The sequence below is a fragment of the Lepidochelys kempii genome, chromosome 23 (assembly GCF_965140285.1).
Source record: "Lepidochelys kempii isolate rLepKem1 chromosome 23, rLepKem1.hap1, whole genome shotgun sequence".
NCBI classification, from domain to species: Eukaryota; Metazoa; Chordata; order Testudines; family Cheloniidae; genus Lepidochelys; species Lepidochelys kempii.
In genome coordinates, this window is record NC_136402.1 from 8,092,698 (window position 1) to 8,154,586 (window position 61,889).

At 63.9% G+C, this 61,889-nt stretch overlaps 3 protein-coding genes across 10 annotated transcripts; 2 read left to right on the plus strand and 1 right to left on the minus strand.

Moving 5' to 3' along the window:
- The first annotated feature begins 16,127 nt into the window (after nucleotides 1-16,127).
- Nucleotides 16,128-33,872, plus strand: GPR4 (G protein-coupled receptor 4). 5 transcript variants are annotated; one of them, XM_078850152.1, is made up of 3 exons: nucleotides 16,128-16,304; nucleotides 21,510-21,667; nucleotides 31,631-33,872. In XM_078850152.1, the coding sequence occupies exon 3, from the start codon at nucleotides 31,926-31,928 to the stop codon at nucleotides 33,021-33,023; it is 1,098 nt and encodes a 365-aa protein (XP_078706278.1). In that variant the 5' UTR covers nucleotides 16,128-16,304; nucleotides 21,510-21,667; nucleotides 31,631-31,925; the 3' UTR covers nucleotides 33,024-33,872. The 5 variants fall into 5 exon arrangements, with proteins under 5 accessions (XP_078706278.1, XP_078706279.1, XP_073177910.2 ...); XM_078850153.1 differs by having other exon boundaries at nucleotides 21,510-21,592; XM_073321809.2 differs by lacking the exon at nucleotides 21,510-21,667.
- A 7,957-nt stretch (nucleotides 33,873-41,829) lies between these two features.
- OPA3 (outer mitochondrial membrane lipid metabolism regulator OPA3) lies at nucleotides 41,830-43,866 on the plus strand. The gene is made up of 2 exons (XM_073321622.2): nucleotides 41,830-42,014; nucleotides 43,306-43,866. Exons 1-2 carry the CDS (start codon nucleotides 41,873-41,875, stop codon nucleotides 43,632-43,634), a joined length of 471 nt encoding a protein of 156 aa, XP_073177723.1. The 5' UTR covers nucleotides 41,830-41,872; the 3' UTR covers nucleotides 43,635-43,866.
- A 3,689-nt stretch (nucleotides 43,867-47,555) lies between these two features.
- Nucleotides 47,556-60,717, minus strand: VASP (vasodilator stimulated phosphoprotein). 4 transcript variants are annotated; one of them, XM_073321619.2, is made up of 13 exons: nucleotides 60,576-60,717; nucleotides 54,096-54,267; nucleotides 53,082-53,250; nucleotides 52,777-52,840; nucleotides 52,205-52,236; nucleotides 51,535-51,770; nucleotides 51,125-51,252; nucleotides 50,722-50,782; nucleotides 50,422-50,470; nucleotides 50,055-50,100; nucleotides 49,041-49,116; nucleotides 48,428-48,485; nucleotides 47,556-48,159 (listed from the first exon to the last, which is right to left on the minus strand). In XM_073321619.2, the coding sequence occupies exons 1-13, from the start codon at nucleotides 60,608-60,610 to the stop codon at nucleotides 48,122-48,124; spliced, it is 1,164 nt and encodes a 387-aa protein (XP_073177720.1). In that variant the 5' UTR covers nucleotides 60,611-60,717; the 3' UTR covers nucleotides 47,556-48,121. The 4 variants fall into 4 exon arrangements, with proteins under 4 accessions (XP_073177720.1, XP_073177719.1, XP_073177718.1 ...); XM_073321618.2 differs by having other exon boundaries at nucleotides 50,422-50,473; nucleotides 51,125-51,249; nucleotides 60,576-60,716; XM_073321617.2 differs by having other exon boundaries at nucleotides 50,422-50,473; nucleotides 60,576-60,716.
- Nucleotides 60,718-61,889: the final 1,172 nt, after the last annotated feature.

A 61,889-nucleotide genomic window follows, 5' to 3' on the forward strand; every position in this document is an offset into this window, starting at 1 on the left:
GGACATTGTAACCCTGTGCAGAAAGAGAGGGTTGAGCATTGGAAAGTTCACCAAGGCACAGTTCATCGTGCAGCTGGAGGAGGATGACCGCTCTAAGGGACAGATTCCTGACCCGAAATGGGGCTATAGCAGGATCTGGGAGCAGCTGGAGTGGTAGCCAGGCATCGTCAAGACTCCTGTCCCCGACCAGACGGGGGTCTTCACGATTGGATTCTCCATCGGGGGATCGGAGACGGACGGGATTGGAGCTGAGTCTGTGAGAGCAAGAGGACTGTGAGAGACAGCGAGAGCCCGAGAAATAGCTGCAGAAGCAGCAGCAGCATGAACTGGCGGTGGTGGGGTGGAGAGGCCTAGGGGACCCCCCAGGGGTGAGTGGGGATAGACCCCGGGGGGCCAGTTCCGCAGGGAACCTTGAGACTAAATTGCTGCCCCTGGTTAAGGAGGGGGGGATGTGGATGCCACCTCACTGCCTTTGAGCAGGCTGGCGATTTGAACCGGGGGGACCCTGTGGAAAAGCCCCGGTGTCTAGCTCCCTTGCTGGGTCCCAAGGCCATAGACTCCGTCAGCCAGATGGTGGGGGAGGCGGACAGGCTCCCACTCCTGACCCCAACCTATATGTCTGTGTGGAGTTTCATGGGGTCAGGCCCCTCAGACCTCCAGTGGGAGCGGAAGGTGATGGTCAATGGGGAGCCATTCCTGGGGTGGTGAGATCCGGGGACAGAGAGAACCGTTGTCAGGCCCTGGGTGGTGCAGCCTCAGATGCCGAGGGGCTGTGTGAGCTGGATGAGGGTCCCAGGGATGAAGCCCCTCGCCCTGCCTATGGCCCAGATCCCTGTGCAGGCCCAGATCCCTGTGCAGACACAGGAGGGGTGGGACTGGCTGGCCATTGAATTGCTCTAGGACACCAGCTGCGAGACCCTGTTGTGGGGTGACTGTATCTCTTTGGGACAGGATCCAGGCCCTGCTCCGGTAACTGCCAAGGGTTTGAATTTGAATCCAGGGAACCAATCGGCGGAGAGGGAAATGGTCAGTGAAAATGCAGATGACCTGGCTGGCAGGGGGGAGGAGCTGCTAGACTCAGGATACCTGCCTGCCTGTAACCAGACCCCTGGGGCTGGGTGGGACAGAGAGATGCTCCCCGCTCCCTTGCACACCGGAGCGGGGGCTCACGCTGGCTCTGATGCAGTGAGGAAAGCAGGGAGCTCGCTGCCTACCCCCACTGGGACAGCAAGGGCAGCGCTGAGCACAGTGGGAGCTGAGACCCCAGCTGAGTGGGGGGAGACACAGGCAGGGCAGGGGATCTGTTGGGGGTGGCAAGGTACTTGGTAAGGAAAGTCTGGATGAACCTAGGCAGCCTTGTGAGCTGATGGCTTTGTCTAGTCAGCAGTGGGGGAAGGCGAGGAGAGTGGAAGACGAGTGTCCCTGGACCTTACCTGTTAGCTGGGTGGAGAATTGGGACAGTGAAGGAAACGTGCCTGTGTCTGTCAGGGGTATTGACTTGCCTGTGGAGGGAGCTACCCTGATCTCCAAGCAGTTGTCTGTGAACAGCCCTGTATGCTGGGACAAGGGGAATGAGATCCCAAGCTGTGTGTCTGGGAAAGGAGAAAGTGTGTCCGGCTCTTTGTCTATGGAGCAGCCTGGGTGGTTGAGGGTAGTGAAGTTGTCTCAGAGTTTGTTCTGGATTCAGCTAAAGCCCAGGAAGGGAATGGTCCTAAGTTTGTGTCTGCTCGGGAGAATGGCCCTGTAACTAGGTCGCATCCAGTTAGTGTCTATGTAAAATCCCAGAGACCAGACAATTCTGGTGCTTGTATTTTGCCTGTTGCTAGTGTGTGGTTGGGAAAGGGTGTTGCAACTCTGTCTAATCAGGGTGAGATTAGCCTAGCCAGGGCACAAGGAGAGCATGAAGGTGATTTGATTATGTTACTACTGAGGGTGTGGAAACCTGTAGCAAGAAGGAAAAGATTCCTGAACTAGTGTGTGGCAAAGGGAAGGAGAATGCTTCTGACCTTTTATCTAGGAAGTCTGTAAGTTTGCCAGAAAGGGGATTGTGTAGGAATCTGCCTGATGGGCCAGAAGTAATTCTGGATGTAAGTGAGACCCAGAAAGAGTCTGTTGTTGCTCAGGAAAGTGTTCCTCTAGAGCAAGCCCTAGGTGAAGAGGGTAAGAGCAGAATTTCTGTGAGGGGTGAATTGTTGCATAGAAAAGCCCTAGGGAAAGGAATCCTCATGGAATCTTTGCAAGCAGTTTACTGCAACTGAAGAGTGTGAAAGTGATTTAATCAAGAAAGTTTCAGTTCCTAACAGTCAGAAATTTTCTGTTGTGAATGGATCCACTGACTGTCCTGTTGAAAGATCCAGTGTGGAGAGCTTTGAGAAGGTCTCAAATGGAGTGAAAGCTGTTAAGAAAGTTAAACAGTCCTATAACCAAGTGGCTGTGTTTGGCCAGCTTGTTGGGGAGAAGACCCAATCCGAGTTTGACCCCCTGGGGTTTTGGGGGTGGCCAAAGAGCACAGGCCACATAAACCTTCCCACATGCGACCTGCGAGTGCTGTCGACCACCCCCGACCTAAGGGAGGGCGTGAAACTGGAAGGGCCTGGTGTAATTCCTACCAAGGAATGGGAGAGATGCTGGGGCATCCATGGGAACGTTGGTGGCTTCGAACTTCTCCAGGTCACCGGTTAAAGTGACCCCGCTCAGTTCGATCTTGAAGGGGGGAGAGATGGGATGAAGTGGGGCTGTTCTTAATGTTTCCTCTGAATAGTGTGGGGGTGCCTCAGTTTCCCCTGGGCAGTTCTTAAGTCTCTAGGTGGTGGGGTAAGGGTGTATGATCATTGCAGAGCCCTAGAGGGCAGGTGTGTGCAGGAGTCTGGACACAGAGTATGGCCGACACCCTGTTTTCTGGAACTGATGACCTAAGCCCTTCCCCCCTGCAAGGTGAGAGATAAAGGGTTGGAGAACAAAGGAATCAGGTGACCTCCTGGCCTGGGAAAGGGAGAAAGCCTAGAGGAGGAGGGGCTGGAGGGAGTTTCAGTTTGGGGCTGGCTGGGACATGGAGTGAAGTGCAGATGTGGTTGTCTGGCTCACTACCTCCCAAAATGGACCCAGCTGTGGGGTCCTGTTCTCTGCACCTACAAGCGCTGTTTTAGACCATGTTCCTGTCGTCTAATAAACCTTCTGTTTTACTGGCTGGCTGAGAGTCACGTCTGACTGCGGAGTTGGGGGGCAGGACCCTCTGGCTTCCCCAGGAGCCTGCCTGGGCGGACTCGCTGTGGGAAGCGCACGGAGGGGCAGAGGAGGCTGAATGCTCCGAGGTCAGACCCAGGAAGGTGGAAGCTGTGTGAGCTGTGTGTCCTGCAGACAGGCTGCTCCCAGAAAGGAGACTTCCCCAGAGTCGTGACTGGCTTCATGGGGAGCAGTTCCAGAGCATTGCCCAGGGAGTCCGTGACAGCATGGACTTGTGCACATCCAACTTTTCTAAATAGTCCTTAACCTGTTCTTTCGCCACTGAGGGCTGCTCACCTCCTCACCATACTGTGTTGCCCAGTTCAGCTGTCTGGGAGCTGACTTTGTCTGTGAAGACAGAGGCAAAAAAAGCATTGAGTATTTCAGCTTTTTCCACATCCTCTGGCACTAGGTTGCCTCCCCCATTCAGTTAGGGTCCCACACTTTCCCCGACCTTCTTCTTGTTGCTAACATACCTGTAGAAACCCTTCTTGTTACCCTTCACATCCCTTGCTAGCTGCAACTCCAAGTGTGCTTTGGCCTTCCTGATTACACCCCTGCATGGTCAAGCAATATCTTTATACTCCTCCCGCGTCATCTGTCCACGTTTCCACTTCTTGTAAGCTTCCTTTCTGAGTTTAAGCTCTCCGAAGAGTTCACTGTTAAGTCAAGCTGGTCACCTGCCATATTTGCTATTCTTTCTGCCCATCGGGATGGTTTGTTCCTGTGCCCCCAATAAGGCTTCTTTAAAATACAGCCATGCCCCTGGGCTGTGGACTTTGTTTGGGACCAGAGGTGCTGGGCGTGTGGCCGCACCCCTGGACTTGAAGTGGTTTCCAGCCTCTCCAGGGTGTACAGTTTGGTTCAATGGCTCACATCACCCCCACTATACGTGTTGTTCCAGCAATTTGTCCTGCTTGGGACAGTACATCCCTGCTAGGCATCCCCCCATCCTGCCCAGCTCCTCAGCCCCCCGGCTCTGTCCCACCCGGGGCACTTTCCCCAGCTCTGGTGGGGGGCGGGCACTGCCCGGGCCCCCAGAGTGGGACTGTGCTGCAGGGGCTGTGGTGTCTGCTAAGCTTCTGCTCACAGGCCCCGAGTGGAGCAAACTCGCTCGGATGAGGGCGCTTGCCTGGCGCTGGGACTGGCCCCGCGCTGGCTGCAGAAATGCCCCTGCGCGCCGTGCTCCTTCTCTAGGGGTGCGTGGTCTGCCAGCCGCCAGCACCCACGCGGGGAGGGCCCAGCCTTGACCGAGTGACAGCTGCTGAGCTCTGCGCTGGGGTGGGCCCCACAGACCCTGCCAGCCGCTCCAAGGGTATGGCCAGGCTGGATTTGATGGACCCAGGCATGGGGCTGCCAGGTGGTCCTCGGGGGTGATTCTGGGCTGGATCCATCCCCCTACTGGGGAGCGATGGAGCCCCCAGCCCCGCCCCTGGGTGTAATGGATGCTTGACTGTATTATACCGGGTAACCACCTGCTGGTGCTGTGTGCGACATACCATATTTACGTTAGCCTCAGTCATATGGTACGGGCAGAGCATTAGATACAGTGACCATATCTGGTGTGGCTCTCTCTGAGAAGGAAGCTCTGTAACCAGCCCGTATCTGGTACAGAAACCTGACCTGCTACCAGCAGCCCTGTAACCGACCGTGTACAAGGTGTACATGGCCTGGGTTGGAAGTTAAAACTAGTGCCCGAGAACAGAACCAGCGGGAAAACAGCAACAAAGGTTAGGATGGAGGAATCCCAGGCACTGCTACAAACTGGGGTCTGACTGGCTAAGCAGCAGTTCTGCAGAAAAGGACCTGGGGATTACAGTGGACGAGAAGCTGGATATGAGTCAGTAGTGTGCCCTCGTTGCCAAGAAGGCCAGTGGCATATTGGGCTGAATTAGGAGGAGCGTTGCCAGCAGATCGAGGGAAGTGACTATTCCCCTCTATTTGGCACTGGTGAGGCCACACCTGGAGTATTGCGTCCAGTTTCGGTCCCCCCACTACAGAAATGATGTGGAGAAATTGGAGAGAGTCCAGCAGAGGGCAACAAAAATGATTAGGGGGCTGGAGCACATGACTTATGAGGAGAGGCTGAGGGAACTGGGGTTATTTAGTCTGCAGAAGAGAAGAGTGAGGGGGGATTTGATAGGAGCCTTCAACTACCTAAAGGGGGGTTCCAAAGAGGATGGAGCTTGGCTGTTCCCAGTGGTGGCAGATGACAGAACAAGGAGCAATGGTCTCAAGTTGCAGTGGGGGAGGTCTAGGTTGGATATTAGGAAACACTATTTCACTAGGAGGGTGGTGAAGCACTGGAATGGGTTACCTAGGGAGATGGTGGAATCTCCTTCCTTAGAGGTTTTTAACTCCCAGCTTGACAAAGCCCTGGCTGGGATGATTTAGTTGGTGTTGGTCCAGCTTTGAGCAGGGGATTGGACTAGATGACCTCCTGAGGTCTCTTCGAATGCTAATATTCTATGAAAGGTTGCAGGATGGCACCACCATACCACTCTTCAGCACTCCAGAGAACTTCAGCTTTGAAAAATCTTCACAGCGGACAAACCAGAAGCAGTATGGTGCAAGATTCTGAATGGCTACAAAGCGTCACCAGGAAACTGGAGATATTCGGGTGTCATCTTTAATTTATGCTGTCCCATAAAGACAGAACATATCTTTAATCCCTTCGGTTTTACAGAAGACAATCACAAAGATGACAATGAAAAGGCCTGGCAATGTTTGACAGTTTCTTTATACCTCTGAGAAATGGGGGGTATGAAAGAGCATGTTTCCACCAGTGAATTCAAGAACGAGGGGAAAATGTTGAATGTTTTATAAGAGCTCTGTATGTGTTGACTGAAAACTGTAATTTTCAGAATGAAAAACATGAAAATATCAGAGCCAGGCTGGTTAGTGGGCTAACGGACAAAAATCAAAAACAGATTGACCCCTATGCACAGCTAAGCAGTGTGCAGGAGCAACGTGAAAAACCTGAAACTTGCATAAAAGCTGCAAATAGCATGAAGGCTAAAAATACCTGTCATAAGATCTCTGACGCTAAAAGGGACAAATTCCAGGCAACATTGAAAGACTTTCATCCTATGGGCCCGAGGTGTGGAAAAAGCCATAGCCCAACGGATGGATGTATCGCCAAAGGCACAGGTTATAAAAAGTGTGCAAACTAGCGACGTTTGTCAGCCATTTGCTGTGCCGAAGCAATATTCCAGACAATCACAGGTGGTTGTTTCTGGGATCTATCACATGTGAGGACACAGAGCCTTCCCGGAGAGTGAAACTGAATATTCATGTCAAGGCTATTGACTTTAAAACTGACTCAGGAGCTGACGTCAGTCATCTCAGAAGGAGCTCACAGTCACCTCCAACGCCTCCCGGAGCTGGAATCACCTGGCGCAGCCCTGAGTAGCCCTGGAGGGATCCTGAACTGCAGGGGCCATTTCACCACAGAAACAACTTCCAAGGACAAAAGCTTTGCATTCGGAGTGCATATGACCAAAGAACCACGGAGCGACAGCTCTCTCAGCCACAGTGTGGCAGCCAGGATGGGCCTAGTGAGACAGGTGGAAGAACTCAATGGGACCCAAGAAGCAGGGGGTGCCAAGAGGCCATGGACTGTCCACTTTTCACTACGGGCTAGGCCCCCTGCCCCTCCTCTTCTCTCTGAGACCCCACCCCATGGCCAGGCCAGAAGTGAAGCTTGACTCAGGGAGCCTGGGCAGCTGTGGGAAGCTGTGGACCCTCCACCTGGTCTGGGTGGGGGGACTAGGGGGCAGGGACACGGGCCAGGGGCTGTTCTTGGGGCTTCCAGCTTATCCAGGGGACGTGGCCTCGGGGGAAGAGGAGAGGCAGCAGGGCCCCCCACTTTTAGGCAGAATCCGTCATCCCAATAGTACCTTTGGACTTCTGAAGGGAGATTAAGCACCGATCACCTGAAGATACAGTGCTGAGCCATATAGCCTGCACACACCTCCTAGCCCGTTACTTTATCAAGCGGGCACTGAGTTAAAAAGAAGGGAGCAGATTGGCATAATGGTGTGTGCCCCCATGGTACCAGCTATATGGGAAAAAACAAATCTGTTCTTGGTGAAGCCGTTGTGAGAGGAAGATGTAGCTTCCCCTCACTGGATGACTTCCTCTACAAAGTGGCAGGATCTGCAGTATTCTTCCAGCTCAAGTGGATTTTGGCAAATTCTTTTAGCCAAGGAGAGTTCTAAATTGACAACATGGATCGCAGCCTTTGGGAGATTTTGCTTTTGAAGGTTACCTTTCCGGATTATCAGTGCACCTGAAATTTTCCAAAGAAAGATGGCGGAACTGCTAATGAACACAAATGGAGCTGCAGTTTGCATAGACAATATTCTGATATGTGGATCTTTGACGGAAGAACGCAACAAAACCCTCAACAAATTCCTAGCCCTCCTCGACTAGTCTGGACTGACGCTACGCAAGGAAAAGTGCAATTTCTGCCTACCCCAAATCGAAATTTTGGCACAGACAATAAAGAATGGAGTCAGCCCGAGCCCTGAGAAAGTAAAGGCAATTTGAGAACGGAATGCACCAAGGAATGGAACCAGAAGTGAGACGTATTGGGGACGGTAAATTACCTTGGTTGCTACCTACAAGACCTTTCTACAGTGACAAAACCGTGGAATGAACTGTTAGGGTGCAACTCATCTTGGCTATGGGAGGCCAATCAGGAAATTGGCTTCTGAAAGGTGAAAGAACTGATCGCAACAGCTCCAGCTCTCAAGTCCTACAAGGTGAACAAACCCACACTGGGCGGTGTGGTCACAAGCAGCTGTGGCCTAGGAGGTGAATTGTGGCAACAACATGGCTCGGGGTGGAAGCCAACCGTGTTTTGCTCTCGCACCCTGCCGCAAGCAGAAGAGCGACATGCACCGATGGAACGGGAGTGCCTGGCAAGTGTATGGGCAGATGAGACCTTTCACAGAGATCTGTGTGGACAGGATTCCTTTCACTGATAACAGACCATAACCCACTTGTAACCCTCATCAACGGGAAAGACCTGGATCAAGCTGAGATGCCAGTGTCGATTGCTAAAGTTAATGTGATTTAATCCAGTTGTTAACTATGTTCCGGGGGAAAATCATAGAATGTCAGGGTTGGAAGGGACCTCAGGAGGTCATCTAGTCCAACCCCCTGCTCAAAGCAGGACCAATCCCCAATTTTTGCCCCAGATCCCTAAATGGCCCCCTCAAGGATTGAACTCTCAACCCTGGGTTCAGCAGGCCAATACTCAAACCACTGAGCTATCCCTCCCCCGGCAGGTAGCGGAGACTGTCACGGAGCCCGGCATCTCACTCAGCAACTCGTGAGCTGGAAGAGGAGATCAGGGTGTATGTGGATGCTGTGGACACAGACGCACCGGTGCATAGGTGCTGACTTTCTAATGTGCCAGGGGGCGCTCCCGCACAGCTCCACCTCAGGCCCCGGCCCCGGCCCCCCTCCTCCCAAAGCCCCACCCCCACCCTACCTCTTCCTGCCCCATCTCTTCCTGCCCTGCCTCTTCTCACCCCATTCTGCCCCATCCCCCGAGCGCACCCGGCCCTTGCTCCTTCCCCCTCTCCCCCAGCACCTCCTGCACACTGCAGAACAGCTGATCCGCGGGAGGTGCTGGGGGAGGAAGAGGTGCTCATAGGGGGGCTGCCGTGGGTGCAGCCCCCTGTTTCCGTGGGTGCTCCAGACCAGTGTCAGAAAAGAGACGACTCCAGCTATGGAAAGCCACCGTGACAGACACGCAACTTCAGGAAGTTCTAAATCACGTGAGGCGCGGTTGGCCCAGGTGTCTAAGGGGCACCAAGGAACTGCTTTGCCGTGCATGGACAATCAGGCAAGTCAAATGGACTCATGATTAAAGGCAATTGCAGCGGAATTCGAAACAAAATGAGAGGAGAAATGCTAAACCTCAACCCTGAAGGACATCAAGGATTATCTGAATGTCACGAACGGGCCAACCGGTCAGTACGGTGGCCAGGCATTAGCAAGAACCTAAAGAAATAGAGTGTCTGCATGTGAACATTGCAGAACGAACAGACCAACCCAACCCAAAGAACCTTGAATAACAACACCACTACCCCAGACAGGCCTTGGAAAAGACTAGCTGCCGATTCAGAGACATCATTACCCGGTCATCAATTCCAGGTAAAAGGAAGTAATGTACTGAAAGACATAACATGTTGCGGTGTTATCGAGAAGCTGGTGTACACTTTTGCTCACTCTAGTACTGAAGCACAGCTAGTAACAGACCCGGCCCACAATTCACTGCAGCAGAATTTAAGTCATTCTGAACGAAATATGATTTTGACCACATTCTTAGCATACCCACAAGCGAATGGAGAGGCTGAGAGCGCTGTGCAGACAGGCAAGGACATCCTACACCATTCCTTGTTCTTCAACTCCAATATCAGCTACTGGCTGATGGGGAGACAGCTGATCCAGTTCTGGAAAAGAATCTTTCTCCAAAGTCACCAGACACGAAGAGACTAGTAGCCAAATCGCATAAAAAGGCAAAAAAAAAAAAAAGCTTCTGAACTCTTTTATAAGAGATGTCACTCATTAGAGACCTGCTCAGTGTAGAACCCGGTGACTGTGTTCAGGTCAAACTGGATGGAGAAAAAAACTGACAACTCCCATTGTCATAAAGACAAAGAATTCAGGGCCCGGATTGAACATGATGGAGACCAATAGTGGAGAGGTCAACAGAAACCATCACCATCGACAGCAAGAGCGATCGACAGAGCAAAGTGAATAAAAAGATCTAGATAAGTTCATGGAGGATAGGTCCATCAATGGCTATTAGCCAGGATGGGCAGGGACGGTGTCCCTAGCCTCTGTTTGCCAGAAGCTGGGAACGGGTGACAGGGGATGGATCACTTCATGATGATCTGTTCTGTTCACTCCCTCTGGGGCACCTGGCATTGGCCACTGTCAGAAGACAGGACACTGGGCTAGATGGACCCTTGGTCTGACCCAGTCTGGCCGTTCTTATGTTCTAAACTCTACCGATGGCAGCTGCAGAACAAGACGACGATGCTTCAAGGATCCCAAACTGACCACAGCCCGCCTTTGCAACCGATGGCCACATGGCCAAGTCGTTACGCGTTCAGGTCGTGTAATTAGAAAACCAGCACGATTCAGAGACACGTGACAGACTTGAGCCACAGTGAACTTCACAGACGGCGTGAAAATAGAGCGGATGGTAGGAAGTAGAACTTAAAGGAGGAGATGTCAGGACAGCCATGAAAATCACGTCACACACTGTGAAATCTGGTCTCCCCCATGAAATCTGGTCTCCGGCTGCCCAGCTCTGAAGGCAGTGCCGCCCAACAGCACCGTCACAGAAGTAAGGGTGGAAATACCGCCACCCCCCTACGAAAGGTTTGCCGTCCCCTTTTGGGTCAGAGCCCCCTGCGGTGACAGCACAACTTTCTCATGGCTTGATCACACGTCCGCGAAATTTGCGATTTATGTCACGACCAACCTGCAGGAAAAGGGTGATTTCTCCACGACCTCATCGACCCCAGTATGGGATGTTAAACTGTATTGCGCAGCTCAGCCACTAGGTGGCGCCGAGTGCCACAGGCCGTATTGTAGGGAACCCCAGCGGAGCGTTTCAGGGGAACCTCCAGGGGCGTCCCTCTGGCAAGGCAGCTCCGGGGCCAGGGCCGGGACCCTGCAGGCTAGTCCCAGCCCGGCGATCTGTCATGTCAAGAAGTACATGACACGGTGCGATTCCCGGCTGGAGCTGCTCCCCACTGGGGAACGATGGGGGCCCCAGCCCTTCCCCTGGGGGCGATTTCTGGCCAGGGCCTCAGGGCTCTCTGCCCAAGATGGTCCCTTGCCAGGCTGGGTGGCAGGGCCCTGGCACGGTTCCATGTCAATGGGCAGGAAACACATGCTGGGATCACTGTGAATGGGGGGGGGGAGGGGATCCCCTGACCCAGCCCCCGGGCCTGTGCTCAGCACTGGAGGAGCTGGACAGGCAGGAGCTGACTGGGGAGGGGATTCCAGCCCCTGGAGCAGCTGGGGAATGGAGCAGGCCCGAAGCAGGTGCTTCCCCCAGCCAGGCACAGTCCCACCAGCAGCGGAAGGGTAGGATGGGTCAGTCCCCCCGGCCTTGTCTGCACAGGGTCCAGCCACGCTGCTGGAGCCAGCCCAGTGCTCTGCACCGGTGCACGCAGCGAGCAGGGCTGGAGTAGCCACCCCGACGCAGCGTGTCCCTGCTGGGCCCTCGTCGCTCCAGCTCGTGCACGGTCTGCAGCCCACACGTGGAGCAGAGCCCGGCTCAGCACAGCCTCTGGGAACTGTGCCCCCATTGGGCCCCCGCCCTGCTTCCAGCAGCTCAGCGCCCCCCGCTGGGCCCCCGCCAGGCTCCCCGCCGCCCAGCGCCCCCCGCTGAGCCCCCGCCCCGCTCCCCACAGCCCAGCGCCCCCCGCTGAGCCCCCGCCCCGCTCCCCACAGCCCAGCGCCCCCCGCTGAGCCCCCGCCCGGCTCCCCGCCGCCCAGCGCCCCCCGCCCCGCTCCCCACAGCCCAGGCCCCAGCACCACACTGACTATGGAGGCAACGCACCCCTGGCTACGTCACTTGCCCAGCACTGCCGCACTCTGTGGTTTCCAGGGAGGCGCGTCCTTTGCCCCCTTGTCACTTCCAGGCCGGGAACAATCTACTCATTGTTGCAGAAACTTTGTTTATAGATACTTTATGAGCTGGAGGAAATGAATCCTCCATGACCCGATGGCTCATTCCCCGGCCTCCGGCCCAAGCCCCTCTCACCCACCATCAAGGTTCCTGCTGCACTGCTGAGCACTGACCAGCTCATGGCACAGGGGGCATGGTGGAGGCAGGGGGCTGCAGGCGGGAACATGTTTGTCTTGTTGACCATGGGAAAATGATGTACGTGCGGTTAACAAAGACTCCTGGCAGCGGGTAGGGGTCTAGTGGTCAGAGGAGGAGGTCTGGGCACCAGGATTCCTGGGTTCTATACCTGACTCGGGGAGGGAAGTGTTCTGTAGTGGTTGGAGCAGGGGGGCTGGGAGCCGGGACTCCTGGGTTCTCCCAGTGTAGCCTTGGGACCCTCCTAGCACATGTGTTTCTGTGAAGCACATGTGAAGCTGGTTTCCTTCCTGTCCCCACAGCTCTGGGGCTCCTTGGCTGAGAAGAGGGAAAGCTCCCCCCCCCCATGGCAGCTGCTTTTTTTCCCCATGGGGGGGGGAATCGGGGTTACTAAGGCGACAGAGGGTCTGCCTGTCACAATGACTCAGTCCCCTAATTTACATAGCCCCACCCCTTCAATAAGTGGGCGGGGCCATGGCAGGTAAATCCATCAGTTGAGCCGTGGGAGAGAGGCCCCACCTCCTCTAGGGCTGGGGCAAGAGGGTCATTTCCCTCCCCACAGGGCTCTGGCAGCAGCATGGTTAACCCAGCCTCCTTGGGCAGCACTAGGCAGAGACCACAGCTGTCCCCAGAGGCTGCGATGGGTTAGCGCTGTGAATGGGACCCAGGCAGGGGTTGGGGGAACAGCCTGCTCCTCACAGCCTGGCACAGAGAGGGTTAATTCCTGGAGCCCTGCAGAGCAAGGGTTCATCCCAGGACAGGTTGCTTGGCAGATTGGAGCTTAATCCCTTCTCCTCAAAGTTCAAACCCCATGCCTGGCGCTGAGGGGGTTAAACCTGGCGGTGGCGTCAGAAGCCTGGCACTGCAGGGGTCAACCCTGCCCCACTCCAGGAGGCTGGTGCCAGGAGGATTAACTCCCCAAGGATGGGCTACTTCGCAGGACAGAGGCCCTGAGTTCATCTCTGTATGAACTAGGGCCAAGCTCACCATCCCATGGTAATTCCCCTCCTTGATACCGACATACCCCATCTTTCCCATCTGCATGTGGCCAGCTTCAGCTGCCAGGCATCAGCTCGTGTTCCACCTGGCTCGGCTAGACTGAAGTACCCAGGGTTAAATATTTGTGTCCCCCCCGCCAGGGGTACTTAGAGACTGCGACCAAGTTGCCCTTTCATCTTCTCTCTGTTAAACTGCAGAGCTGCAGCTCCTGGTGTCTCTCACTGCAAGGCAGGTTTTCCAAGCCTTTGATCATTCCGGTGGCTCTTCTCTTCTCTCTCTTTATCAACGTCCTTCTTGAACTGTGGGCGCCACCACTGGGCACAGGATCCCAGCCACGCCAACTGCAGAGGGAAAATCACCTCTCTGCTCTGTATGCATCCCAGAATCCTGTTAACTCTTTTGGCCCCAGCATCGCCCTGGCTCAGCTGATTGTCCATCATGATCCTCAAATCTTTGTCAGTTGCCGCTTCCCAGGATAGAGTCCCCCATCAGGTAGGTATGGCCTATCGCCATTGTCCCTGGGTGGATCCATTTATATTTAGCCATATTTATTGCTTGCACCCCATTGACCAAGTGGTTCAGACTGCTTTGTATCAGTGACCGGCAGACAGACGCTATTTCCCCAAGCTTTGCGCCATCTGCCGACATGATCACTGGTAACTTTATGTTTTCTTTCAGGGCTCTGATAAAAATGTTAAATAGCTTAGGGCCAAGAACAGGACCGCACTTGATACCCACCTGCTAAGTGACAATTCCCCATTTACAGTTACATTTTGAGGCCTGTCGGTTAGCCTGGGTTTAAGCCATTTAATGGTCCCCATGTTCATTTTATATTGTTCTAGTTTTTTAATCAAACTGCCAGATGCCTTACTGACATCTAAGGATATGACATCAACACTGTTACCTTTGTCAGTCAAACTTGTGATTTTGTTTTAAAAAAAGATATCAAATTAGCTTGACAGGATCCATGATCCATGTTGATTGGTATTAATTACATCACCCTCCTTTTATTCTTTATTAATAGGGTCCTGGATCACTTGCTCCATTATCTTGCCTGGGATCAGTGTCAGGCTGACAAACCAATAACTACCCAGGTCATCTCACTTGCCCTTTTTAAATATTGGCAAAATTCACTTTCTTCCAGTCACCTGGAACTTCCCCAGTGCTCCAAGACATATTGAAAATCCACATTAATGGCCCAGCAGGCTCCTCAGCCAACTCTTCTTAAACTCTTGGATGATATCCAGACTTGCTGATGTAAAAATTTCTAACTTTAGTAAGTGCTATTTAAATTACTCATTGGCACAGGAAGCTGTCACCACATGGGTTAGATCACTTCAAATTGGGGAGGCTGGCACAGAAAAGGATAACCCTGGTCCAGACCAGGGAAGCTGGTATGGAAGTAGTTAACCTGGCTCGCTGGGGAGGCACTCCAGGAGTTAAATCTACTTGCTTACTCGGGGAGGCTGGCTGTGAAGGAGGTTGAGCCTGCTGGCGCTGGGAGTTTGGCACTGCAGGGGTTAACCTCGTTCAGGAAGGCTGTCAGTGAACACCACTCGCTGGGGGGGCTGACAGTGAAATGGTTAACCCCGCTTGTTGGGAGTCTGGTGCTGAAGGGGTTAATCACGTTTCCTCGCCATGCTTGTGCTGAAGGGGTTAAACCCGCTCACGGGGAGGCGGGGGCGCTGCAGGGGCTGACACTGCTCATCAGGGGCTGACGCTGCAGGAGTTAACCCACTGGTTGGGGAGCTCGGCAACACGGGGAGTCCAGCAGTGAAGGGGTTAACCCGCTGGAGGAGGCTGGCAGAGAAGAGGTTAGCCTGCTGGCGGGGGGTCGGCAGTTCAAGGGTTAACCTGCCTGTGAGGCCGGTAGCGCAGGGGTTCACTCGCCGGCCTGCGGGGGGAGCCGGCAGTACAGGGGTTCACCCGCCGGGGCGGGAAAGCCGGTAGCTCAGGGCTTCATCCGCCGGCGGGGGGGATCCGGCAGTACAGGGGTTTACCCGCCGTGGGGGGGGGGAGCCGGTAGCTCAGGGGTTCACCCGCCGGGGGGGGAGTTGTCCGGCAGCGCAGGGGTTCACCTGCCGGCGGGGGGGGGGGGATCCGGCAGCTCAGGGGTTAACCCGCCGGGGGCGGGGGGATCCGGCAGTACAGGGGTTTACCCGCCGGGGGGGGGGGGAGCCGGCAGCTCAGGGGTTCACCGCCGGGGGGGGGGAGCCGGTAGCTCAGGGGTTCACCCGCCGGGGGGGGGGAGTTGTCCGGCAGCGCAGGGGTTCACCTGCCGGCGGGGGGGGGAGCCGGTAGCTCAGGGGTTCACCCGCCGGGGGGGGGATCCGGCAGTACAGGGGTTCACCCGCCGGGGGGGGGAGCCGGTAGCTCAGGGGTTCACCGCCGGAGGGGGGGAGCCGGTAGCTCAGGGGTTCACCCGCCGGGGGGGGTCCGGCAGCGCAGGGGTTCACCCGCCGGGGGGGGGGATCCGGCAGTACAGGGGTTCACCCGCCGGGGGGGGGGAGCCGGTAGCTCAGGGGTTCACCGCCGGGGGGGGGGAGCCGGTAGCTCAGGGGTTCACCCGCCGGGGGGGGATCCGGCAGTACAGGGGTTCACCCGCCGGGGGGGGGGAGCCGGTAGCTCAGGGGTTCACCGCCGGGGGGGGTCCGGCAGCGCAGGGGTTCACCCGCCGGGAGGGATCCGGCAGTACAGGGGTTCACCGCCGGGGGGGGATCCGGTAGCTCAGGGGTTCACCGCCGGGGGGGATCCGGCAGTACAGGGGTTCACCCGCCGGGGGGGGATCCGGCAGTACAGGGGTTCACCGCCGGGGGGGGATCCGGTAGCTCAGGGGTTCACCGCCGGGGGGGGATCCGGCAGTACAGGGGTTCACCGCCGGGGGGGGGATCCGGTAGCTCAGGGGTTCACCTCCGGGGGGGGATCCGGCAGTACAGGGGTTCACCCGCCGGGGGGGGGGGGTCCGGCAGCGCAGGGGTTAACCCGCCGGCGGGGCCGGGCTGAGGCTGCGGCTCCCTCCCTGGGTCCTTCAGTCGCGCGGAGCCGGCGCCTCTGGACGCCGCCCGGACCCGGAGCTGCCCCAGGATTGACCCACGGAGGGCGAGGGGCTGGGCTGGCACGAGGGGCCCCATGGCACCAGGCGGAGACGGCCCAGCTGGGGGGTACGGACCCTGCCCCCTGCGCTCCCCCCTCCGGTGACCCTCTGTCCTGGGAGTCCTGCACGGTGAGACCACGTCACGGGCTGATGGGGGCGCTGACATGTGGGGCTGAGGGTGCCCAGGAGGGGGACACGGGGGGGGGTGCTGACATGTGGGGCTGGGGGTGCCCGGGTGTGGGCATGGGGGGGAGAAAGGGGTGTCAAGACATTGGGTTCAGGGGAGATCAGAGCCCTGCACGGTGTGGGGATGGCCGGGGGGCAGGGAGTTGGGGAATTGTCCTGGGAGGGCAAAGTCCCCCCTGCCCTCCTCCCGCTCTTTGCCCCCCTCCTGCCCCCAGGAGATCCCCTCCCTCCAGGGTATCCCTGCTCCCCCTGCCCCCCCTGCCCCTCAGGATACTCCCATGCTCTCACCTGCCCTTTCTTGCCCCCACCCATCAGTCCATCTCCCCTGGGGCAGGTGTCCTTCTTGGCTCCTGAATAGGGCAGAACTCGCCACTTTGGGAAGAGAGTTGGTGGGGCTGGGCCAGGTGTCCCCTCCTGGGCTCTGGGGGTTGCCCCATGGCTCAATCCTCTGCCAATTTAACCCCTCCCAGAACCTGTCGGGCTAAAGGCTCGGAGCCAGGTTTGGGGCAGCATCGCCCCCTGCTGGTCAGGTGACCCCGATGCCTGGGTCACTTCTCCCCGGGAGTGAGGGGCACTGGCAGATGTGGGGAGCCCAGGGCTGGGGTAGCAGGGGCTACGGGGCACTTGCAGTGGTGGGGTGGGAGCTGTCCTGCCCCATGTAGCTGATATGAGTTTGGGTGGAGCCATTCAGAAGAGCGGGAGGGGTTGGGAGGCAGCTGGCAGGTTGACTCGGGGTCTCATTGGGGGCGGTCACAGGGTGTAAGGCCGGGTGGGGAGGACCAGTGGCACCATCTGAGAGTGCTGCCCGCTGCAGGGTGAGTGCCCGGCACTGGGCGGTAGCCAGCCACGCCCAGGATCCCACCCCCGCAGACATCCCCAGCGGGCTCTGGCCTGAGGGGCCGCAGGGAAATGAGGCCAGTTTTTGTGTTGAGCCCCAGACAGGGAACAACACTGGGTCCTGGCCCGTGTGCCATGACAAACGGCCAGCTCTGCCAGGGGCCTGGCACCAGAGTCCTGGTGTGTGGGGCCCGGAGTTCTCTGCAGCTCGCCCAGCGACGGTGGCCGTGCCGCACTATGCACTCAGAGCAGGCGTCCATGGCTGGGCTCCCTCTGCACTGGCCTGCCCCCCAGCAGGTACTAGCGTGGAGCGAGGGGGGTCAGGTGTGGACAGGGCAGGAGCTGGGGGACGTGGGTTGTAACTTGACTCAGCTCTGCAGGGGAGACAAGGGGCCGGGAGGGGCGCACAGGACAGGAACCAAGGAGGCACCGACAGCCCCTAGCACATGTGCCAGGCCCCAAGGGCAGCATAGCCCGTGGGCAGCGATGCTGGGGGAGGGCGTCACTCACCGCGCGAAGCAGCAGAGGAGCCCAGCACCCCCACACGGAGACCTGGGCTGGGGCTCCCAGCAAGCGGCCAAAGCCGGGTCGCCTTGGACACTGGAAATAAACAGTGAATTTGGGAGCCCTCCCCAGAGCTGGGCGCAGCCTGGGCAGGTGGTGCTGGACCGGTGACTGGGGTAAATTGGAGCTAGGGTGCTTTCACCTGGGGCCGAAGTTTCCCAATGGGTTGGGGGGGCTGGGGGCATTGCAGGGGCTGGGGGCCTGGCCCCAAATATGGGTGCAAAGTGAGTGAAAACGTGGCTGTTCCCGGGCTGCTCTTGGCTCACCCCGCAGCTGGGTTTGGCGTGGAGGGACCCTGGCCAGGTTTGGGGTGGGGGGGTCCAGTTGAGGGGTGTTGGCCAGTGCTGCGGGCAGGATGGGCAGGTGCCATGTCTGTGTGACAGGCCAGAGAGGAGACTTCGGAGCGGCAGCTGCAGGGGGTGCCCAGACTTGAGCCATTAATTCTCTGTGCTGCTGGCACACCAGGGGCCCCAGCCCTGCCCAAGTGCCTTTCCCACCGGGCGCTGCCCAGACATGGCCAAGATGGGCCCTGCCCGGCAGGGGCTGGGAGTAGCCCAAACCTGGCTCCTCGGGGTGCCGGGAAGGTAGGATGAGCTGTGACGGCTGTATCCAGCCCCTATGGAGGGGCGAAAGGATGAGGGCTGGCAGGACATGACCCCTCACTCTAGGCCCCTGGCCCCCAGAAGAGGGGCCCTGCCCTATTTCCTAGGCCACCTCTGCAGCCTGCAGGAATCCTGGTGCCAGACCCCACCCCTCCAGCCGCACTCCCAGCACGTTCCCTGCAGGGAGGAGTGTCCGGGTCATTGGGGGAAATTGAGGCACCAAGCCGAGGGGCAGGGGCTGGCCCCAACCCACAGAGCCAGGGACATGGCTGGGAACAGGACCCAGGAGGGACTCTGGCTGGGAGGGGACCCTGAGCTCAGCTCCCATTGCCAGGGTTCCCCTCCCTGCCAGCGCAGACCCCAGGACTTGTCTCCGCCGACACTGGTGCCAGGGGGCAGTGACCCAGCACCTGGGGGGTTCGGGAGAAGCTAGCTGCCCCCAAAACCCACCTCAGGCTCTGACCCCCAGCCCCCGCAGGGAGCTCTGGTAGCCCCAAACTCCCCAGCCTCTGGGCTCTGACCCCCAGCCCCTTCAGGGAGCTCTGCCAGCCCCCGCCCCGACCTCAGGCTCTGACCCCCGGCCCTTGCAGGGAGCACTGCCAGCCCCACTGCCAGCCTCTGACCCCCAGCCCCTTCAGGGAGCTCTGCCAGTCCCTCCCTGCAGCCTCAGCCCCTGGGCTCTGACCTCCAGCCCCTTGCAGAAAGCTCCGCCAGTCCCTGGGCTCTGACCCCTAACCCTCCCCCATGCTGGGAGCTCTGCCAGCCCCCCCCCCAAGACCCAGCTCCTGGGCACTGCCTGCCCGGTGGCTGTTTAGAGGCAGCACCCATAGCCCCCACCTTTCCCCATAATCCCGTTGCCAGGGGCTGGTCAGAGCAGGGGTTGGTCGCCCAAGGGGCTGGGATGACATCTGGGCACAGGGCCTGGGCCGTTGAGGTCTGTCGGGGGCCTGGCTGGTCTCGGCCCTTCATCCCCATTGTGGGGCATGGTCAGGGCTGACCCATGGGGGGAGGGGGCATGTCCCCTCCCCTCCCCCCGTGGCAGAACTGCCCACGGTGACGTCGCCTGAGACAAACTAATTTGCCGACTTGTTCCCCATAGCTCTGAACTGGCTGCCCGGAGCCAGCTGCCCCCTGGGGAATATTAACCCCTAGGGTGCCAGCCGCGGCTGAGCGGCCAGGCCTCGGAGCCCGGGCATTGGCAGCGCCCTGGGCGGGGGCTGGAATCCCCCCAAGGGGGCTGTCCTGTCCCCGGCCAGGGCCCTGCTGCCAGCCCCACGGCTCCCCCTCCCAGTGGGCAGGGGAGGGGCCAAGGCGCTCCTGGGGCACAGGGCCAGGTTGGCAGCAATGCACTCTTGGAAGCTATTCCACAATTCCCAGCTTCGCTCTCAACAGCACTCGGGTGCAGATGATTTCGCACAGGCCCCAGGGCATTGTGGGATAGCAGTGGGGTGCAGCACGGGCCCCAGGGCATTGTGGGGTGTGGCACGGGCCCCAGGGCATTGTGGGATAGCAGTGGGGAGCAGCACGGGCCCCAGGGCATTGTAGGGAGTGGCATGGGCCCCAGGGCATTGCGGAGTGTGGCACGGGCCCCAGGGCATTGTGGGATAGCTGTGGGGTGCAGCATGGGCCCCAAGGCATTGTGGGATAGCTGTGGAAGGACCACTAGAGCCATTCCTAGAGCACCCCCGATGCCAGTCTCCCTGGTTCCCCCCGCACACACCCGTGCCCCCGGCTGGCGGAGCTGGGGCAGGGCTAAGAGCCAAGTTTACAGTCGTGGGCTGCCCGTTGGGCTTGGACTGACACGCCGAGACTCTTGCGTGGTTTTTGCAGGGCAGCGGTTGGCCCATGGCAATGAGGCCCATCGTGTGGGTAGCACCCAGCCCTGCTGCCCTCTGCCTGGAGCAGAGCTGGGCGGGTCAGGTTGCGATGGCGGGGGGCTGTGTGTAGGGATTGAGGGGCACCCATGTGGGGAGGGGTCACAGCAGGAGTCTAGATAGTTTGGCACAATTGGAGTTGATCTGCCCACCCCCATCTCTTGCCTCCCAGCTTCCGGAAAGTGATTCCTGAGAGTCCCCTGCGATGGCCTCATGCAGGGACTGGGGTAGCTGGGGGCTCCCCACAAGCCAACTCCTGCCCCACTCCCCACAGCACCCCCTGCTGGCAGAGGCCAGGCCTGGCATAGCCACGAGCTCCCCTGCCCAGACTCCAAGGACAGGCTGGTGCGGCTCTGTCCTGGTGTGTGGCCGCCGGGGCCCAGCTGGGCTGCAGCGCGAGACCCTGGCACATCCGGCCGCGCAGACGGGCAAGCAGGTTATAAATAGCCCCGCACTGGGGTAATCGAATTGGGCTGAGAGCACAGGCTGCCGCAAGTGCACCAGCTGGGGGGCTGGTCCCGGCTGGGCCAGCCTGGGGGGACGCTTTAACCCCTTCACGCCTGGGACTGCTTGCATGCTCAGAGGAGAGGGGGGTGGGACCCCAGTCCTCACCGCCAGAGGGCAGGAGGGGGACTCAGGTGCTGGGGATACCAGCAGAGGCCCAGTTCATGCCCGTGGGGTGTGTGTGTGACAGGGTGGGTCTGGCTGGCTGGGGTTGGCTGGGGGGTTAGGTCGGGGGTAGCTGTGGGGGGGATAAGGGGGCTGGGGAGGGGAGTCGCTGTGTGGTATATGGGGGGCTGGGGAAGGGGTGGCCGTGGGGGGGATATGGGGCTGGGGAGGGGGCTGAGAGGGTGAGTTGGCATGGGGAGGAGGTGGCTGTCTGGGGAATGAGGGGCTGTGGAGTGGGCTGGGAAGGTGGGCTGGCATGAGGAGGGGATGGTGTGGGGGACAATCAGGGGGCTGGGGAGGGAGCGTCTCTCCCTCAGGTCCATCTGCGTGGGCAGCAGGTGGGCAGCGGGGCCTGGGCTGGGCTAATGTCATTGCGGCTGGTAATGGGCAGACAGAGGAGCCCTGAGCGGGGGAGGGAAAGGGGGGCTGGGGCTGGACACGCTGCCTCCCTCTGGGCCCCCACCCTCAGGGTGCTGAAACCTACCGGGGATGGCCTTGGGGGCCCACTGGGCGGGGCTGGTGGGGGGCTGAGGACAGGAGCCCCCTACCCTGGGGTGATGCCCCCCAGGATCTCATCCACTGTCTCTCTCTCTCTGTGTCAGGCAGCGTCCTTCGTCCTCGCACCATCCCGCCTTCCTTGGGACCTTGTGGCCCCACTGACAGGCCAGTCGGCAGGACCCTCCGGGTGAGCCCACGGGGCAGGGGCCCCCCCTTCCTTCCCCACACACTTCGGGCTCCGGGACGCTGCGCTCGGAGCAGGGTAATGTTAGCTCTGCTCAATGGTACTGGCAGAAATACCAGTGGGGCTGCGGGTCGGGAGTGAGGAGCGCTGGCTGGGTTGGGGGGAGCCCAGGGCTGGGCCAGCCGGGGGCTGTGGGTCGGGAGTGGGGGACGCTGGCAGAGGTAGGGAGGGGGTCAGGGCTGGGTTAGCAGGGGGCTGCGGGTCGGGAGTGAGGGGCGCTGGCTGGGTTGTGGGGAGCCCAGGGCTGGGCCAGCCGGGGGCTGTGGGTCGGGAGTGAGGGGCGCTGGCAGAGGTAGGGAGGGGGTCAGGGCTGGGTTAGCAGGGGGCTGCGGGTCGGGAGTGAGGAGCGCTGGCTGGGTTGGGGGGAGCCCAGGGCTGGGCCAGCCGGGGGCTGTGGGTCGGGAGTGAGGGGTGCTGGCTGGGTTGTGGGGAGCCCAGGTCTGGGCCAGCCGGGGGCTGTGGGTTGGGAGTGAGGGGTGCTGGCTGGGTTGTGGGGAGCCCAGGGCTGGGTTAGCAGGGGGCTGTGGGTTGGGAGTGAGGGGCATCATACAGTCGCACTGGCCCAGCCACAGCTCCCGGCTGAGCTGTCGTGCCCCTGGTTTCATCGGAAGGAAAGGGCCCCCTGGAAGCTGTGGGGCAGGTCCCTGGGCCCGCTCCCGGGCATGGCACCGGGCCCTCTCTGGCCATGCCAATGCGCTGCCCGCTGGATCTCATGAAATGGTGGGGAGACGGGGCCCAACGTGCCACGTGATGGGGAGGGGTCCACAGTGACCAGGATATGGCCCCAGGCGTCGGGTGGGCCCAGCCCCCCTTCTCCAGCCCCCCTTCCCCAGCCCAGCCGCTAGCCAGCTGGTTACACAGTAACCGGCATCACTAACACACCACAGCTCCGGCCTCACCCGGCTCACACAGCGCTGCTCAGCCCCGCCAGGCTCCAGCTCGGGGAGGGGAGCGGGGCTTATTGGGTATTGCTGGGGGCTGGGACTCCTGGGTTCTCTCCCCAGCTCTGAGAGGGGAGTGGGGTCTAGTGGTCAGAGCAGGGGGCTAGGAGCCAGGACTTTTCGGTTCTACGCCCAGTTCTGAGACGAGAGTGGGGTGTAGTGGGGATTGCTCGGGCCTGGGAGCCAGGACTCCTGGGTTCCATTCCAATGGCTCCGAACGACTCCCTATAGACTTTGGTTACGTCCCTTCCGCTCTCTGTGTTCCAGGCCACTTGGCCTGTGGGGCTGGACTGGGCAGAGTCCATCCAGCCAAGTCTCTGGAGGGACGAATTCCTGGGCTCCTGCGGGTGGGGCAGGCCTGGGTTAGCGCTTTCGCTGGAGCAATGGGGCAGGCGGTCCCCAGCTGGAGAGCAGGCCTGGGGGGCAGAGTGGGGGCCGCAAGTTCTGGCTCGTCCTGGGAGCCCAGAGGCTTCCATCCTCAAGCAGCTTCCTGGCTAGCCCAGCCCAGAGCCGCCAGCTCCCTGCTTCCTCTGGGTGACCTGAGAAGGGGCAGAGCCAGCCAGGGCACCCCTCAATGCTCCCCAGCGCTCAGCCACCTCCCTTCTACCATCAGCTGTGTGGGAGGGGAGGAGGGGAGGTGTCCGGCTGCTGAGGGGCAGGGAGTGTCAGGCAGCAGGGAGGTGAAGGGGGGTCGGGAGCATCAGGCGGCCGGGTGTGTGTGTGTCGGGGGGGGGGGGTTGGCAATGGGGAGTGGGGTGAGAGTCAGGCAGCCGGGGGAGTGGGGGCGTGTTGGACACTGGCGGGTGGGGAGTGTCGGGCAGCCAGGGGAGTGGGGGGATGTTGGGTACTGGGGGGTGGGGAGTGTCGGGCAGCCGAGGGAGTGTTGGACACTGGTGGGTGGGGAGTGTCGGGCAGCTGATGGAGTAGGGGGGTGTTGGGTAGTGGGGGGTGGGGAGTGTCGGGCAGCCGGGGGAGTGGGGGGTGTTGGGTAGTGGGGGTGGGGAGTGTCGGGCAGCCAGGGGAGTGTGGGGGGGTGTTGGGTAGTGGGGGTGGGGAGTGTCGGGCAGCCAGGGGAGTGTGGGGGGGTGTTGGGTAGTGGGGGGTGGGGAGTGTCGGGCAGCCGAGGGAGTGGGGGGTGTTGGGTAGTGGGGGTGGGGAGTGTCGGGCAGCCAGGGGAGTGTGGGGGGGTGTTGGGTAGTGGGGGGTGGGGAGTGTCGGGCAGCCGAGGGAGTGGGGGGTGTTGGGTAGTGGGGGTGGGGAGTGTCGGGCAGCCAGGGGAGTGTGGGGGGGTGTTGGGGAGAGGGGGGTGGGGAGTGTCGGGCAGCCGAGGGAGTGGGGGGTGTTGGGTAGTGGGGGTGGGGAGTGTCGGGCAGCCAGGGGAGTGTGGGGGGGTGTTGGGTAGTGGGGGTGGGGAGTGTCGGGCAGCCAGGGGAGTGTTGGACCCTGGCGCGTGAGGAGTGTCAGGCAGCCGCGGGAGTGGGGGGGTGTTGGACACTGGCGCGTGAGGAGTGTCGGGCAGCCGGGGGAGTGGGGGGGTGTTGGACACTGGCGGGTGAGGAGTGTTGGGCAGCCGCGGGAGTGGGGGGGTGTTGGACCCTGGCGCGTGAGGAGTGTTGGGCAGCCGCGGGAGTGGGGGGGTGTTGGACCCTGGCGGGTGAGGAGTGTTGGGCAGCCGGGGGAGTGGGGGGGTGTTGGACACTGGCGGGTGAGGAGTGTTGGGCAGCCGGGGGAGTGGGGGGGTGTTGGACACTGGCGGGTGAGGAGTGTTGGGCAGCCGGGGGAGTGGGGGGGTGTTGGACCCTGGCGGGTGAGGAGTGTTGGGCAGCCGGGGGAGTGGGGGGGTGTTGGACCCTGGCGGGTGAGGAGTGTTGGGCAGCCGCGGGAGTGGGGGGGTGTTGGACACTGGCGTGGTGGGGGGTGTCAGGCAGCCGGGGGAGTGGGGTTGGGCAGTGGGGTGGCAGGATGGGTCTGACTGGGAAGGAAGTGGACAAGTGGCCAGTTTCCTCCCAACCCTGGAAAGTCCCAAAATGTCCAAGGAAGGCGGCGGTTGGGGGTGGGGGGAGAACCAGAATTCTGGAGCAGCAGCTCAGTTACCCCCTCCTCTGCAGGGCTGGGGGCTCGATAAGGGTGCGGCCAGACCAGAGCCCCCAGCCCTGCAGTTCCCCGTCCTACAGCCTCCACTGGCCAAGCCCTGCATCCCACAGCTTCCCACCCCACTGGCCAGGCCTAAGCCGGGTCGCTGGGGACAGGGGCAGAAAGTACGTCAGCCCCTAGCTCAACCCAAGGCACCCCCTGCCTTCGCCCCAGGTGTCCCTGGCAATGTTCCCAGGGAGTTTCCCACCCAGCAGGGTCCCTCTTCGTCCCACAGGGGTGCCCCCAATGCCCAGGTGGGGGCATCAGGACTCAGGCGTCCTAGCCCCAAGATGCGGTCCCTCCTCAGAAATGGGTCAGGGCTCCCCATCTCCTCCAGTCAGCCCAGAGCCAAACCATGGGCCTCACTGGCCCCATGGCCAATCCACCCCTCGGGAGCTGTCTGCCTGGGGCAGGCCAAGTGCACTGTGGGCCATTCCCTCCTCCCCTTGTGTGGGGGCGGGCCAGGTGCATTGTGGGCCATTCCCTCATGCGGTGCGTGGGGGGAGGCCAGGTGCATTATAAAATATTCCCTCCTCCCTTCATGTGGCGGTAAGCCAGGTGCATCGTGGGATATTCCCTTGTCCCCTCGTGAGGGGGCAGGCCAGGTGCACTGTGGGTGGTTTCCTCGTGCCCGGGGACGCCAGGTGCTTTGTGGGATATCCCCTTCATTGCTCTTGTGCCCAGGGCCCCCAGCCCTCCCGAGGAGGCCTCCGTATCTGGATATCCGCGTTCTATCCCCAAACCCTGTTTACAACCCTTATTAGTGGCTTTGGGGCTGCAGCCCCTTGGGGGGTCTGGCCATGAGATGGGGGGATTGTTACTGCTAACAGCCCAGCTGGCACCAGGGCCTGAGCCCAGGGATGGAGCCCGGAGGGCACCTGCTCCGGCCAGTGGGTGAGGGGTGAAGCATTTTCCTTTGTTTCAGTAAAAATTCGGTGTTTTTATTGGGATCTGACCAGCAGCTTCCCTGAGGCCCAATCAACAGGTCCTTTTAGAGACCCCCCAACCCACTGGGTGCCCCTCTCCTCCCTGAGCTGGGACTAGAACCCAGGAGTCCTGACTCCCAGACCCCCCAGCTCTAACCACTCACTTTAACCCCCCAGCTTGCTTTATGAGTTTGGGAGCCACGACTCCTGGTTTCTAACCCAGCTCTGTCACTCACTCATTTGATGCGGACCCCTTCCTGCCAATCAGTGCCTCAGTTTCCCCATCTGTGATATATGGAGAAGGATGCTGCCCCCCTGCCTGAATTTGGGTAATCTAAGAACCCCCCCTGGAGGAGGCCAGCCTGGCCAAGATCCCAGCCTGCCCTACCGCAAGGCCCCAAACAATGGGAGCAAAGGCCCCGCAGTCCAGCCCCACAGCCAGTAACCGGGATCAAAGGTACAGGGTGTGCGGGGATGGCGCTATCTAATCGGGCATGAATTGCGATGCAAATAAAGCACCCATTGCCAGGGAACTGGGTCTGGCCTTGGTTGGCAATAAGAGGGCTGGGATGGGGGCAGGGACAGATGGAGCCACCCCCTCACCTCACCCTGGTGCTGCTGACCCCTGATCCCCACCAGTCTTTACCCTCCGGTCACTCCATGCTATGAGGAGGGGAATTTCCCCTTCCCAGCCAAGCCAGGTCCATTGGCTTGTGCCCCCCCACCCTCAGTGCAGATGCTCTCAGACATGAGCTCTCTGTCCTTAGCCCCAGCCAAAGGAGCCAGGTCATGCCACTAATTTTTATTCTATCAACCCTGGGTGGGGATAGAACCTGGCACCGAGGAGCTGCCAGATGGCAGCAGTAGTGGGCTGTTACCCACCCCAGGGAGCGGCCCGGGGCTGCCGGGCCCTTGGAGAGGAGCCAGGACAGAACCATCAGGGCTGTTGTTGGGATGGGGGCATGGCGAGGGGCTCTGGCAGGATTGGGCCCCGCTGGGGGTGTGTGGGGCTCTGGCGGGATCAGGACCCGTTGGGGGGGATCCGGGGCTCTAGCAGGATTGGGCCCCATTGGGGGGGCTCTGGTGGGATCAGGCCCCGCTGGGGGGGTACGAGGTTCTGGCGGGATCAGGCCCTGTTGGGGGGGATGGGGGGGCTCTGGCAGGATCGGGCCCCTTGGGAGGGTTCTGGTGGGATCGGGCCCCTCTGGGGGGGGGTACTAGGCTCTGGCAGGATTGGGCCATGTTGGGGGGGGCTCTGGTGGGATCGGGCCCTGCTGGGGGGAGTGCGAGGCTCTTGCAGGATTAGGCCCCATTGGGGTTGCGGGGCTCTGGTGGGATCAGCCCCCATTGCAGTGGGTGCGAGGCTCTGGTGGATCAGGCCTCTCTGGGGCGGGTACTAGGCTCTGGCAGGATTGGGCCCCGTTGGGGGGGCTCTGGCAGGATCGGGCCTTATGGGGAGGATGTAGGGCTCTGGTGGGATCGGGCCCCGCTGGGGGGGATGCAAGGCTCTGGTGGGATCAGGTCCCTCGGGGGGGGGGTACGAGGCTCTGGCAGGATTGGGCCATGTTGCGGGGGGCTCCAGCGGGATCGGGCCCCATGGGGAGGATGCAGGGCTCTGGCAGGATAGGGCCCCGTTGGGGGAGCTCCAATGGGATTGGGCCTGGCGCTGGTGCTCTGGGGCCAGGGGGTCCCGTTGGGGCTGCGCTGGGCCCTGGAATCTCGTCTCACAGGGCTGCTGGCTCGCTTGCCTTTGCCCTTTGGCGCCCGGCAGGGGCGTTCCGGGCCGGCCGGGGGGATTAGTGGATTAGGGGCCTGGAAAGGTCGCGCTCACCTGCCCGTGGCTGCCGGCCCAGCCAGCGCCATTGGGCCCCTTGCGCTTGGCCTCAGCCAGCCCCGCCCTCCTGGTCCCCAGCCATCACCCCCCAGCCTCCTGGACCCCGGCCACCAGCCTCCTGGTCCCCAGCCCCTGCCCCCAGCCATCACCCTCCAGCCTCTTGGCCCCAGCCCCTGCCCCCAGCCATCACCCTCCAGCCGGCCCCCACCCTGCCTGGCCCCCTGGCTCCCAGCCTCCACCCACCACTCCCCAGCCCCCTCCCCCCTCCACTTCCAGCCAGCTCCGGCCCCAGTCTCCTGGCCCTTATCAACACCCCTCATTCTCCAGCCATCACCCCCCAACTCCCTGGCCCAGTCCCCAGCCTGAAGCCCCACCCCCTCTCAGCTCCCATCTATTGCCCCTCCTGACTCCTGGTCTCCAGCCTCCTCCCCCAGCTTCCAGCCATCGCCCCTCCCAGCTCAGCCCCTGGCCCCACCCTCAGGTGAAATTCACTTCCCCTACATTAACTCCTTCTCCTGCCTTGATTCTGAACAGGCCCGAGCCTCCCAGCAGAGCTCTTTGCAGCCTTAACTCTGCCCTGGGCACCATCCCCAGCTGACCTTAACTTTGCCTGTCTCACTCCACCCTTATTTCTGCCCCTTTGCCCCCCTGGTTCCACCCTTAACTCTGCCCCCTGGCAGCTGGCACCTTCCCCAACTGACCTTATCTGCCCCTTCTCCCTGCTCCATCCCACCCTTAACTCTGCCCCCTTCACTCCCCTCCCTGTCACCCCTTGACTCTGCCCCTTCACACCCCCCCACCCTTGACTCTGCCCCGGCACTGTCCTGTCAGTCGGACGCGCAGTGGTGACATGGCTCCTGGTTTCTGGCTGGTGCTGGTGCTGCTCCCTCGCGGGGTGCCCCCACCCAAGGCGCAGTCAGGTGCCAGCGGAGGGGGATCTGGACCAGGGTGGGCATGTCGGGGTGCCCTGGGGGTGCCAGGGCCCCGGGGAGGCAGGAAGCCGTCGGGAGGGCAGCCCCACACTGCGCCCAGCTAATCCGTGCTAAAGATGCTCGTGCCCATGGCCAGTGGTTCCGGTTTTCCTCCAGCAGCCACACAAGCTGCACCTGATCAGTCCCGGTGGCTTCCCTCTCCCCCCCCCCCACAGTAAGGGGGAGCTGTGGGCAGGGAGAGCCCGGCTGGGGGGAGGACGCTGGCTGGTGGAGGGGGAGGGAAGCTGGGGATGCTGATGTTACTGGGTGAGAGGTGGTGCTGGCTTGGGGGTGGAACTGGCAGGGGCAGGGGGGGACTCAAGCTGGGGGTCTGTCTGGAAGGTGGCTTGGGGGGAGGAGGTGGTGGGACACGGGGATTGGCAGGGGTGAGGGGTTCTGGTGAGGGACAGGGGGCTGGCTGGGGGGTTTCGTGGGGCAGGGGGGAATCTAGCTGTGGATTTAGGGAGATCTGGCAGGGGCAGAGGGGGGTTGGCTGGAGGCAAACTATGGGGTGGGGGGATCAGGCTAGTGGGGGCAGGGGCATCTGGCTGAGGATTTGGGAGGTCTGGTGCAGGGCAGGGGGTCTGGCTGTAGGGTTGAGGGGGTATGGCAGGGTGAGAGAGGGTGCTGGCTGGGGGGCAGAGGCAGCTGGCTGAGGGTTTAGGGGGGTCTGGGAGGGGGTCTGGCTGGAGGGCAGGGGGAGGTTGGCTGGCGGGTGAGGGTCTGGCTCGGATTCCCGGCCCCAGCCACGCTCCGGGATTCTGTGCAGTGATCAGGTCATTAGTTGCCAGGCCACTGAGGAGAAAGGAGGAGCGGGGAGGTGCCAAAGCCGGGGGGGCAGACGTTTGCGTCATGCCCGGCCCCAGCCCTGCCCCTCTGTTTGGCCCCGGCGTGGGCTTGCCATCACCTGCCCCAGTGCCCCTTCCCTGCCTCAGTTTCCCCTCCATGGCTCACAGGACGCCCCCAGCCCCGAGAGCGACTGGCCTCCGGCCTGGCCCCGGCCACAGCTGGGACACGGGACAGGCCCAGACCCGCTAGTGCCATGTGGCAGCAGCCCGGCTTGTGGGCCCGGCGAGCGGGTGCCATGCTGGGGCTGCTGCGCCATCCAGCCTGCCCTGCGGGGGTGCGCTCCCAGCACAGCCAGGGGGCTGGCGGCTGGCCGGCCTCCCACCCTGGCAGCCGGGTCACGCTGACCCATGGGACCGTCCTGCCACGCTCGCTCCCAGGCTGTGTGTGAATGGGCCGTGGGCCAAGGGGGCCGGTTGCAGCCTGAGCCCTGGACGTTGCTGCATTCCTGCTTGTGTAAATAAACCCGGGAGGGCTCCACCGCAGATATGCTTCCGAATGGAGAGTGGCTCTGAGGCTGGGGCCCTGCAGTGCTAGGCAAGGCTCGGCTTTGTTATTTTAGGGTCTTCCACGAGCGCTGGGCTCCATGCTGCTCTGTTATTGTAGGGTCTCTCAGGAGCGCTGGGCTCCATGCTGCTCTGTTATTGTAGGGTCTCTCAGGAGCGCTGGGCTCCATGCTGGTCTGTTATTGTCGGGTCTCTTGGGAGCGCTGATCGGTTATGGTCGGGTGTCCCACGAGTGCTGGGCTCTGCTATGGTTTGTTATTGTAGGGTCTCTCAGGAGTGCTGGGCTCCACGCTGGTCTGTTATTGTCGGGTCTCTCGGAAGCGCTGGTGTCATGGATCCACAGGGTCAGGGCTATGGCCCAGCTTTGGAACAGTCTCTGGGAAGCCCCATCAGTGCACCAGAGCCCCTGGGGGTCTCACTCTTCCTCCGGGTCAGGCCCCATGGCTTCATGGCCTCTCTAGGCTGGACCCCTGGGCCGCCAGCCCCCTGCTTCCCTTTGTGAGCTCCGCTCAGCAAGACCCACTGAGTCAGGCCCTGGGGGAGACTCGTACAGACTTGGGGAGCAACGGGCCAGCCCAGAACCCTGGCCCTTTGCCCACCCCGGCCCAATTCAGGTGTGTGCCCCCGGCTGCTTCCTGCAGCCCACACTTCACCCCTCCCCGCCCCAGTCCAGTGTCCCCCAGCTGGGCAAACCCTGCCAGCATCCCACCAAGAGGGGCCAGCCCTGGTGGTCAGTTGCAAGGTGTCAAAGTCCCGGTGACTGGGTTTGCCATTGTCTTCATGGATTCTCCACTGACATGGGGATTAAGGTCCATGTAGTCCCAGCCAGCTGGGTGCCGCTCAGACCTGGGTTTTAGCCTGCCCAGGGAACCAACAGACCTCCACACCCTCCCCACTCCCCCCTCCCCCAACTAGGTAACAATGCAGCTATAGGGAAACTGAGGCACACAGAGGCTTCATAAAATATTACAAAATTCCCACTTCATCACAGCTGGGCTCTGTGCTGGTCTGTTATTGTAGGGTCTCTCGGGAGCACCAAGCTCCCTATCGGTCTGTTATTGTAGTCTCTCTCAAGAGCACTGGGCTCTGCAAAGATCTATTATTAGAGGGTCTCTCAGGAATGCTGGACATGGTGCTGGTTTGTTATTGTAGGGTCTTAAATGTCTGCCTGTGGGATAGCCATACCAGTGCAGTGCAGGGGACAACCCTGGGGGTTGGCTGTGGGATAGGGGGTAGGTGATCTGCTCAGAGACTCCCAGGTAGATCTAGGGGGATGGGGGGTGGGCAGGCAGTGACTAGTGCAGGGCACATGCCAATTACCAGGCAGAATCACGCGTGACCTGGGAACCCCCAGCCTGGGAGGTCAGGGCTGCCAGAGTGGGGGTGAGGCATTTCCCAGAGCGGGGCAGGGTGACCTCTCCCATGCACAGGAGGGCTGGTAGGGGTGGGGACCCTAGGGCATGGGGCACAATGCAGCCTGACCCTCACTCCCTGGTCAGGATCTGGAACCCGCTGGGGATGGCTAGTCAGGGGGCTACCGGGGGTCACTGACAATGGGGTGGGGAGCTGGAGTAAGGCCCTGTGAGGGGAGGATGTGGGCAGCTGGTGATTGTTAGGGGGTCATGTGGGGGGGTGGCTGGGGGCAGGGGGTCTGGGGGGGCCAGGAAGCTGGCTGGGGGGTCATGTGGGGGGCTGCAGACAGGATCCTCTGGGGGTCTTGGCAGGGGGTGTTGAGTGAGGAGCCATGGGGAGCTGGCTGGGGCTATGTGGGGCTGCACGTGCCCTGATTGGTACTCTCCCTAACTCTCTCTCCTCCTTTCCCAGGAGCTGTGTCCCAGGCTCCCCACCTGTGGGGCAGGCAGCTCCTCTGACCCCCTGGATCATCCCTGCCAGCTAGACCTCCCACGAGCACCCAGGGCTGCTTCTCTGAGGAGGGCGGATGGGGTTGGGGTGAGGGGGCCCCACAGCAGGGCCCAGCCTGGGGCTATGGAGACCTTGCCCCAGTGCCGCCCCTGCAGGACGATCCGCTTGGTCCTGTGGGAATTGCAGCCCCTGCTCTGAGCGGAGCCCCCCCCACGCCTGCCGGACTCTCCATGCCGGGGACCCGCTGGCACTGAGAATGTGCAACACCACCCTGGTGAGCTGCAACGTGGATTCCAAGATCGACCACCTCTTCCCCCCCACGCTGTACATCATGGTCATCACCATGGGGCTGCCCACCAACTGCATGGCCCTGTGGGCCGCCTACCTGCAGGTCCGGCAGCACAATGAGCTGGGCATCTACCTGCTCAACCTGTCTGTGGCCGACCTGCTCTACATCGCCACCCTGCCCCTGTGGATCGACTACTTCCTGCACTATGACAACTGGATCCACGGGCAGGAGTCCTGCAAGCTCTTCGGCTTCGTCTTCTACACCAACATCTACATCAGCATCGCCTTCCTGTGCTGCATCTCCGTGGACCGCTACCTGGCCGTGGCCCACCCGCTGCGCTTCGCCAAGGTGCGCCGGGTCAAGACAGCCGTGGCGGTGAGTGCCGTGGTCTGGGCCATCGAGATCGGGGCCAACTCGGCCCCGCTCTTCCACAACGAGCTCTTCCACGACCGCTACAACCACACCTTCTGCTTCGAGAAGTACCCCATGGAGGAGTGGGTGGCCTGGATGAACCTCTACCGGGTCTTCATCGGCTTCCTCTTCCCCTGGGTGCTCATGCTCTTCTCCTACCAGGGCATCCTGCGGGCCGTGCGTGGCAACGTCTCCACCGAGCAGCAGGAGAAAGCCAAGATCAAGCGGCTGGCCCTCAGCCTCATCGCCATCCTCCTGTTCTGCTTCGCCCCCTACCATGTCATCCTGCTCTCCCGCAGTGCCGTCTACCTCAGCAAGCCCTGCGATTGCAGCTTCGAGGAGAAGGTCTTCGTGGCCTACCACAGCTCGCTGGCCTTCACCAGCCTCAACTGCGTGGCCGACCCCATCCTGTACTGCTTCGTCAACGAGGGGGCCCGCAGCGACGTGGCCAAGGCCCTGTCCACCCTGCTGCGCTTCCTCACCAGCTCCAAGCCCCAGGAGATGGCCACTGCCTCGCTCACCCTGGACACCCCGCTCTCCTCCAAGAAGAGCAGCTTCTGCCGGCTCCCCACGCTCCCCCAGCCCCCGCCCCTGCCCCCCCTGGGCCCACCCGACGAGGAGCTGCAGATGAAGATCTTGACTTTCAACCCCTGAGCGCTCCCCAGTCAGCACCACGGCCCTGGATGCAAACGAGATGTAAATACAGTATTGTTCTTAATGATAATAATGCAGGGGCCCAGTGCAATACGGCCATGCCCAGTGAGGCCCCGGGGGGACGGCGCAGGAGGGGGCTGCTTGGCCTGACGGGGGCTCTGCCAGGACTGCCGGACACCTGGGTTCTGCAGGCACGTGAGAAAGGGGGAATGGCCGAAATACAGCTAGGTCCTGGGCAGGCTAGAGGAGTGTCAGGGTAGACAGACGGACAGACAGAGAGGTGGGGGGGGGGAGAGGGGAGGATGGAGGGATGATACAAACGGATGTTTGGCGATGGATGACTGTATGGGGATAGACAGATTGTCAGAGGTGTGTGTATAGGGATGGATGATGATGGGTGTGTATGGCAATGGATGAAGGGGTGGGGGGGCTGGAGCAATGGATGGAGGGGTATATATAAGGCTGGGTTGACCCAGAGGCTGTGAAGAACGATGGGTGGACAGAGCCACTGGATAGATGGAGGGTGTGACTGGGGCTGGATGGATGGATGGAGCGTGTGACTGGGGCTGGATTGTGTCACTAGGATGGGGAGGGCTGGAGGGTGTGAATGGGGCTGGATGGCTGGAGGGTGTGACTGGGGATTGATGGATGGAGGGTGTGACTGGGGCTGGATGGAGAGTGTGACTGGGGATGGATGGCGTCACTGGGATGGGGATGGTTGGAGGGTGTGAATGGGGCTGGATGGAGGGTGTGACTGGGGATGGATGGCATCACTGGGATGGGGATGGTTGGAGGGTGTGAATGGGGATGGATAGTGTGACGGGATTGATGGATGGAGGGTGTGACTGGGGATGGGGCGGGATGGAGGGTGTGACTGGGGATGGATTGAGAATGTGACGGGATGGGGAGGTTGGAGGGTGTGACGGGATGGATGGTGTCACTGCAGCTGGAGAGGTTGGAGGGTGTGAGTGGGATTGGATGGAGAGTGTGACGGGATGGGGAGGTTAGAGGATGTGACTGGGGAGGGATGGATGGATGGAGGGTGTGACTGGGGATGGATGGCATCACTGGGATGGGGATGGTTGGAGGGTGTGAATGGGGATGGATAGTGTGACGGGATTGATGGATGGAGGGTGTGACTGGGGATGGGGCGGGATGGAGGGTGTGACTGGGGATGGATTGAGAATGTGACGGGATGGGGAGGTTGGAGGATGTGACGGGATGGATGGTGTCACTGCAGCTGGAGAGGTTGGAGGGTGTGAGTGGGATTGGATGGAGAGTGTGACGGGATGGGGAGGTTAGAGGATGTGACTGGGGAGGGATGGATGGATGGAGGGTGTGAGTGGGGATGGGGTGTGTGACTGGGGACGGATGGAGGGTGTGACTGGAGAGGGGTGGATGAATGGAGGGTCTGAGTGGGGATGGAGGGATGGGGTGTGTGACTGGGGATTGAGAGGAGCCATCCCGCCATATTTCAGGGCGAAGCTCCTGGCCCCTTCCCATTAATAATCCCAGACTCAGCCCCACCCCTGTCCCCGTGCCCAGGCTGGTATGGGATGGGGCACTGCAGAGCAGAAGCATCTGGGCAGTGCCCGGCTCTGCTGTGGCTTTTCCTAGTGCCCCTGCATGGCTGCATCCCACCCAGAGCCGATTTCTCCTACCCCTGCTCTGGAGGCGGGGGCTGGGGCTGCCCGCCCGACTGGTACAGGCAGTGCCCCCTGTGGCCAGCCAGGTGAGGGCGCTGCTGTGCAGCAGGACGAGCTCCCAAACACGCACCCCAGGGAAACCGCCAAGGGCACCACGCAGAGCCCAGCGATGCACGGACCGGGGCTGCTGATCAGCCTAGAGACTACCCTGGCATGGCAGACGTCCTCAGCTACAGGAACTGGGCCCTGCTTCCCTGCTGCCAAGGGGGCTCTTTGGGGACGGATGAGTCCCCCTGGTGTGGCTGGTCTACAGAAGAAAAGAGCCTACTACTGCAGCCGGCTGAAGGTGCGCCTAGGTGGCAGACCGTGCGTTAGCGGGGAGCCCTGTCTGCAGCGTGGATAGCAGAGGGTGCCCCTCCGTGTCGATGGGGCTGTCTCGTGCCAGGCAATGCTGCTGACCTGATGGTTAATTAGGATTATTTTTTTCCTGGGGGGAGGCTGGAGGGGCCCCTCTGAAGGATAGGGGGGCTCCGTGGGGGGATCAGGGCCCAGACGTGCCAGGCACTGTACATTTCTGGAGCAAATAGTCCCTGCCCCAAAGGGAGCAATTTTGCTGCTAGATCTGGCCATGCCAGGGGGCAGGCAGCGCTGGCTGGTGTGTGGAAGGATGAACAAAGCGGTGTTTTAATTGAACACTTTCAGACTCTTCCTCCCTCATAAAGAAACCAAAGCAAAGGGCACAAGCCCCAAACCTCCCAGAATCCCTTGCAGGTTCGGCTAGCTGGGCGCGAAGGTGGGTCATTAAGGTCCTCCAGTCTGTCCCAGGGATCCCACGGCTACCACCAAAACCCCACAGCTAAAAGTCAGCATGTGGATGGGAACAGCTACCCTGTTGGCATTCAGTGGGCACAGAATCTCCCTGGGCAGAGCCAGGGCCGACCCAGGAACTTCTCCAACCTACCTGAACTGGGTTTCTAGCTGCCCTGGGGAACCAGGACACCTGGGTTCCATGCCTGGCTCGGCCCAATGTTCCGGGTGACCTTAGGCGAGTCCCTTCCCTTCTGTGAGTCTGCCCCGGGTCCGTCCAGCCTGGTAGCTCTCCTGAGCCAGGCTGTCTCCTCCTCAGTGTCTGGGCAGCGCCCGGCCCATGGGGCCCCATTTGGGGTTGGTGCTACTGCAGGCCCCATGGCCTGAGGGCAATCTGAGACAAAGCTGAGGAGGGATCTCGAGTCTGCCACGGGCGTCTCTCGGTGCCCCATGCTGGCGTCTCCCCATGGCCCCAGCCAGCGCCAAGCCCATGTTGGCAGCAGACGTGGGAACCTCGCGTTGGCACTGGGTGGGCGCTTTCGTCAAGGCCCAGCGAGGGATCGCGCTGGCATCAGGCTGTTTCCGGCTCTCCCGGCTGGGGAGAAAAGCTGGGAAAGGTTGGGGGGCTCAGGCCCTGCAGGGAGAATAAAGACACACACACACACCCCCACACACACACACAACGGTTTGTGGCTCTCCTGATTTCGGAGGCAGTCTGGCGAATGGGGGGCCTGGCTCTGCTCTTCGGGCACCAGCTGGGAGCGTCCGCTCGGCGAGGCCCGGTGGGAATTGGGAGCCTAAAGAGCTTGGCGGAGCTGGGCCTGAGCTCCCAGAATGCACCACAGTCGGCAGCATCCCTGGCGTTGGGGGAGGAAGGGGGCTTGGGAACGGGAAGGGCTAGGCGGCGGGGGGGAGGCAGCTATGCCCACGCATGTCCCCCGGAGCGGAGTGTGTTGCAGGCCACGGTGTTGGCCACTCATGGGATTTCAGGGGGTGGCTCTGTGCAGCGCTCCCCCAGCACACCTGCTCAGCCCTCCCCTAAGAGGGGCCTCCACGCGGTTGTTATTGTAGGGTCTTTCAGGAGCGCTGGGCTGGGTTTGTTACTGAGCCAGGAGGCTGCAGGTCTGGCCCATCTGCCCTGCGTGCTGCTCCTGGTGGGGGCAGGGGGATCCCTGCCCCGACCCTGCTCCAACGCCTGGCTCCAGGTTCCAGCAGATGGTTTGTTAATGCGACGGGGAAGGCAGATGGATGCTGGAGGGGCAGGACGCAGCTCTGCAAGGGATGAGAGGGGGGCACCGTGCGCCCAGGCACCAGCCCCGCACCACAAGGCTTCGCGTCCTGGCCCCGGGCCCTGAGAGTCAGGTCAAAGGTCACACAAGAGTCCTGGCCCCCAGCGCCCCCCCCCGCCTCGCTTTCCCCCACTAAACCCTACTCCTCTCCCAAAGCTGGGCATGGGAACCCAGGAGTCCTGGCTCTCAGCCCCCCTGCTCTAACCTATATTTCTATATTCTGTCTAGACCCCACTCCCATCCTGGAGCCAGGGACAGAACCCAGGAGTCCTGGCTCCTCCAGCGCCAATTACCAGCTGTCAGGCCTCTCCCATAGAGGGGACAGAGAACCCAGGAGTCCCGACCTCCAGCTCTCCCCTGCTCTACTCCCTGGACCACACTCCCCTCCCTCCACTGCCTTGTACGTTGAACGGGGCCCGTGAGCCATCCTGCCTGGTTCTCCCTTCGCTGGAGCAGCCCAAGGGGCTGGTGCAGCAAGCACAGCGATGCCCCCCCCCACGAGGCTGCTCCCTTCCCCACCAGTGAATGGGGGCTCAGCCACCGAGTGGGACCCAGCCATTGTCATGGGCTGTTCACCCCACGTGAGCCACCCAGCCCCGGCTATGCGCAGGGGCCAGCCAGGGCCCTCTTTGTCAGAACGGGGGGTGGGGGGCAGAAGAACCAAGGTCCTGCACAGAAGTGGGGGGTAATGGCTGGGTTGGGCCAAGGTTCTGGTCCCAAGCGTGTCCCAGATGTTTCCTTGCCCTGCTGTTGGGAATCCTACACTGCCCACAAAGGTGCCACCCTAGTGCTGGCACTCAGCATGAGCTGTGGGTCATGCCCTCCCCACTAGACAGGCAGCTGTATCTCAGCACTAGGCACAGAGCCCCTGTATAAACAGCCCCCATGCCCCACCCCAGAGGTGGTTGCATCTCAGCACTGCATAACAAGCCATTCTTCGGTCTAATCTTAATAAAGCCTCCTTGACCTTGAGCTGACTGGTAAAGGTGCCCCCCGTGCCCCCCGCTGCCTCTCCCGGGGGCAGAGGGGTCAGAGGGTGACAGGCAGTGACCGGCCAAGCAGCGGCTGCCTGACCCCGGCGCTGCTCCCCACGTCACCGGGCAGGGGGCTTTGCAATGGGAACATTCCCAGGAATAAACAGGAAGCGCTCAAGCCCAGGAATCTCCCACGCTCCCCGTGCCAGATGAGGCGCCCCCTGCTGCCTGGTGAGGGGAGTTACCCCACCCCCCTGCTTGCCCCCCATGACCCCTTTGCAGCAGCGGTTTCTCCCTGCGTGGTCCTGAGTTGGGGGAAGCACAGCTGGGACACCGGTAACCTCAGCGCTGCTTCAGCCAGCGTCTTGGCGGTGGAGTCAAAGGGGGAGATTTTCCCTTTGCCTGTTTGTTTAGTTTTCTCTCTTACCTAATTCCACTTGATCCTACCACCCACCCAACTTCCCTAAGGTCAGTGCCCTCCCTCGCCCCCAGAGAACCCAGGAGTCCTGGCTCCCAGCCCTCACAGTCGGACTGCCCTGTATGGCAGACACACTGCCGGGTCTCCAGCTTCGGTTGGTGCTGCCCAGATCCAGCCCAAGGCAACGGTGACCCCATCGTCCTCCTCCCCCAGCTGCTCCCCTCAGAGCTCTGCGCCCCACCCAAGAGAGCAAGGAACCCCACGCAGGCCCTGACGGATTCCTGCAGCCACAGTAGAGAACCCAGCAGCCAATGGGCCATGGAGCCTGAGCTCCCCACCCGCTCCAGGGGACCTCCGGGGCTGGAAGGGGGGCACTGGCCCTGCCATTCCTCCGCCCAGACCTCCTCTGGGTTCTATTCCCAGCTCTGGGGAGGGAAGGGGGTCTAGTGGTTTAAGCAGGGGGGGCTGGGAGCCAGGATTCCTGGGTTCTACCCCTGACGTGGGGAGTGGGGTCTAGTGGTTAGAGCACAGGGGCTGGAAGGCACAACTCCCGGGTTCTATCCCTGGTTCTGGGAGGGGAGTAGGGTTTAGTGGTCAGAGCAGGGGGGGTTGGGAGCCAGGACACCTGGGTTCTATTCCCATTTACCCTGCCTGTTTCCCTTCACGCACTGGGGACTGGGGAATTCGTTCAGTGCTTGGAGCTCCCCCGGGGAGAAAAAACCTGGAGCTGAGCCAATGGCTGCGGCCAGCTGGGGGCGGGGAGCCCTGCTGTTCTTCACTCCAACCCCGCTTCCGGCCAGCCCTGCAGCTCTCTCCAGGCTGTTCGCACGGCCCTGGTGACACGGGCCGACCCTGAGCAGCCCCCGGCTAGGAGCCACCTGGCCTGGCTGGGCCCTTGTCCTCACACGAACTCCGTGACCCCAGAAAGGGGGTGAGCAGCTGGTGGGGAGCCTGGGTGAGACTGTGCAGCGCTGAACACAGCTCAGCCCCATGGATAGCCAAACCCCCCGTCCTGTGCTGGGGGTTTGGTCTGGGGGAGGGCCCGACTCCGTTCTGATCAGCCCCAGCAGACTCCAGGCTGCAGCAGGCAGGGGCAGCGGAGAAGGACCCTGTGATGGGGGTGATGGATGGGAACAGCATGCCCCAGGGAGGCTAGTCCGATCCGGGGCGAGACTCCGGCCGGGAGGGGGCCCATGAGTGGGGGGGTGAGAGGGGAGTCAGGACCTGGTGGGGTAGGGCGGAGAGTGGTCAGATGGGGGCAGGGGCTTAAGAGGATAAACCCACCAGGGACCCTCCTTTTCCTTTTGTCCCTGGGCCCCCAAGGTCAGGGAAGCACCGGGGGGTTCGTTACAGCTCATCAGGGGAAGAGACCCCAGCCATAGCTCATGGGCCTCCCCCCATACTCCTTCCCAAATCATAGGGAAACCCCCGCAGTGCCCCGCAAACCCTCCCCAGCCACCAGGGGCAGTCAGGAGACACAGACCCCACTGCGCCTGTGGGGAGACACTGTGAGTGCAGGGTCCTTCCCGTCCCTGCACACTAGGGAAGGGCCCCAGACCGCCTCCCGCAGCACCCCCGGGGCTCTCACCCAGCACCCACATGCAGCCCCCTCTGGGGAGAGCCCGGCAGCGTCTCAACAGCCCGGCCCGACAAGGAGTTAGGGAGAATCTCGAAGCCAGGGAAGTGGCCGAAGGCGGGGTGGGGGGAAGAGCCGTGGGAGGGGCCTCTGCGGGGCAGAGTCAGGAGCTGTTCTACGGCTCCTATCAAACGCAGCCCCCAACTGCCCAGGGCTGGCGGGCTGCGTGGAGCAAGGGGGCCAGCGCTGACAGCCGGGGAGACGCCCCCTGCCGAGCCCCCGGACCCCGCTCCATGGCGGCCCCCAGTGCCCCTGCCCTGATCCACAGCGCCCCCCCCAGTCCCCCTGCCGAGCCCCCCGCCCCGCTCCACAGCGTCCCCCAGTGCCCCTGCCCTGATCCACAGCGCCCCCCCAGTCCCCCTGCCGAGCCCCCGGACCCCGCTTCACGCCGCCCCCCAGTCCCCCTGCCGAGCCCCCGGACCCCCCTCCACGGTGCCCCGCCAGTCCCCCTGCCGAGCCCCCGGAGCCCGCTCCACGGCGCCCCCCAGTCCCCCTGCCGAGCCCCCGGACCCCGCTCCACGGCGCCTCCCCAGTCTCCTTGCCGAGCCCCCGGAGCCCGCTCCACGGCGCCCCCCCAGTCCCCCTGCCGAGCCCCCGGACCCCGCTCCACGGCGCCTCCCCAGTCTCCTTGCCGAGCCCCCGGAGCCCGCTCCACGGCGCCTCCCCAGTCCCCCTGCCGAGCCCCCGGACCCCGCTCCACGGCGCCTCCCCAGTCCCCCTGCCGAGCCCCCGGACCCCGCTCCACGGCGCCCCGCCAGTCCCCCTGCCGAGCCCCCGGACCCCGCTTCACGGCGCCCCCCAGTCTCCCTGCCGAGCCCCCGGAGCCCGCTCCACGGCGCCTCCCCAGTCTCCTTGCCGAGCCCCCGGACCCCGCTTCACGGCGCCCCCCAGTCCCCATGCCGAGCCCCCGGACCCCCCTCCACGGTGCCCCGCCAGTCCCCCTGCCGAGCCCCCGGAGCCCGCTCCACGGCGCCCCCCTAGTCCCCCTGCCGAGCCCCCGGAGCCCGCTCCACGGCGCCCCCCTAGTCCCCCTGCCGAGCCCCCGGAGCCCGCTCCACGGCGCCCCCCTAGTCCCCCTGCCGAGCCCCCGGAGCCCGCTCCACGGCGGCCCCGCTCCAGTCCCCCTGCCGAGACCCCGGCCCCGCTCCACAGCGTCCCCCAGTGCCCCTGCTCTGATCCACAGCGCCCCCCCCAGTCCCCCTGCCGAGACCCCGGCCCCGCTCCACAGCGTCCCCCAGTGCCCCTGCCCTGATCCACAGCGCCCCCCCAGTTCCCCTGCCGAGCCCCCGGACCCCGCTCCACGGCGCCCCGCCAGTCCCCCTGCCGAGCCCCCGGACCCCGCTCCACGGCGGCCCCGCTCCAGTCCCCCTGCCGAGACCCCGGCCCCGCTCCACAGCGTCCCCCAGTGCCCCTGCTCTGATCCACAGCGCCCCCCCCAGTCCCCCTGCCGAGCCCCCGGACCCCGCTCCACGGCGCCTCCCCAGTCTCCTTGCCGAGCCCCCGGACCCCCCTCCACGGTGCCCCGCCAGTCCCCCTGCCGAGCCCCCGGACCCCGCTCCACGGCGCCCCCCAGTCCCCCTGCCGAGCCCCCGGACCCAGCTCCACGGCGCCCCCTAGTGCTCAGTCCTGACTGCCGGGGACACGCCCCCTGCCGAGACCCCGCCCCGCTCTCCTGGCCCCGCCCCCAGGCTCTGACAAGCCGTCAGGCCCCGCGCTCCACCTCGGCTCCTGCGGGGTGGGCGGGAAGTGGGGTGGGAGACACGTGGGGAGGAGGCCCGTGTTCTAATTTGCATACCCATGAGCTAATTTACATACTCGGGCAAGGATTTGCCTATACTCGGGCGCCGCACGTCTGGAATGCATACCCAGCTATTGCATATTCATGACGTCTTTTGCATACCCACCTTCTAATTTGCATATTGATTAGACTTATCCGGCGGGCGCACGGCGCAAACTCGCATATTCATGAGCATCGTTTGCATATTATGCGCCCCGCCCCTTCAGTGGCGCTGCAGGCGACGGGGCGGGGCTTGCGCGCTGACGTCACGGCGGCGCGGCGCGGGGCCGCCGGGTGGGAGGATGGTGGCCGGCGCGTTCCCCATCGCGAAGCTCCTGTACCTGGGCGTGCGGCAGCTGAGTCGGCCCCTAGCCGCGCGCATCAAGGCAGGGGCTCGCGCCAGCCCCTTTTTCCGGGCCTACGTCTGCGGGCCGCCCGCGCAGCGTGAGTGACAGGCCGCGTGCGGGGCGCTGAGCCAATGGGGCGGGGCTACAGGCCAATGGGGCTCCGGAGGGGCGGGGCTGCGAGTACAGGGAGCCAACGGGGCGCATGCGGGGGCGGGACAGAGAGCTTTGCGGGCCAATGGAGGCGATGCGGGGGCGGGGCTGGATCTCTGCAGGCCAATGGGATTGTTGCGGTGGCGGGGCAAAGAGCATAGCTGGGCAATGGGGGCGCGGGGCGGAACCGGGGTCCCTTGAACCAATGATTGGAGACTGAGGGCGGGGCGTGGGTCCAGAGGGCCAATAGGCGGAGCCCAAGGGCGGGCCCACGGCTCACCGTGAACAGGCACCCACAAAGCAAAGCCGTGAAGTGACCCTTGACACGTCCCCACGCAGCTCCCTGATTGGGCCGGGCCGGGCCGGCGGGGGCTGCGGCTCGGGAGCGAGGGGCACCGGCAGGGCTATGGGGGGCCCGGGGCCGGGGGCTGCGGCTCGGGAGCGAGGGGCACCGGCAGGGCTATGGGGGGCCCGGGGCCGGGGGCTGCGGCTCGGGAGCGAGGGGCACCGGCAGGGCTATGGGGGGCCCGGGGCCCGGGGCCGGGGGCTGCGGCTCGGGAGCGAGGGGCACCGGCAGGGCTATGGGGGGCCGGGCCGGAGGGGGGCTGCGGCTCGGGAGCGAGGGGCACCGGCAGGGCTATGGGGGGCCCGGGGCCGGGGGCTGCGGGTCGGGAGCGAGGGGCACCGGCAGGGCTATAGGGGGGCCGGGCCGGAGGGGGGCTGCGGCTCGGGAGCGAGGGGCACCGGCAGGGCTATGGGGGGCCCGGGGCCGGGGGCTGCGGCTCGGGAGCGAGGGGCACCGGCAGGGCTATGGGGAGCCCGGGCCCGGGCCGGAGGGGGGCTGCGGGTCGGGAGCGAGGGGCACCGGCAGGGCTATGGGGAGCCCGGGGCCGGGGGCTGCGGGTCGGGAGCGAGGGGCACCGGCAGGGCTATGGGGAGCCCGGGGCCGGGCCGGAGGGGGGCTGCGGGTCGGGAGCGAGGGGCACCGGCAGGGCTATGGGGAGCCCGGGGCACCGGCAGGGCTATGGGGAGCCCGAGCCCGGGCCCGGGCCGGCGGGGGGCTGCGGCTCGGGAGCGAGGGGCACCGGCAGGGCTATGGGGGGCCCGGGCCCGGGCCGGCGGGGGGCTGCGGGTTGGGAGCGAGGGGCACCGGCAGGGCTATGGGGAGCCCGGGGCGGGGCCGGGCCGGCGGGGGGCTGGGCTGGCAGCCCCCCCACTCATGCCCCTCCCCCCTGCAGTGTACCACTGGGTCGAGATGCGAACCAAGATGCGGATCATGGGCTTCCGTGGCGCCACCATCAAGCCCCTGAACGAGGAGGCGGCAGCGGAGCTGGGCGCGGAGTTGCTGGGCGAAGCCATCGTCTTCGGCGTGGGCGGCCTGTGCATCTTCCTGGAGTACGCGCGCCAGGCCTCCAACACCCGGAGGAAGGAGGAGGAGCAGAGCAGCACCCTGCTGGGCCTGCAGGAGCAGGTGGCCGAGCTGGGCCTGGCCGTGGAGACCCTGGACGCGCAGCTGCGTGAGGTGAACCGCCTGCTGCTGGACGTCTCCACCAGCGCCAAGAAATAGGGGCCCCCCCAGGACAGGCTGCCAAGGAGGAGCCTGGCGCGTGTGGGCCCTGCCCCCCGGTGCCAGGGCGCAGAGCTGGCTGGGGCCGGGAGGAGCCTGCGCTGGACGAAGCGAGCGAGACAGGCCCCCCGTGTGGGCTGGGGGGTCCCGGCTCATGACCAGCCTCCTCGCCTGCAGAGTTTGAGTTTTCTACAGTGTAAATAGTCATCCATTAAAACCCACCTGCTGCTGAGGAGGCGGAGCCATGATTGGGGCGGGGCTGGGGAAAAGGGGCGGAGCCATAGGTCTGCCAGCAGCACTCCTTTGGGCCCGGGGGTCCCATAGAAAGTGGAACTGGTCCCAGCTCATCCTTCCCCGGGGTCTGGGATCGGCCCCTTCCCTAGGGCCTGTCATGGCTCGGGCAGCAGGGGGCCCAGCCAGAGCCACCTCCCTTCCGGGTGCCTGGCCGAGGGTGCACTCCATGGGGCGCAGTCCATGGGGCAGCCTGGCCAGAGTGATTCCTAGGGGGAGCCACTGGGCGGGGCTGCATGGGCAAAGCTGATTAATGCAGTGGGGCAGGGGTTGGAGGTCTCTATGCGCCCCCCTTCCATGCAGGCCCAGGGCCCTCCAGCTCCTCCAGTCCAACAGGACCCACATGGCCAGGCCCTGCTGCTGGTCTAGCAGGGGTAGGGGCTGCCCTGGACACTTTCTGCCCTAGCCCAGAGAGGTGGGGCTGCTCCCCCAGGATTCCCCCGTGGCTGGTGTTAGCAAGGGCATCCTTGGCTTGGTCCAGGGATTGAACCAGCCTGGGCTGGCTGCTTCCTTAGGTTGGCTCTGCCCGGAGGGGGAGGAGCCATGGGGAGGGGGGCTGGGAGGCCCGGTTCTGGGAGTTGGGTGGGGAGGGGGCAGGGATGTTGGGGAGGCCCGGTTCTGGGAGTTGGCTGGGGAGGGGGCAGAGATGTTGGGGAGGCCCGGTTCTGGGGCGGAGGGAAGGGGTGCTGGAAAGGCCCACACTGGCCCTGGACGGTGCCGAGGGCTTGGGCAGTGCGAGGCCCCAGCCCTGGGAACAGAACCCAGGTGCCCTGTCAGCCCCACCACTCTGGACCTTAGCGAGAGCCCCCTGGCACTGCTGGCGGGAAGCCATTTGCTGGCCATGCAGCCCGTGTGGGGGGCAACACCTGCTCACAGGGCCTTGAGCAAGAAGGGTCCTGCTTGATGGGCAGTGTGGGGTTGAGAGTTGGAGGGAGAGATGTCAGTCCTGGTTGCAGTTGCTTCAGAGGCCTGGGGCTGGTTTCCGAGCAGTTATTGGGGGGGTGCCATGCCCAGGGCATGTGCCCACCATGGGAGCACCCTGCCCAAGGACCTGCCCCGCACATCAGCCCTGCTGGCCCTCACCCGCAGCTGCAGGGAGCAGGGCTGGGGCAGGCAGATTTAGGATAACTTTTTGCCAGACCTCCCCACGCCATGGCTGGGCCTGGAGAAACTGGCCGACAGCTGCCCTGCTGGAGTGAAGCCCTAGGGACCAGCTGCCCGCTCCCCATCCCCACCTGTCACAGAGTCCCTGAGCGATGCTCTGGAACTGCTCCCCATGAAGCCAGTCAGGACTCTGGGGCAGTCGCCTTTCTGGGAGCAGCCTGTCTGCAGGACACACAGCTCACATGGCTTCCACCTTCCTGGGTCTGACTTCGGAGCATTCAGCCTCCTCTGCCCCTCCGTGCGCTTCCCACAGCGAGTCCGCCCAGGCGGGGTCCTGGGGAAGCCAGAGGGTCCTGCCCCCCAACTTTGCAGTCAGACGTGACTCTGAGCCAGCCAGTAAAACAGAGATTTATTAGACGACAGGAACATGGTCTAAAACAGAGCTTGCAGGTGCAGAGAACCGGACCTCTCAGCTGGGTCCATTTTGGGGGCCAGTGAGCCAGACAACCATGTCTGCCCTTCACTCCATGTCTCCAGCCAGCCCCAAACTGAAACTCCCTCCAGCCCCTCCTCCTCTGGGCTTTGTTCCTTTCCCGGGCCAGGAGGGCACCTGATTCCTTTGTTCTCCAACCCTTTAGCTCTCACCTGGTGGGGGGGGGGAAGGGCCCAGGCCATCAGTTGTCAGGAAACAGGATGTTGGCCATTCTCTGTATCCAGACCCCTGCACACACCTGCCCTCTAGGGCTCTGCAACGATCATACACCCTTACCCCACCACCTAGACACTTAAGAACTGCATAAGGGAAACTGAGGCACACCCACACTATTCAGAGGAAACATTAAGAACAGTCCCACTTAGTCACACCCCACAACTGTGTGGGGAGGGGGTGCTGGCTGGGCCAGGCCTGGCCAGGGGGCAGAGTTCAGGTGGCTGGGTGTGGGCCTGACTGGGGCCAAGCAGGGAGAGGTTGGCAGGGGGTGGGACAGGCCTGGCCAGGCAGGGAGAGGTTGGCGAGGGCTGGGCTGTGTGTCTCTGCCAGCTGGCACCTGGTGAGGGCAGGCACGAAAATGGCATCACCCCTGCAATTTGCCCAGCAATGGCAGCTCCTGGGCAGCAGGAGGTGCTGGACCCCAGTCAGGGCCCTGCGCCCTGTTCCCCCCACCCCAGCCCTCGAGGGAGATGGATTCCCCCACCCCCCCACCAAGTTGGTCCAGGCCTGAGTCTGCCTGCAGGTGGCCAGGTTCGGGGGGTGGGGGGGACACGACTCCAGCAACAGCCCAGCTTGTGTCCCTGGCAAAGCCCTACACCCCACCACCCCCACCTGGAGCCAGGCCAGCCCGCTCCCTGCTCCCACCCCCCAACCCCAGTCCCACCCTTCCTAGTGCTTAATGAGAAGGCCATGCGGTGACAAGGCACCTGGCTTCCCCTGGCTCCGAGGCGGAGGGTGTTGGGGGGCAGGACCCCTCCCCAGGCCTTTGCCCGGGCCACAGCTGGGTTGTAGTGGGGCCCCCCCACCTCCCGCCCCTGTTGGTGCTGGGGGTGGTTCCAGGCAGAGCGGGGATCCCCTTTATGGCCGTTACAACCCCGCAGCCTCCTGGGGCTGCCCTGACCCCCCCCTCCCCACTCCCCTCAGGGCACCTGGAATTTATTCTAGTCCCAGCCTTTGTGGCCTCCCCGCCCCATGCACCCCAGCCTGGCTGGAGGCAGCAGCAACGCCCCAGGTGCACCCCCCCAACCCCCGCTGCCCCCCTCCTCTCACCCTGCCAGGGTGAGTGGGGCTCCGAGGCAGGCATCTGGCACGGGCAGCTCTAGGAGGGCCCAGGTGCCCCGCTTGGCCCTGCTGCCAGCCTGGGGGGATGGGTACAGCAGGCAGAGGATGCTGAGGAGCGTATGGGGGGCCCGGGCCCAGGCCCAGCCCTGGCTAATGAGGCGCTCGTTGGGGGATAATTGGGGTGGCGCTCAGGCAACGACGCTGGACTCCAGCAGCCCCTCTGTCCCCCCTCGGCACAGGCTGGGTGGGAGGGTTTGATGCAGCCACCCCACACCCCCCCCCAAAGGCACAAACTATCTTTGAGTAGAGCCTAGTGGCCCTGCTGTGACCCCTGAACCCCCTTCCCACACCCCACTCTAACCCCCAGCCCCCACTCCCCTCCCCAAGCCAGGGATAGAACCCAGGCGTCCTGCCCCACAATGAGACAGAGGGAGGAGTGTAACTTACAAAAAGGAAAGGTTTATTCCAGAACTGGGTACCAAGGGTCCGTGCCCGGTGCCAGGCGGGGGGGCCCGGTGCCAGGCGGCACGGCGCAGGGGAGGGGAAAAGCATCTCTCCCTGGTACTGGGCACAAATGCCCCAGAAATCAGTAAAAAACCAACAACCCAAAAAAATAAAGTGAACATTAACAGCCGCATAGAAAAGAGCGGAGAGTCTGCCCCTCCCCAGCCAGGGGTAAAGGATCAACCCCACCTCAGGACAGTTCCTGTCACTGCCCAGCTGGGGGCCCCCACCCCCAAGATAAAAAAACTCCCCCTCCCCCCCCCGTGTAAAAAAATATAAAATAAGCTGAACCCAGCAGAGCTGGGGGCCAGGAAGCAGTGAGTGGGCACAGGGCGGGACTGGGGGGGGGGATCCCCGGCCCTCCAATTCCTGGCAGGGCAGGGGTGTTTCAGGGAATCTCTCCATCATGCCAGGCCCCCAGGGGGAGGCAGCTCTGCGCTGCTCCTGGGGGGCAGGAACGACGCCGACTCCTCCCAGAGACCCCCCAAGCCCTGCTGTCTGGGGGGGAGGGGCCCTTTGGTAGGCAGCAGCCTGCAGGGGGTGCTATTGCTCTGCTCCTGCCCCAGGGGTAAGGCACAGCCTGGGAGCTCCGGGGCAGCCCCAGAGGGATGGTGGGGGGGGAATCTCCAGGAATTTGGACCACCCCCTGGAATTGCACAGTGGGGCTGGCGCCCCGGTAACCATCGGCCGGAGGAGGGGGTGCATGGGGGAGGGGCTTCAAGTGTGAGGGGGCGGGGCGCGTGTCAAAGACGATAAACCCGTGGGTGGCACAGGAGCCTCGGCAGCCCTGGGACCGCCGGCCGGGTGGGATGGGGGGCTAGGGCGAGCCCCGCTTCCTCAGTTCCAGGACGAATGCTGCAGAGAGAGAAGGGGGGGGTGGTAAGTGTCCAGGAGCCAGATGGGGGGGAGAGGGGAAGACATGCCAGGCCAGGCGGCCCCACGGCCACCAGGAAGCAGCCAGGGGGCTCCAAGCTGAAGCAGCCCTTGCTCAGGAGCTGGGGCATCTGCAGGGGACTGGGGCCGCGCACAGAGAACACCCCCCTCCCCCTGGATCCCTCATGCCACGGGCCCCCCGCACCAAGCAGGCAGGAACCGAGCCCAGCGACCCCTACAGGTGGCTCACCCTCGATGATCTCCTCCTTCAGCTTCTGCAGCTCCCGGCGCAGCTCCTCCAGCAGCTCCTGGGTGAGGGCGCAGCGTTAGGGGGCGCGGCCCACCCTGCACCCCCTCGTGTACAACCCTTCCCCCACCACCACCCCTGCGTGCAGCCCTGCCCCTCTCCCCTGGCACCCCCTCACATGCAGCCCCACCCCCAGAACCTCCCCAGCACCCCCTCCTACGCACAGCCCTGCCCCCTCCTCTGGCACCCCTCCCCCCTGGAACACCCCCCCCCCGCACCATCCCCTGTGCACAGCCACTCCTGCCCCCTGGCACCCTCTCTTCCCCCCAGTGTCCCCCCATGCCTCCCCACATACAGTCTTGCAACAGCCCCCAGCATGCCTCCCCCCCAACACCGGGCACTTGCACAGCCCCCCCCCACTGCCCCCCCATGCAAACTCCACCTCCAGCACCACCACCCCTACACCCCTCCCCCAGCAACAGCCCAATCCAGACCCCCACCTCCATGCTCAGGGTCATGGGGTCCTGCTCCAGTCACCGAGCAGAGTCCCAGGGTTAGGAACGAACCCCATGTCACCCCAGGGCTGGGTTTCCTGGCTCCTCCCCCACCCTGGTACCTGTTTGATCCGCTCCAGGCCGGACTCATCTGTGCTGGCCGGGGGCTCTGTGCTGCTGGGGGCAGCTGATTTCATCCTGGGCGGGAGGGGGGGGGGAGGAGGGAGAACGGAGCAGGGGTTAGGGGTGAGAAGCTCCACGAGGCTCTATGTCCCTCTTTGGCAGGGATCCCACCCCTGTCTGAGAGCCTTGCCACTGAGGGGGCTCCACAGCTTGGGGTGACACACAGACAGCGTTAGGTTCCAGAGTTAACAGGCAGCCCACTTACGGGAGGGGCATCAGGATTCCTGGGCTCTTTCCCCACCTGTGCTACTGTGCTCTTTGGCAAGTCCCTCCCAAGCCTGGTGCCTCAGTTTCCCCACGTGCAATTGGGGTGGGGGGATATTCACGGTAGGCCTGAGGTATCACGCCGTGGCCAAGGGCGCAGCAGGGCGAGGAGATATTCAGAAGGATCAGGGGAGGCCAAGCCAGGCGGTGTGGCTCTGTTTGCTGCCCAGCGGGTACGGTTCCGGGGAGCCGCAGCCCTACCCAGCCCTGCGCCTTGGGCTCTGCATCGCCCCTGCCCCCAGCAGCGCATGCGCCGCCCCCCAGCCAGGCCCATGCCCAGCTCTGGGCCCTGGCACCACTGCCCAGCCGGAAAGCCCCTGGCCATGGTGTCCCCATCCACCCCCCCCCCACACACACACACACACTTCCCTCCAGGGGCCCACCTGCTCCACCAGCCCCTGTGTCCAGGATACCCACCTCCTCCTCCCTTGGAGCAAGGCCTAGTGCCCCCCCACTGCTCAGTCTGCCCCATATCTGCCCCATGGCTTCGGTCCCCCAACCCACGCCCGGGCACTACCCCGAGAGGCTGGTGCTACTCCGGGCGGGACTGGGGGATTCTCTGCTCTCCTGGGTCTCACTATGCCTGGGGGGAAGAGAGAGGCAGACAGACCCCCGGCCCAGCCCGGCCCCTCCTGGCTCCAGCCGCCTGGACCCCCACCCTCCCCATGGCCCAGCCGGGCAGCACCCACCTGGGCAGGGTGGAGCTGTTCTTCTCCCAGGGCCTCCGCACCAAGTCTGCCAAGAGAGGGGAGAAATGGGTGCCTGGCGCTTTCACTGGGGAGGTCCATGGGAAGAGGAATTTGGAGGGGGGGCCCCTCAGACACACAGCCCCCCCACCCCAGCAGAGAGTCCAAGGTGTGAACCACCCCCATCCGTGGGCCTCCCCCCCCGCAGCCAGTGCCAGGCAGCACAATGCCCAGGTGAAGGGCTGCCTGTCCCCTGCTCCCCTGCCCCCCCTTCAGTCCGCTCCCAGCATGCCCTGCTCCACCTGTCCTCCCCCTGGGCATGCTGGGAGACAGGGGTCTCTGGGGCTGGCGGGGGCCCCCCCACACTCACCGCTCTGCAGGCTCGAGGTCCTAGTACCTGAGGGTTCGGCGGTGTCTTGCTGCTGGGGGCAGAACGAAGGGGGGGGGGGGTGTGTCAGTGGGTCTTGTGGCCCTGGGCAAGCTCCCCTTTCTCCCCCCAAGGAGCCCCAGGGGAATCTCCTTCCCCCCCAAGAAGTGGGGCCAGCTCCCTCCTGCACTGCTGGGCAGATCCAGGACTCAGCACAGACCCCGCCAAGCCTGGCCAGGCCCCAGCCCACCTGCCCCCTCCCCAGGAACAGGCTGCCGGACGGAGAGGGGGCAGGACACTCACGCTGGAAATGTCCTCATCTTTCTTCGGCCCAGGCTTCTCGCCCGGCAGCGTGGCTTTCCGCCTGCGGGGGGCGACAGGGAGAGTGGGGTTAGCGCCCACCCAGGCCTGCCCCGCCCCGAGAGCCGCCACCCCCGCCCCCGGCCAGGAGGCACAGATCCCTCTCGGGCAAGCCCCCGACCCTCTGGCAGGGCCGAGTCAGCACTGGGGACACGTCTGGGATCTCCCCCCATGCCCCAGCCCCACACCCACAGGGCAGCACCTCCTACCCCCCGGCACAGAGCCCCCAGCCTCCCAGAGCACAGCCCCGTCCCCCACCACCACCATCCCAGCCCCACAACACAGATCCCCCCCCCGCCCCCCCCAACATGGAGACCCAGCACACACACACCCTGCCGCCCCTCACCGTCTGGCCAGCATGGCGCTCATCTCCTCCATCAGGCCCCCGCCCCCCCCGCCGCGGCTGGCCTCGTTCTTTGGGGCCGTCCCGGGGCTGGGGCTGCCCCCCGCCGGCCCAGCGCCATCCTCCTGCTGCTGGGGGACAGGGAGCAGAGTCATTACCAGGCCCAGCACCGCAATCCCTCCCCCACTAACCCACAGACACACACACACACTCCCCGGTTCTAGCCCTGCTCGATGCCTTGGGCCCCCCTTCCGCAGGGACCCCCGCCCCGCAACAGGCCAACCCGCCTCCAGCGCCAGACCCAGCCTGGGCTGGGGCCGCCCGACCCCTACCTTCTTCCAACCCCCCCTCCTCCCCCCAACTCCGCCCCCACCCCACTCCCCCCCGCCCCAATCCTGCTCCTCCCCACCCACCTTGGCGATTTTCCTGAGTTTTGCGCTTGCGATGGCAGCTGCCAGGCCGGAGGCCCCCCCGCCTCCCGCCCCCGGGCCCTGTGCAGCAGGCAGAGGAGGGGCGGGAGGTGGCCCCCCAGTCGCAGGGGGTGGCCCCCCAGCAGTGGCGGGCAGGCCGGGTGGTGGAGGCGGCCCTGGCGGGGGTGGCGGCCCTGGGGGCGGCGGGGGGCCTCCCCCCGAAGGGGTCACTGGAGCTCCTGCCACACAAGACCAAGGGGGGTTAGAGGGAGCTGGAGCACCGGGAGGGGGGGGCGGGGGGGGAGGAGAAGAGGTCTAAGCAGATGCCACTGGGACCCTCTTAGCCAGGCAAGACCACCCTGGGGACTGGGGGCCCCACGCGACCCCCCCCTCCCCCAGCACCCAGAACTAATCCCACTACGTGAATTGTTGAAATCCCTGAGGCACCCCCCTCCCGCCAACACCACCACTTGCAGCAACCCTGCTGGGCTGAGGCAGAGGTGGGGAGACACCCCCCACGCTCCCACGGGCGCAGTCCTGTGGGGCTAGAGATATGGCTGGGGGGGGGGGAAGGGGGCTGATCGTGTGCGACAGACCAATCCCGACTCCCAGTGCCGGAGCTGGGCCACCTGCCCCCCGACTCCCCACCGCCTGCCCCCCCTGCATTACCCACCTGCACTGGCCACCCGGCGCTCCTGCTCCTGCCTGGGAGACAAAGAGGGGTGAGAACTGGAAGGGGGGGGGGACACAAATACCCAGGGACCCCCCCCCAGGGCATCTCCCCCCTCCCCCCAGTCACTCACGTGCGTGGCGAGGCCTGGGGGGACCCCGGGTCCAGGATCCCTGACACCACGAACCCACACATGCTGGGCAGCTGCTCGCCCCGCCAGCCGCAAGCCGATTAGGGGCTGAGCCGGCAGCGTCCGCTCCAGCCGCTCGGGGGCTTAGCCGGGGGTGGAGGGGGAGGGGGGAGAGGTCACTTCAGTAATCACCTGGGGCACAGGCGTCAGCGACTGGGCAGCCCTCACCGAGGGGCCCAGGATGGGATGGGGGAAGGTGCCTTGTACCCCCGACCACCACCCCGGGGCCACCCTGACTCCCCTTTGCCCCCCAAGCCTGAGAGACCCTTCCTGCTAACGGCCCCTGCAACTGCCCACCCCACCAAGCCCACCAGAGGTCTGGGAAGGGGTGGGGGACCTGGTGGGAGGGCGCAGGTGGGGGGGGGGCAAGAGAGAGACACCATACCTTTTCTGTTGCTCCATCTCATCTGGGGAGGGGCCGTTCTGGGGTGGCCCAGACGGAGCCAAGCCTGCACCGGGACACACAATGGGGGTGGGGGTCAGCAACAGGTTCCACCCCGCAGCTTCCCCCACAGAGATCCGAGCGCTGGCTCCCCACCCCCGGCCACAGCTCCAACAGGGCGACCCGCCCTCCAGCCCCCCAAACCCTGGCACTGCGGTGGGACCAAGCCCCCACATCTCCAGCCTGAGCCCCCACCCAAGCTGTGTCCAACCCCCTGGGCGATGGGGGCAGGGCCGGGCACCGCTCACCCGCCTCCAGCTGGTCCAGGGCGAGCAGCATCCCACTGGCAAACTGGTTGGCGTCCTCCTTGGTGCTGAAGTTGAGACCCCAGACCTGGCGGGCATCACGCCACTGGTGGAAGTTGGGTGTGGCCTGGTTGTACTTCATCCCCTTCATTACTGCACAGTTAATGACCACCTGGGGGGGGGGGGGGTAGAGAGCCGGGTCAGCAGGGGGCCCATGGGATCCCAGCCCCCCCAAGGACCATACCAAGGCCACGGGGGGGGGGGGGGGTGTCGGGGGGGAGGTGAGACACAAACAAGAGCAGCTGCCACCCAGGGACTGGCCTGGGTATGGGGATGTCCCTGTTCAGAGGGCAGGAGGGGCTGGGGCCAGGACCCCCCCGGGTTCTTCCAACCCCAGCTCTGGAGGGGGGGTATGGGGGGGCAGGACCCCTGGCTTCTCACCTGAGTTTGGGGGGGCGGAGGAGAGCATCAAGGGTAGGATGATTTGGCCTGCCCCTGCCCAGACCACCAGCCCTGGCACCGGCTCTGCCAAGCACAGCACGAGGGGCTGGCAGTGCCCTCCGGCACCAGAGGGAAGCCTACAATTCCCATAGCAGGGGGTTGCAGAAGGTCCCCCGTCCCCCCGCCCAGCTCCTGGGCCACCCAGTCCTCAGCTCTGCAGGGGGGCTCCCAGGATGAGCCCCAAACCACAGGTCAGGGCCCAGCACACATTTCCTGAGGGGGAGGCAGCCTAGGGGACAGGACAAGCTGCAAACTCTGGGGACAGGGCACTTGGGGAGAACCGGGGCAGGACGACTGGAACACTGGCCAGGAGAGCCAGCCCCACAATGCCCAGCTTTGCCTCACCCAAGGGGGATCCAGTCCCCATCCCCCCCAGCCAGGACTCCCACAAGGGCAGATCACAGGGGGTGCAGGGCCCTGGGGCCACCTTTTCCGACAGCCCCTCTCCTGGGGCGCAGCCTGAGCCCCTGATGCCTGGCTGGTCCCAGGGCCCCCCTCCCCGCCCAGCCCCCACACCTGCTGGTCCGACTGCATCTTACGGCCCACCACGCGGAAGGTGTTGGTGCCCGGGTTGTGGTAGATCTGCACCCAGCTGACAACCTGGGGGCCGCTCCCCGCCGTCACCCACTTCTTGTTGGCATCGTCGTACAGCATCACCGTGGCACGGGTGGCGCAGACAACCGTCTCGCTGCGGAAGGAGAAGGGGGTGAATGTGGAGGGAGGAGCTCCTGCAGGCCCCTCCCCACGCCAAAGTGAACCAGCTGAGCCCCCCGCAAGCCCAGCCGGCAGCTCACCCTTTAGCACCAGGGGAACCCCCAGTGCACTCCAGGCCCAGACACTCAGGGGGGCACCGCACCCCAGGGGACAGGGATCAGCCCACTGTACAGGGGAAACTGAGGCACAGGGAGGGGAATGGAATGGCAGAATCAGGCACAGAACCCAGGAGTCCTGACTCCCATCCCCCCCCCCACATTAACCCCTAGACCCCCCCCCAGAACCCCAGCATCCCGGCTCTGCCCCCCCAGCTCAGAGTTGGTGGGATCAGTCACAAAATCCCAGGAACCTTCACAGCCCCCAAACCCCAAAGTGTGTGGGTGGGAGCCAGCTGGGGGACCCCTCTCTGGGGAGGCTGGAAAATAGCCCCCTGATGTAGTTCAGCCCCCCCCCTCCCCCCAAGTAGGGCTTCAGGTCCCACTCCCAGCCCAGGGGATGTTTGGTTTGGGTGTCCCTGTGCTGCTGGGTCCTGGGGACGGGAGGTGCTGAAGGCAGCACAGGTGCCAGTGGTGGGATCCCAAGGGGGAGAAGCGCCCCCCCCAGGTGACACCCCTTCCCCCCCACACACACACACTGCCTGGGGGGGTAGAGAGAAGCAGGCCCAGGTCCCTCCTGACTGAGGGCAGGGAGCAGAGAGACCATCCCTGGGGTTGCAACCTCAAAGCTCCTGGCCCCGAAGCCAGGCTGCCCAATGAGGAGGGAACGTCCCTCCCCTGGGCACAGAAGCCCCCCCCCCAAGATTGCTGCCCTGCCCCCGGCCCACAGCAGCGCCCAGGGGAACTAGCAGCACCTCCACCTTCAGCCATTCTCCCAGCCCCACAGCCCCAGCCCCGCCGGGGACCGAGCGAGGGTGTCCGCCCAGGACGTGCATCCTGGGGCCGTGGGCCTCCCCCACTATACACAGAGCGTGCCCCCCCCTCCCCCGAGCCCCCTGCCATCGCTGGTATCACTCCAGCAGGCCGCAAGAGCCTCACATAGGCCCCCAGCCCCATGGGGCACTGGCTGACCCTCCAGGAGACACCAGCCGCTAGGGCGGGGGCTGGGGGTTTCCTCTGCAGGAAGATTATGCCAGGCACAGGCCACCGCACAGGAACCGAGTCACGCGAGGCCGGCCGCCCTGCACATGGGCCCTGCTGGCAGGGGGGGCACCAACAGCCAGGGAAGGGGCCGCAGGGAGCAGCTGAGGGGGAGCATCCAGCATCCTGCCTGTGGCCTGCCCAGCCAGCTCCAGCCTGCCCCACCTACCCCGGCTCATCTATGGCCCCGTCTCTGCCAGGGCTCGGCAGGCAGGGGGCTGCGGGTCAGGAGTGAGGTGCGCTGGCAGAGTGGGGGGGCAGGGCTAGGCTGGCAGGGGACTGCAGGTCAGGATTGAGGGGCACCAGCAGAGTCGGGGGCAGGGCAGGGATTGCAGGGGGCTGCAGGTCGGGATTGAGGGGTGCCGGCAGAGTGGGAGGGCAGGGCAGGGATTGCACGAGGCTGCAGGTCGGGATTGAGGGGCACCGGCAGAGTGGGGGGCAGGGCAGGGATTGCACGAGGCTGCAGGTCGGGATTGAGGGGCACCAGCAGAGTGGGGGGCAGGGCAGGGATTGCAGGAGGCTGCAGGTCGGGATTGAGGGGCGCTGGCAGCGTGGGGGGCAGGGCAGGGATTGCACGAGGCTGCAGGTCGGGATTGAGGGGCGCCGTCAGAGTGGGGGGCAGGGCAGGGATTGCAGGAGGCTGCAGGTCGGGATTGAGGGGCGCTGGCAGCGTGGGGGGGGTGACACCAATTCACACCCTGAGTCGCTGCTACTGGAGGCCCCTGAACACCCCCGCTGCCCCCAGGAGCTGGGGCACCTCCCCCCACCCATGGTCTCTGAGCCTGACAGGGGCACCTGGGATCTTGGCATGTCTCCCACAGGAAGGCCAAGGGGAAGCTCAGCCGCCCTGAGGGCCCAGATCTGCCCCCACCCTTCCCACAACGAGCGCCAGGGTGCCCGACAGCTGGGGGGGGGGGGCAGACACATGTCGCCAGCTCCCAGCCCCTCCCCAGCACCCGCGGGCCAAGCGGAAGCAGCTGCCGCTCCTACAATCCAAACAGGGCGCGGCAGCCCCAGGCCTGGCCCAGCTGCTGCGGGGGAGGGGAGGCCAGGCAAGCCCAGGCTGCTGACTCCTCCCTGTGCCCCAGGCCCTCCCTGCCCGGCCCGTGACACCCCAACACTGGGAGCCTGGCAGCTCCCCAGCCAGCAGCACCCTGAGAGCTGCTGGGTCCCCAGGGGCTCCCTGAGACCCGCCCCCCCCCCCGCACCCGGCACTGCCCATCACGGAGCGCTTCGCAGGCTGTCTGCCGGGTGGCAATTGACCAACAGGCCCTGACCACGAGCCACTTCCGCCAGTCACCGCTCTTTCCCAATGTCCTGCGGGCATGGGAGGGGGAGGGGTTGGCAGCCAGGACTCCTGGGCTCTATCCCCACTGGCTGCGTGACCTTGGGCTAGTCCCTGCCCCTCTGTGCCTCAGTTTCCCCCATGCCAAGAGGAGAACGCCACCCCAGCCGCTGGTGGGGGGGGGTGTGGACACAAGGTCCATCTGCAGCAGGATCCTATGGGGTGTCCAGCTGCCCTGGGAGTGGTGGCAGTGGCTACCAGGCAGTGGGTCCCAGCCAGCTGCAGCACCCGACCAGCCGGCCCAGGGACTGAGGCAGCGCTGGCTGTGGGCCAGGGACCCGGCTCAGACAATTCCCGCCCCCCCCTTCGTGCTTCCCTGCCTGCCTGACTCCCCAACCACCACCACCAGGCTTCCCTGCCTAACCTCCCACAGGCTCCTCCCAGCCCCCCCCCCCCCAGGACACCAGGGGGTGGGGCACCAGCCCCGGAGGCAGCACCTGGGGGGGGCCAGACTCCGGAGCAGGAAGAGGTGGGGGAGCGGCTATCTGTGACCATATAAGGGCAGGTTTGAAGGCCAGAGCCTGTTTGTCTCAGATGGGGTGGGGGGGAGGAGGAGGGGGGGGATGGGAAACAGGCACAGCCCCCCACCCCCATCACCCTGTTTGTGGGGGGTCAGGAACCCACCCACCCCTAAAACAAATGAGAGGAAGGGCTGAGATCCTGCAGCCCCCAACCCATCCCCTGGCCCCCCCACAGGCAACTGGTCACTGGTGGGGTGGGGGGCTGGGATCAGGCCTGGCCTGACCTTCAAGGAGGCACCAAAGCTGGAGGGAGAGGCAGCTGCCTCTGGGGAGGAGCGTGCTAGTGTGCAGAAGTCAGGCCCAGGGCAACCTTCCCTGCTCCTGGGCTCCCACCCTGCAGCCCCTGCTAGCCCAGCCCTGTGGGGTGGGGTCGGCCGGAGGCCCCATCTCTGCATCTGTGTGGGTTTGGGGTGAAGGCAGGCCTGGGTCTTTGGCTTCGACCACCCCCAGAGTCCAGAGGTTTCGGCTTTGGTCAAGCTGGGGCCTGAGTTCAGGAGCCGCCCCCCACCCCCATGGGACTGTCCCTGTTCCCCAGCCCCCACCCACTTCCTGGGTGAGACCCTGAGTCACTTCCTGCTCGCTGTGGTACAGTGCCTGGGGGAGGGGGGTTTCTCCCCAGGCTGGCCATGGGGGTCAGGGGACAGAGGGGACCCACTTGGACAGACCCCAGAGCTGCATCAGGCTGCTCTGGTGTAACAGACCCTCCCCACCCCCACCCACAGTGCCTGCTCTGAGGGCACCATGGGGAGAGCCCCCATCTGGGGTCCCGCTAACCCCGCAGTAGGGCTGGGTGTGTCCGCAGGCACCAGGGGTGGGGTGGGGGAAGGGAGACCCTCATTCACCCTTCGAATACCCCACGAGACCCTCCTGGCAGCATCTCCTGCCCCAGGCCAGACAGCAGCCAAGGGGGTCCCCCCCCCACAGTCTGTTGCCCAGGGACCCCAGCGCCTGGTCCAAGCAGCAGCCAGATACCTGTGGCCCAGGTGGGAGCAGACAGCCTGGCCAGGCCCCCCCCCCGGAACCAGCACTGGCCACTGCAGCTGCTCCCAGCACCAATGCGACCCCCCCACCCCATGCTCCCAGCAGCCTCTGCTCCCAGCACACGGAGACAGGAGTGCCCAGGATCCCAGAATGCACCGGGTGGAGGTCGGGCCCTGGCGTTCATGAGCAGGGCCCCAGTGCACTGGGGCAGGGAAGTGCCAGGGCTCGGCCCATCTGGGGGGCACAGCCCCAGGCCCTCCCAAGATCACCCCTCCTTTTGCTCTAGCTCAGGGGTCAGCAGCCCAGGCTGCCTCCAGGCCCCTCACCCATAGGCCAGCCCCAGGCCAGGGGCCTGTGGAGAGCCCCCCACCGGGACACCCCCCCACACACACAAACGGGAAGGGAAAGCCAGGATGTGCTTGTGGCCATTTCCTGCTTTTTAGCAATATGCAGACGCTGCGGCTCCGGCACCCTCCAAGCCAGACGGGCCCCACGGTCGGCCCCATGGCCCCTGCACCGCCCCAGGCCAAACCACAGGACAGAGCTGAAGCACCAGACCTGGGAAGATACCAGTCTGCTCTCCCCCTGCTGCCCCTCACTCCCGACTCGCAGCCCCCTGCCAGCCCAGCCCTGGGCTCCCCCCCACTCTGCCAGCACCCCTCACTCCTGACGCTCCCAGCCCTGGGCTCCCCACACCGAGCTCTGCCAGTGCCCCAACCCGCAGCCCCCCCACCGTTTGTCCCGCAGTTCCAAATCGCTCTACGCCGACTTGGGGACTCTGCCCTTTGATCTCATGGGGGTCAGGACCCTCAATCTCGTCAGCTGCTGGAGCCCAGGCCTGGGGGTCAAAGGGCAGCTCAGGAACGGGTCCACCCCCTCCCGCCCAACAGAGCAGGAATTTCAAGCACCAGGAGCATTTCTCCCCCCCTCCACCCATGCTGGGTCCCCCCCCCAGTGGCTTGGGAATGTTCAGCACTAACAGCTGAGCCCAGCCCCCAGGTGCAGGAGTGAGGGTCACCCTCCAGGCAGCCCCAACCCCCCCCTTGGCACAGACAGCTGGGGGCATGCTTAGCTGCGGAGCACGGGAATGGGGGGGGGGCTTTCCTGGGACGACCCCCCCCCTCATAAGCACAGTTGTGAGCACTGGGGGGGGCCTGTTTCCAAAGGGAGGGAGGGGGCTGCCCTGCACAGGGGTTGCAGGATCCTCATCTCTCCTCCCCCTCAGCCGTAGCCAGGGTAGGGTAAGTTCCAGCAGCTGGAGACGCAGCTGTGGCCCCCTCCACACACACACACCCCCCGTCCCAACCACCTGCGGGGGGGCTGCATCCATAGCCAGCTTCACGGGGACAATGAGGTACAGGGCTAGACTCCAAGTGCAGGCAGGGGAGTGGGGTCTAGTGTGTGGCGGGGGTGCTGGGAGCCAGGACTCCTGGGAGCAGGGTCTGGAGGTTGTGGGGGAAGATGGGAGCCAGGACTCCTGGGTTCTGTCCCTGGTTCTGGGAGGGGAGTGGGGTCTAGTGGTTGGAACGCAGGGGGGGCTGAGAGCCAGGACTCCTGGGTTCTATCCCCAGCTCTGCCAGTCGTTACCCATGACATCACAGCCCTGAGCAGGTGATGTCATTCACTCCCGCCACAGCGGGCTGTGACATCAGAGACAAGCCAGCCCCTGCCCCACAGGATCCAGCTCAAACCTCTCTAGGTCTCCTGGGGGGGAGGGACACAGGGAACCAGGCAGAGGCTGCCCCAGGAGCGATCCGGGGAGGGGGGCCCGCAGCTGCCCGCCCCCCAGACACGCTGGCAGCACAACACCCACCCCACCCCGTCCCGGACGCCTGGGTTCTATGCTCCCCTTGGGCCAACCTCAGGGCTCTCAGCTACTGGGCGGGGGGGCCCGGGGATGGGCGCAGGGGGGCCAAGTCCCTGCCAGGAGCGCTGGGGGCTCGAGGCCCCACGGGAGGCGTCTCCCGCCCCCCACGGTGGGGGCAGGAGAGAGGCCGGGGGAAGGAGGCACCTGAGTGATTCCCAGGGGACCCCCCCCCCGCCGATCTGGCGGCTCCGGGCTCCGCTTCCGGCCAGGGCCGCGTCCCCCCCTCCGGGACCCCCAGCCCCCCCCTCCGGGACCCCCAGGCCGCGGACAAAGCGCCCCGGGCGCACGACCTGGCTCTCACCTCATGGTGCCGCTCGGAACCGGGCCGGGGGGCGGCGGAGCGGGCGGGGGGCGCGAGGGCCGGGCTCGGGGCGCTCACTCCCGGCCGCAGCGGAGGCGGGGGCCCATGGGCTGACTGCGGCTCCCGCCTACCTGGGCCCCTGGCTGCCCCGGCTCTGGGGGCGCATGGTCCCGGTCCCGATCCCGGTCCCGGCTGCTGCGGGCTCCAACCCCCTGCTGCGCTCCGGCGGCTCCACAATGCACCGCTCGGCTCGGCTCGGCCCGCCCCCAGCCGCCGCCCCTCTGCAAAGGGGAAGGGGGGGGGGAGCTGGCAGCCAGGACTCCTGGGTTCTCCGCCCTGCGGAGTGTGCGGGGGGCTGGCAGCCAGGACTCCTGCGTTTTCTGCCCGGCTGGGAGCTAGGACTCCTGGGTTCTCTGCCCAAATTAGTGCTGAGAGTGGGGGGCTGGGAGCCAGGATTCCTGGGTTCTCTGCCCACCTTAGCACTGGGATCCAGGACTCCTTGTTTCTCCTCCTGGCTTAGCGCTGAGAGCAGGGGTCTGGGAGCCAGGACTCCTGGGTTCTCCACCCAGCTGAGAGCGGGGTGGGGCTGAGAGCCAGGACTCCTCAGTTCTCTGTTCACCTTAGCGCTGAGAGCGGGGGACTGGGAGCCAGGACTCCTGGGTTCTCTGTCCTGCTGAGAGCCTGGGGCCTGGGAGCCAGGTTTCCTGGGTTCTCTGCCTGGCTGGAGGCTAGGACCCCTGGGTTCTCTGCCCAGCTTAGCGCTGAGAGCGGGGCTCTGAGAGCTAGGACTACTGGAATCTCTGCCCTGCTCAGAGAGGGGGCAGGGGCTGGGAGCCAGAACTCCTGGCCTCTCTGCCCTGCTGAGAGCGGGGGAGCTGGCAGCCAGGACTTCGGGGTTCTCTGCCCAGCTGAGGGGGCAGGGGGCTGGGAGCCAGGATTCCTGGTTTCTCTGCCCAGCTGGGAGCTAGGACTACTGGGTTCTCTGCCCAGCTTAGTGCGGAGATTGGGGGGTTGGGAGCCAGGACTCTTGGGTTGTATTCCCAGCTATACCTATTTTTAACTCAACATAAGACTGTCCACACTGGGTCAGATCAATGGCCCTACTGGCCCGGCATCTTGTCTCTGAGAATGGCCAGTGCCAGATTCTTTACAGGGAATTAATAGAACAGGGCAATTATTGAGTGATCCATCCCCTGTCCCAGCTTCTAGTAGTCAAAGGTTTAGGGACACCCAGAGCATGGGGTTGCGTCTCTGCCCATCTTGGCTAACAGCCATGGATAAACCTACCCTCCATAAACTTATCTAGTTCTTGTTTGAACCCAGTTATAGTTTTGGCTTTCGCAACATCCCCTGGCAGCAAGTTCCACAAGGTGACTGTGCGTTGTGTGGACAAGTACTCCCTTGTGTCCATTTTAAACCCGCTGCCTGTTAATTTCATCGGCTGA

Bases quoted from the DNA above. Each gene is read 5' to 3' on its own strand.
- VASP (XM_073321617.2), bottom strand. From the start codon at position 60,610: ATGCGCCCCCAGAGCCGGGGCAGCCAGGGGCCCAG. The intron at 54,268-60,575 runs GTAGGCGGGAGC...CTCCTTCCGCAG, and splicing joins CGGGGCAGCCAGGGGCCCAG to CGAGACGGTTGTCTGCGCCA. The intron at 51,771-52,204 runs GTGGGTAATGCA...CTTGTGTGGCAG, and splicing joins GCGCCGGGTGGCCAGTGCAG to GAGCTCCAGTGACCCCTTCG.
- GPR4 (XM_078850152.1), top strand. From the start codon at position 31,926: ATGTGCAACACCACCCTGGTGAGCTGCAACGTGGATTCCAAGATCGAC.
- OPA3 (XM_073321622.2), top strand. From the start codon at position 41,873: ATGGTGGCCGGCGCGTTCCCCATCGCGAAGCTCCTGTACCTGGGCGTG. The intron at 42,015-43,305 runs GTGAGTGACAGG...TCCCCCCTGCAG, and splicing joins CTGCGGGCCGCCCGCGCAGC to TGTACCACTGGGTCGAGATG.